The sequence below is a fragment of the Triticum urartu genome, chromosome 3 (genome assembly GCF_003073215.2).
Source record: "Triticum urartu cultivar G1812 chromosome 3, Tu2.1, whole genome shotgun sequence".
Taxonomy (NCBI): Eukaryota; Viridiplantae; Streptophyta; class Magnoliopsida; order Poales; family Poaceae; genus Triticum; species Triticum urartu.
In genome coordinates, this window is record NC_053024.1 from 447,919,598 (window position 1) to 447,991,295 (window position 71,698).

The window sequence follows — 71,698 nt, forward strand, 5'->3', positions numbered from 1 at the left end:
CATATAGGGTTATTTGGAAAGTGTTTTTCAATGGAAAGCCTAGATTAAGCTACTTGAACATTGAGCATCAAGATCTATAAGGATAGATCAAAATGCTTAATGGTACTTTCAAATGAGCACATACCTTGACATGATCTTGAAGGTGTTCAAGATGGACCAATCAAAGAAGGAGTTCTTGCCTGAGTTGTAAGGTATGAAGTTAAGACTTAAATCTCGACCACGGCAGAAGAAAGAGGAAGGACGAAGGTCGTCCCCTATGCTTTTGTCATAGGCTCTATACGGCATGCCATGCTGAGTACCGCACCTGATGTGTGCCTTGCCACATATCTGGCAAGAGGGTACAAAGGTAATCTAGGAGTAGATCACCAGATAGCGGTCTAAATTATCCTTAGAGGAATAAGGATATGTTTCTCGGTTATGGAGGTGATAAAGAGTTCGACGTAAAGAGTTACGTCGATGCAAGCTTAACACCTATCCGGATAGCTCTGAGTAGAGATACCGGATACGTATAATGGAGCAACAATTTAGAATAGCTCCAAGTAGAACAGTTATTTGAAATGGCTCCAAATATAGCGTAGTAGCTGCATCTACAAGATGACATAGAGATTTGCGAAGTACATACGGATCTGAAAGATTCAGACCCGTTGACTATAACATCTCTCACAAGCATAACATGATCAAACCCAGAACTCATCGAGTGTTAATCACATGGTTATGTGAACTAGAATATTGACCCTAGTAAACTCTTTTGGTGTTAGTCACATGGGGATGTGACCTTGAGTGTTAATCACATATCGATGTGAACTGGATTATTGACTCTAGTGCAAGTGGGAGACTGTTGGAAATATGCCCTAGAGGCAATAATAAATTAGTTATTATTATATTTCCTTATTCATGATAATCGTTTATTATCCATGCTAGAATTGTATTGATAGGAAACTCAGATACATGTGTGGATACATAGACAACACCATGTCCCTAGTAAGCCTCTAGTTGACTAGCTCGTTGATCAATAGATGGTTACGGTTTCCTGACCATGGACATTGGATGTCATTGATAACGGGATCACATCATTAGGAGAATGATGTGATGGACAAAGACCCAATCCTAAGCCTAGCACAAGATCATGTAGTTCGTATGCTAAAGCTTTTTCTAATGTCAAGTATCATTTCCTTAGACCATGAGATTGTGCAACTCCCGGATACCGTAGGAGTGCTTTGGGTGTGCCAAACGTCACAACGTAACTGGGTGGCTATAAAGGTTCACTACAGGTATCTCCGAAAGTGTCTGTTGGGTTGGCACGAATCGAGACTGGGATTTGTCACTCCGTGTAAACGGAGAGGTATCTCTGGGCCCACTCGGTAGGACATCATCATAATGTGCACAATGTGACCAAGGAGTTGATCACGGGATGATGTGTTACGGAACGAGTAAAGAGACTTGCCGGTAACGAGATTGAACAAGGTATCGGGATACCGACGATCGAATCTCGGGCAAGTACAATACCGCTGGACAAAGGGAATTGTAATACGGGATTGATTGAATCCTCGACATCGTGGTTCATCCGATGAGATCATCGTGGAACATGTGGGAGCCAACATGGGTATCCAGATCCCGCTGTTGGTTATTGGCTGGAGAGTTGTCTCGGTCATGTCTGCATGGTTCCCGAACCCGTAGGGTCTACACACTTAAGGTTCGATGACGCTAGGGTTATTAGGAAGACTTGTATGTGATTACCGAATGTTGTTCGGAGTCCCGGATGAGATCCCGGACGTCACGAGGAGTTCCGGAATGGTCCGGAGGTAAAGATTTATATATGGAAAGTTGTTGTTCGGGTTCCGGGAAAAGTTCGGTTTTTTCCGGTATTGTACCGGGAAGCTTCCGGAGGTTCCGGAGGGGTCCGGAGGTCCGGAAAATGTTCCACCACGTCCAATACAGCAGCATGGGCTGTAGGGGGGGCGCCCTAACCTTAATGGGCCAAGGGCACCAGCCCCCCCAAGGCCCATGCGCATGGGAGAGGGGAAACCCTAAGGGGGAGGGCCTCCACTTGACTTGGGAGGCACTCCTCCCCCCTTGGCCGCCGCCCCCAACCCTAGATGGGATCTAAGGGGGGCCGGCCCCCTCTCTCCCCACCTATAAATAGTGGAGGGGTGGGAGGGCGGCCACACCCTTGAACCTGGCGCAGCCCCTCCCCTCCAATACCTCTCCTCCTCCGCGTGAGCTTGGCGAAGCCCTGCCGGAGAACTGCCACTCCATCACCACCACGCCGTCGTGCTGCTGTTGGACTCTCTTCCTCAACCTCTCCCTCCTCCTTGCTGGATCAAGGCGTGGGAGACGTCTCCGTTCCGTACGTGTGTTGAACGCGGAGGTGCCGTCCGTTCGGCGCTAGGATCATCGGTGATTTGGATCACGACGAGTACGACTCCATCAACCCCGTTCACTTGAACGCTTCCGCTTAGCGATCTACAAGGGTATGTAGATGCACTCTCCTTCCCCTCGTTGCTAGATTACTCCATAGATTGATCTTGGTGATGCGTAGAAAATTTTAAATTTCTGCTACGATCCCTAACATAACCCGCCGCTCAGATGTAAGTCTCTTGATTTCTTTTACCTTACTTCATCACCCAAACATTGCGTGAACTCAACTGTGTTATTCTTCCGCAAGCTAAATCTGACTTCTGGAAGGCCAAATATGACCATGAGGGTGCCAAAAAGGCTAGGGCTGCCGCGAAAGCCGCCCAAAAGACCATCAGGAGGTCTAGGAAGAAACCAAGCGCCTCTGATCTGCTTAAGCTGGACGAAACCTCTGAGTCGGAGGTAGCCCTTGACTCTCTTGGCTTGTTTTTTAACCACCTTATTGACACTGACTATTGCCAGGATGACACTGGAGCCAGCCAAGCAGTCGAAGAAGAGGTAACTATTATTTCCTCCAACTCACAACCTTTACCAAGGCAGAAACTTCGGCGGGTAATCCGGAAAGTAAGGTTTTCACACCCCTTTGCTTATTTAGATCCTCATTTCCTCTTAAAGCGACAACAACATGAGAGCCGCCGCCAGACTCGGACTAGTGGAGGTGAAGATTTATCCTCCAGTTTACCAAACACCCCTCGGAAACGCCAAAATGAGGTTCTTTTTAACCTTAACTCTTTTATTTACCGGCGGGTTTTCTTTTGTTAACCACTCAATTCTTTTGATTCCATTTTTGCAGGAGATTTCCAGTTCTTCCTCTGGCGATTCATCGCAGACTCAACTGCCGGCTTTCAAGACTGCCCCTGGGTAAGAACAATTATCTCTCTTCTGTACCTTTGTATTTTCATCATTATGCCAACTTGTCCAAATTCCTTTTTAGCGGTCAAGCAAAGCCCAACAAGAAAGCGAAGGTGACCAAACCGGCCGAGGATCCGAAAGCCGCTGAACCGGACCAGCCAACCTTTGTACCAGAACACCCTGGACAACCAGAAGATCCTGCTCCCAATGCTCAACCTGAGATACCTGAGTCGTATGTTGATGGAACCACTATTGATCCGTCAACTACTGAACCGTCAAGCTCAGTTAACCCCCCAGAAACCATGATGACGTTTTAATCACTGGCACCGGATTTACTGAACCGGGGAATCCAACTATACTAGCGAGACATTCCGCCAAACAAGAAGTCATGGAAAGACGGAAAGTGAGGTTCGATGTCTCCCACTATGCTCAATTGAGTAATAGTGAAGTACTATCTGGTTATCTCAGTCAAGTACACTCCAGCCGTGACTTAGAAATTAAGATGGTCAAACAGATGCACCAGAAGTACGAGGTATGTTCTCCAGCTTATATAAGTTATATATCCTGCCAACCCCCAAGTCTTCTGATTATGATAAGATTGAATAATCTGTAGACTTAAAAAAATTACAAGCCTCTATGCTAGACTCCCTCCAAGTCTGGTTTACAACTAAACCGGATGTTGATAGTATCACAATTTTGCATGTATAGTCCCCAAGGGCCGGTTTAATCAGTATGAATGAGCCGGTCCTATTGTTCACTGTAAAAGAACAGAACTGAACTGTATAGCCCCCATAAGTCGGTTGAGACTATTGATAGCTCACCCGGCTCATCTTTAGGAAGAGACAAGCAATATGCATTAGCCCCCAAGTGCCAAGTGTTGTTGCTTGCAAAGCACTTGGGACTTTAGAAAAGCCATTTCCGTTGAAAAATTATGTTGACAGACATTAGCCCACAAGTAACAAGTGTTGTTGCTTGCAAAGCACTTGGGACTTATATTGTTGTGATCCACCATGAAACTTTACAAACTTGTGTTGTATGCAGGCTGCTACCACTGAATTGGAAACTCAACTGAATGAGGCCAAGACCCCGCTGGCGGCTCAGGAAACTGAGACCAAAAAGGCTGAATCAAAATTCCAGTTTAGTGTGTCTGAAGCAGAAAAACTGAAGACCAGCTTTACTGCGGATAAATATGCTTGGGCTAAGGAAAAGATTGCCCTGATACAGCATGCTGAGAAGGCAGAGGCGGCTCTTGAGGAAGCTACCACTGAACTCACCGGTTTAAAACACCGTGTGTCTCAGATGGTTTCTTCTATCTTCGGTAAGTGCCCTTGTTATTTATCCAAAGTAAGTATTTGTCGTCATAATGTAAGCCGCCACTTAACCAATCTTTGAACTTTTTTAGGTCCCAGGAGCAGCAACCTTAGCCAAGACACACTGGTGAATCTCAAGGTGGTTTATACTCTCGTTGAGCAATTATACACTAGAGCTCAGCGGACTCTCGCTACTATCTCCCCAACGAATCAAGGACCAAATCTGTTAAGTGATGTTTTGAAAAAACTATCCATCTTACCCACCAGGTTTCAAGAAATCAAATGGTCTTGTGCTAGAGCCGGAGCTGTAACAGTCTTGAGCCATGCCAAAGCATGGGTACCCAAACTAGACCTGGCAGATGTAGCTAGTGGGTATCCTAGTCTGAAGGAAGATGGAACCTCTTTTGACCAGCAAGACTTTGCCGCCTGTGTCAAAGAGATTCGTCCGCGTGCAACAATCATCGCTGAAGAGACCAATCTCACCAAGTACCAGCTAGCTTACGATGCAGATAATCAGAAGATGCAGACTCCTTCTATAAAGTGATGGATTTAATTCCGCCGATTCGTAAGCACACTTTCGCCCCTGATATTGACCCGTCTGATCTGATTGACAATGAAGCTGAATTCGTTGCCTTGCTGGCTTTGGCCTGTCCAAACCCAACTTCCAGACGGTGGAGGAGGAAGACGAACCGGCAAGGGATGAATCGCAACCTTCAAGCCAGCCAGGCCAAGATTCATGAACCGATGCCGGTTTATCATCTGCTTTCTACAAGACTTAAAAAACAATTATCCTTTTGGGCACCAAACGCCTTGTAATAGGCTAGCTTTAAACTCTTATTCTGCTATGCCATCATGCATATTTTGCTGTGCATGACACTGTTCATCCACCATGTTAAGATATGCCATGTATGCTTTATGATATTAGCAATTTTGAATCTGTTCCTACATACAACAGGTGAAAAGTGTCCTGGCGGTTTACCGCTGGATGGGTTATAATGCCCGATATAAACCATAGGAAACTATCACAGTTTATAACCAAGGCTGAACTGAATGATAACCATATATGATTGAAAATATGTCATACCTATGATATTTGATCACGCTGTTGGTTTACCAAGCCAGTGCAGTAAGGGTGATAACCCAAATTTCGAGCACTGGTAATTATCAGAGATTGCCGGTTTATAAACAAAGCTGGTCCGGGTTAATAAGCACCAGATATTATCTTATCTCAAACTGGCGACTTATAGTCAAAAGCCATGTCGGGTTAATAAACATCGGATAGTATCTCATCTCATACTGGCGACTTATAGTCAAAACCAGGCCGGGTTAATAAACACCAGTGAATTATAATCGCAAAGCTTTATAAGCCTCATCAAATAAACCTCGAAAAGAAAGAATCTATCGAATAAAAAACAAACGAAAAATGAGGCTTTTCATGGGCTGCCAGGCTGAAAATCGAGTGCTTTCACGGGCCGCACAACCACTGAGTTAATCCTATATACAAACCTTATAAGATGGACCTCACATAACCAATCATCGTTTTAACTTTGACAAGTTCAGTGTCTGCATAAGATTGATTTGTCAAACGTTCGGCGGGTCATTCCAGGATTACCTGGGCGGAGTGGCTTACTTAAAAAGGCAGGATAACCCAGGGTTTTAGGTGAATACACCTGGCTTCCAAGCGTGGCTTTTAAGCCTATTACAAGGGTTATACAAACTCTTTGTTCTTTAGAACAAAAGAGCCCCCAAGCAATATTTTGAGCTGTGCTCAAGGGGCACCTATGTTTGAGTTGTGCTTTTGCAGCAGACTCTCTTTGGTCCCTTTAACTTGGGTAAAAGCCCCCAAGCTTTTTTTGTGGCTAATAAGCCGGATCAAAGGGTAATCATAACTTCGCTCTATAAAGCAAAATTCCCCAAGTGACCAAAAACTCAGTATTTAAAAGAAAAGGCGACAAAGGCCCTGCTTTAGCAGGGATGCCGGTTTATTATGTTGATCATAATATATACATTGTCAAAAATATGTACATTAGAAGAGCCAGTGGCTCAAGTGTAGTAAGGCCGAAGATGAGCAATATTCCACGGCCGGCGGGTCTCTTCCTCCGATGTCTGTGAGTCCTTGTGGTCTCGAACATCGATAAGGTAATATGACATGTTGTTCAGATTCTTGCTGACCACAAAGGGTCCTTCCCAAGGTGGGGATAACTTGTGCATATCAGTCTGATCCTGGATAAGCCGGAGCACCAGATCGCCTTATTGGAAAGTTATGGTTTTAACCCGATGACTGTGATAACAGTGCAGATCTTGCTGGTAAATCGCCGAACGAGCCGACGCAATGTCACGCTCCTCATCCAATAGGTCAAGTGCTTCCTGACGTGCTTTTTCACTGTCATCTTCAACATAAGCCGCCACACGAGGTGAGTCATGACGGATGTCACTAGGGAGAACCGCCTCTGCTCCGTAAACCATGAAGAAAGGTGTGTATCCCGTAGATCTGTTAGGGGTGGTATTAATGCTCCATAACACGGAAGGTAACTCCTCCACCCAACAACTCGGCGTCCTCTGCAGGGGAACCATAAGCCGAGGCTTGATGCCTTTCAAGATCTCTTGATTGGCTCTCTCAGCTTGACCATTAGATTGGGGGTGAGCCACTAACGATACATCAAGTCGGATATGCTCACGTTGACAAAATTCTTCCATAGCACCCTTAGAGAGATTAGTGCCATTGCCTGTTATGATGTTGTGTGGAAAGCCAAAACGGAAGATTACCTTCTTCATGAATTGAACCGTCGTTGCTGCATCACACTTACTGACTGGCTCTGCCTCTACCCACTGAGTGAACTTATCAACTGCCACCAAAAGGTGGGTCTTCTTATCCTTGGATCTTTTGAAAAGTCCAACCATATCAAGCCCCCAAACTACAAACGGCCAAGTAATTGGAATTATCCTCAATTATTGAGCCGGCACATTAAGTTTTGTCATCTTTGGTTCGAGATCCATAAGATGCCCTCATGATTTATTCATAAGGTGGCTTAATTCTAGTTCTAGGAAAGTGTTCCATACCCTTCCTCAAAGGAAATTAGAACTTAATGTTGCCTTCTTTCATATCAATCACGGCACCGATAGTGCGTAAAAACGATCTACCAAGAATAATTGGACAAGACGGATTGCAGTCAATATCAAGAACAATAAAATCTATGGGCACATAATTCCTATTTGCAAGAATAATAACATCATTAATTCTTCCCATAGGATTTTTAATAGTACAATCCGCCCAGTATAAATTCAGAGAACACGATTCAATATCGGTAAGACCAAGCACATCACATAAAGATTTCGGAATTGTAGAAACACTAGAACCCAAGTCACACAAAGCAAAACACTCATGATTTTTAATCTTGACTTTGATGGTAGGTTCCCATTCATCATGCAATTTTCTAGGAATTGAAACTTCTAATTTCAATTTTTCTTCAAAGGCTTTCATCATAGCATCAACAATATGTTTAGTAAAAGCTCTATTTTGTTCATAAGCATGGGGTGAATTTATCATGGATTGCAACAAAGAAATACAATCAATCAAAAAGCAACTATCATAATTAAAGTCTTTGTAATCCAAAAGAGTGGGTACATCACTAGCTAAAGTTTTGACCTCTCCAAACCCACTTTCATCAATTTTATCAACAAGATTTTCACCCTCCGAAATATTGGACGCCTTCTACCTAAATTTGACTCTTCTCCAGTCCCTTTTTCATCAATCTTAACTTTATTAAACAAAGTATCAATAGAAGAACCACCAATCATTTTAAGTTTTTCATCACTTTTGTGAAAGAAATCACTAGAAAACGCTTTTTCTAAAAATTATCTTTTAGCTTGAAGCATAGCGGTTCTTTTCTTACTTTCATCCATAGAAACATAAAGAGCTTTAATCAATTCATCTAATTTAGGCACAAAATTTTCATCTTGAGATTTTCCACATCATGAGCAATTCTATCAAGACTTCTAGACAAATCATCAATCTTACTCAACTTTTCTTCTATGGAAGTGTTGAAAATTTTTTGAGTGTTGATAAATTCTTCAATATTATTCTCAAGATCAGAGGTGTTCCTATTATTATTATAAGATTGATTTCCATAGAATTACCATAATTATTATAGGAATTACTAGGAAAAGGCCTAGGATTAAAATTACCTCTATAAGCATTGTTGTTGAAATTATTTCAAGAGATAAAATTCACATCTATGCCATCACTATTTTGCTCAATCAAAGTAGACAAAGGCATATCATTAAGATCAATAGGAGCACTTCTACTAGCAACCAATTGCACAAGAGCATCAATTTTTCCCCTCAAAGAAGAAAATTCTTCAACCGAATTAATTTTTTTACTAGTAGGAGCCCTTTCGGTATGCCATTGCGAATAATTTGCCATAATATTATCAAGAAATTTGGTGGCTTCATCCAAAGTAATTTCCATAAAAGTACCACCCGCGGCGGAATCTAAAAGATTACGAGAAACAAAATTCAAACCCGCATAAAAAAATTGTATGATCATCCAAAGATTTAACCCATGAGTTGGGCAATTCCTTAGCATCATTTTCATCCTTTCCCAAGATTGTGCAACATGCTCATGTTCAATTTGTATGAAATTCATGATCTGGGTTCTAAGGGAAATAATTTTTGCTGGAGGAAAATACTTAGTGATAAAAGCATCTTTGCACTTATTCCAAGAATCAATACTATTGCGAGGCAAATAAGAGAACCAATTTTTTGCAGAATTGCGCAAAGAAAACGGAAATAATTTCATCTTGACCACATCATTGTCCACATCTTTTTTCTTTTGCATATCGCATAATTCCACAAAGGTATTAAGATGGGACGCGGCATCCTCATTCAGAGTACTGGGAAATTGGTCTTTCATAATAAGATTTAGCAAAGCAGTATTAATATCACAAGTCTCCGCACTAGTGGTGAGAGGAGCAAGTGGAGTGCCAATAAAATCATTGTTGTTGGTATTTGAGAAATCACATAACTTGGTGTTCTCTTGAGTCATGATGACTACACAACAAGATTGCACTCAAAAACAGATCCGGCAAGAAAAAGGCGATCAGAAAAGAGAGGCGAATAAAACGGCAAATTTTTGTGAAGTGGAGGAGAGGAAAACGAGAGGAAAATGGCAAATGATGTAAATTGCGAGGAGATCAGATTTTTGATTAGGAACCTGGTATATGTTGAAGATCCTCCCCGGCAACGACGCCGGAAATGGCAAGTGGCCGGGAGACTATCTTGACTTGATCTTCGCTGGCAACGGCGCTAGAAATTCCTTTTGATGTCGCTTGAAGCTACGTTGGTATTTTCCTAAAGAGGAAGGGATGATGCAGCATAGCGGCGGTAGGTATTTTCCTCGGATATGAAACCAAGGTTATCGAACCAGTAGGAGAACCAAGCAACACAACGTAAACAGCCCCTGCACACAAATAACAAATCCTCATGACCCGACATGTTAAAGGGGTTGTCAATCTCTTTCGGGTAATGGTGCCACAAATTGGTGTGTTAATGGAAGAAAGTTGTAAAAGATTGGATAAATAGATCGCAAATAAAATAAATTGCAGCAAGTTTTTTTGGGGGTTTTGGTTTAGTAGATCTGAAAATAAAAGCAAATAAAAATAGATTGCAAAGGCAAATATATGAGAAAGAAGACCCGGGGGCCGTAGGTTTCACTAGTGGCTTCTCTCGAGAAAAATAGCAAACTGTGGGTGCACAAATTACTGTTGGGCAATTGATAAAACTTCAAATAATTATGACGATAACCAGGCAATGATCATTATATAGGCATCACGTCCAAGATTAGTAGACCGACTCCTGCGTGCATCTACTACTATTACTCCACACATTGACCACTATCCAGCATGCATCTAGTGCATTAAGTTCATGGAGAAATGGAGTAATGCAATAAGAATGATGACATGATGTAGACAAGATCTATCTATGTAGAGATAGACCCCATCGTTTTATCCTTAGTAGCAACGATACATACGTGTCGTTTCCCTTTCTGTCACTGGGATCAAGCACCGTAAGGTCGAACCCACTACAAAGCACCTCTTCCCATTGCAAGATAGATAGATCAAGCTGGCCAAACAAAACCCAAATATCAGAGAAGAAATATGAGGCTATAATCAATCATGCATATAAGAGATCAAAGAAACTCAAATAACTTTCATGGATATAAAAACATAGATCTGATCATAAACTCAAAGTTCATCGATCCCAACAAACACACCGCAAAAGAGTTACATCATATGGATCTCCAAGAGACTATTGTATTGAGAATCAAGAGAGAGAGAGAGAGATGAAGCCATCTAGCTACTAACTACGGACCCGAAGGTCTACAAAGAACTACTCACGCATCATCGGAGAGGCACAAATGGAGGTGGTGAACCCCATCCAAGATGGTGTCTAGATTGGATCTGGTAGTTCTGGACTCTGCGGCGACTGGATGAATATTTCGTCGACTCCCCTAGGGTTCTAGGATTTTGGGGGTATTTATAGAGCAAATAGGCGGTCCAGGGGGCACCCGAGGTGGGCGCAACCCACCATAGCGCGCTTGGGCCTCCTGGTGCCTTGATGGGTTGTGCCCCCCTCAGGGCACCCCCTGGCACAACCAGGGCCCGTTGTGTTCCTTTTGGCTCATAAAAATTCTTCGTAAAGTTTCATGGCATTTGGACTCCTCTGATATTGATTTCCTGCGGTGTAAAAAACATGGAAAAAACAGGAACTGGCACTTGGCACTATGTCAATAGGTTAGTACCAAAAAAGATATAAAATGACTATAAAATGATAATAAAACATCCAAGATTGATAATATAACAGCATGGAACAATCAAAAATTATAGATACATTGGAGACGTATCACCATGAAGACTTGATATTCATGCGAGGATTATGAAGCGTGAAGACTTCTGTTTTCGTGGTTTCGTTTTCTCTTTCTTGAGCCATAGGAAACACCGTACTGTTAAAGGGGTCGAGGTAAAACTAAGGAAAAGTTTCCAAGTGATGCTCATCTCAAAATCCTACACCTACCCAATCCTTTTGAGTGAAGCCATTGGAAATATCATACAGTTCAGTCAATTTCTTCAGTGACAGAGACGAAGTTCTTCTGTTTTGACTGAGGAGTTAGGAATTTTCCAGTGCGGATTGCCTACAAGTGAGGAACATGATAGCCCTGAGGAATTTGATACTCAAATTTCTGACCGTTGTTGTGCTACGCACCGGCTGTCCCAAAATATCTACCCACCTAACGGTCATATCATTGAAGGGCATTTATGTCTTATCATGTCGGGCTGCTCCCTAGGCTATAAATAGCCGTCCCCTACAACCACTAGTTGGTTGGCTGCTCCGAGAGAAACTGACACTTTTCATTGAGAGCATCCCATCCTCCGAGGACTTTGAGCGAAAATCATCAAGTGAGGAAAAACCCAAACCCAAACACCTACAAACCCAAAGTGGTTGAGCATCACTGAAGAGATTGTTCCTGTGTGGAACCGACGCTTGTTACCTTTGAGGACTGTGCATCCTCCAGATGATTAGGCGTCATGGTCTAGAGCATCGAAGAGGAAATTATGGATCGTCGAGTGACCGAGTTTGTGAAGGTTTGGAAGTCACCTGAAGACTTACCACGAGTGATTGGGCGAGGTCTGTGTAACCTTAGCTCAAGGAGAATACGGTGAGGACTGTGTGTCCTTAGGTTTAATTACCTAGCCACTCCAACTAGATGTACGACTTCCACATCAGTTGGAACTGGTCTACCAAATCATCGTCTTCACCAAGCTACCGGTTCTATTTCCTCAACCCTTTCATTTCCTCATTCATGTGTTGACGAACTTGATCGCTACTGTTTGAAGACTTTGACTGAAGACTTTCTCAATTTCCTCAGTCATAATTCTTCGGTCACTTTGTCTTCAGCCTGCTTATCCTATTTATACGCTTCTTGTACTCAGTGCTTGTTTTCATTTCATCATGATGACTGTGCTACTGCTCTGTTACGCTTGCACCTGAGTACTTATTCCGCTGCTAAGTAGTTCATTGCTTAGGAATTTCCTCACCAAGAAAAATTCCTCAGTGTCGAATTTGTAAAAAACGCCTATTCACCCTCCTCTAGTCGATATAACGCACTTCCAATCTTGGTGTCCAGTTTTCAATGCGGTCGACGTGGATGAGGCGGTCGTACCGCGCCGCGCTCGGAGGTGGAGCATCCCTGTGGCGAAAAGCCGTGCATCTCTTCAATGCGCTCAACGCCGCGGGGAGATTCCAATAGGTGTGTCTGGTGGGGATGAACGCCATGTCCCACACCCAGACCCAGCACACAAAGGTCTTGATGTGGCTGCGCTCCAGCGTGCGGCTGTCGAGGCGATCGGCGCCCACCTTGTCGCCAAACACCTCATGCGCCCCTCGATGGACGAGTACTGCATCGACATGTGCTTGATGACGCAGCAGATGTGTAGGTTGAAGGTGGCGAAGCCGGCGTGGTCGTCCTCGCGCCACGGCAGGATGGTGAAGTTGGCGTTGTCAATGCGCGGAGTGCCGCGGTGCACGACATTGGCGTGGTGAGCCGGCTGGGTGAAGATGACTAGGAAGTCCTCGAGGTAGTGCGCCGTCACCCGCATCTCGTGGGGCGGGACGCAGAGCTGGGCCTCGAGAGCACGCCCAAAAGCCATGGGCGACGTGGCCGCCACTCCCTCGAAGGCGCATAGCATGACCGCGTGCTGCGTGAGGAAGAAGACGGCCCGTTCCACCTCTAGCGTGGAGACACCCACCTTGTGGCTAGTGCATGGGCGGTGTGCAGGGTCGACCAGGCTAAGTTCTGCCATCGGAGGAGCGGGTGAAGCTGGGGGCAGAGGCGGTGGCGGCGGCAGGGGCGGGAAGTGCAGACGGGAGGCAATCAGAGGGCACGATGCAAGCGGTCCTAATCTAGCTGCAGCAGGGCCGCCCGGGCCATTGGATGGATTTTGAGGACACTCACGGGCGAAATGCCCAGGATGCTCGCAAATGATGCAGTGGAGCGGGTCACGACAATCTTTCCGGTGGTGGCGTTTGCTGAGGTATCGAAATCAGTGGCCTCAGAACCGGCTTAAGAAGGCTTCACAGCCATCAACCGCATTGAACGCCAGCCGACGGTCCGAGCAAGGAGGCGGAGGGAGCTATGGACCGGTATATCAGAAATGCGCCCGTGGTTCTTCTTGGAGGAGACCTCCGTCCACCCATCATCCATCCCCGAAGAGGAAAGGTTGACTGGGAGGGACGAGGCAACGATGATGGACTAGAGACGACGGGGGGAGGCTCTGGAGTATCCACCGTACCAGCTGCTGGATCTATGATGATGGATTGAAGGTGACGAGACATCTGCACCACCGGATCGACCGCACTAGCTGACGCCCCATCCGCCGAGCATTCACCCCGAAGCAGCAGCCGCGACGGGAAAAGCGGATCTAGGGAGGCTGGAGAGCAACATCCGAGGTGGGCGGTGAGGCCCCGTACGCACCAGGGGGAGAAGCCCGTCCCCCCATCCCGTTCGCCGATCCACAGCAGGATCCGAAGCGCAGGGAGCGCGGCGCGCCCATGCCGCTAGGAGCTAAGGGGCAGAGAGGCGGCTGCCATGGCTGCAGCGGCCTACGACACAGAGCGGGAGGGGGGAGCTCAGGCCCGAGTTTCCGCACCCATGACTAATGAGAAGATGATGGCGAGGTTCGCGCGGGAGCACCTGAAGTACATCCAATACGAGCAGGAGTGGTATTGGGAGAGGGTCATAGAGAAGAAGAAGATGAAGAATGACGACGAGGCATGACCTTCCTCTTCAAAGGTGGTGGTCAACGTCGAGTTGTCCGAAGACGACATTGATTGGAGCGACCTCGAGAGTGAGTGATGGTGAGGGTTCTGACATCCGAGTGGGACAACAGGGACAACAGATAATGTGTAGTATTTGATAATTTAATTAGTGTGCGCAAGCTCTAGTAATTAGTTTAGTATGTGTAGTAGCAGGTGCTATGGATGTAACCGTGATAGAGATTTCCTTAGCAGGAAGCCTACATCGTAGCAAACAGGGGTTATCCCGACACCCCAGCTCACCAAAGCCGCCTGGCGGGTCCTCCTATGACTGGTTGCGAGGCCACTTTCAGCCGTCGGGGCAATGCTTAACCAAGCCACATCCTATGCACACCGTCTCGTTGGTGCAATCATTCTTGTGGTGGCCTTCCTTCATGCAACTGAAGAATCATCCATACACCATGGAGGGCATGGGCGGTGACGGCGGTTGTTGGGCAAGTCTCTGTTGCTCCAAGCATAGCCGCCGGCGGTGACGCCAGTTGGCCTTCCAAGAGAGTTGGGGTTGCACCCAAGGCACCTCGCCCTCATCCACCTTCGGATCCGACGAGGGAGTTGAGGTCGCTTTGGCGTTAACCGCGACGGTGGCCGAAGAGCCCGATTGGTTGGAGGGCCAGGATAGGCCATGGTCCTCGCGGGGCTCTGTTGGCGTGAGGAAAACTGACTCTGTGCTAGGAGGAGTGATGGTGCGGACAGGAAGGACCAACCATGGCCAAGGCGAAGTGGCGCCGGTTCCAAAGAGGCAGCCGGCGAGGGAGGCTGTGGACACGAGGATTGGAGTGGGCGAAAGCGTTGGGGCTCAAAAGTGAGGAGTGGTCCTAGAAGCCCGAAACAATGGTATGCAACCTAAGGACCCTTTAGGGCTCTCACCGAACCTGTATAAATGACAACTCTTGGGAGTGGTCATAGAACCCGTACACTTTGGTAACTCTTGAGGCGATCGCCAAAACCCGTACAAATTGCTTGGGCGATCTCCACAACCTAATTGGAGACCCTGATGCTTGCCTGGAGCTTTACACTACAACGATTGAGCTCCGAACACACCAATCATCTAGGGCACCAAAGCACCCAAGAAGAACAAGCTCTAGGGTGCCCAAACACCCAAGAGTAATAAGCTTCTCACCTTTTCACTTTCACAAATCACCGTGGAGAACTCAAACCAATGCAACTAATGCAATGACAAGGGCACACAGAGTGCCCAAGTTCCTCACTCTCAAATCCCACCAAAGCAACGAAAGCTATGGAAGAAAATGAGAGGAAGAACAAGAAGAAGAACACCAAGAACTCCAAGATCTAGATCCAAGGGGTTCCCCTCACATAGAGGAGAAAGTGATTGGTGGAATGTCGATCTAGATCTCCTCTCTCTTTTCCCTCAAGAACCAGTAAGAATCATTGGAGGGATTGATAGATAGCAAGCTAGAAGAAGGTTAACAATGGGGAAGAACACGAGCTCAAAAGATAAAATGCAATGGGGAGAAAGACCTCCTTTTTAGGCCTCTCCAAATCCAACCGTTACGCACTCAGTCTGCGCACAAGCGGTAGTACCGCTCCGCTCGGGCGAGCGGTACTTCCGCTGACAAGGTAGTTTTAGCCATAACGTGCAACTGAGAAACTCAAGAAGGCGTAGTGTCACCGGAGCGGTGCTATCGCTCCCACCAGCGGTACTACCGCTAGGTGTTGCATGTATAGTGAAATCACGGTAGTAGAGTAGGGCAGCATGGTACTACCGCCCACTACTGCCACTCTACTTCCGCGCATAGATAAAACGTATCCAGAGGCTGAAATATAAGCAAAGGTTTCTGCAGTAGTAGAAGGCCGGAAGTACCGCGCTCTACTACCGCTGACTACCGCTGAGGTGACAAAGTATCCAGAACCCAAGAATAAGCGGAAGTGCCCGTGACGCTGGAACCGGAGAAGTATACCGCGCAAGCGATACTACCGTAGATCAGAGTGGTACTACCTCTAGGGAGGAACAAAAAGGCCAAGTAAACCAGATGGATGCATGAAAGCCTGAACTGCCATAACTTCTGCAAATGAGCTCCGATTTGAGCAAACTCAAACTTGTTGGATAGTAAGAAGTGGCAGGTGAGTATGCCTAAGATAGAGAGATATGAAACCTCTATGAAAGAAGAACAGATAAAAACTCCAACATCGAAAACATCATAGAAGATGCATATATGAACTCCGTTTTCAATGAACTCGAGCTTAACATGAAGATGACCATAAGCTCCAAAACTCACAACGAGAGACGCCAAACAAGAACCAGAAAAGGCGATGCAAGGATGCAATGGTTTGATCTCTCTACGAACGATACGATCAAGCTACTCACTTGAGAGCCCCCCTTGATAGTACGATAATCGATCTTATAACCCGGTCTCCCAACTACCACCATGAGATCGGTAAAATAGAAAACCTATCAAGGGCAAACCTTTGCCTTGCACATAGTCCACTTGAGCTAGATGACAACGATCTTGACTTCCTCAAGTTGGACCACCTTTCTTTATTGCATTGGCTCGGTGAAGATTAGTTGATTGCTCCCTCATACTCCGCTATGGGTGAGCCACTCTTCGGCACATCTTCACAATTCCATTGTCACCACAATGGACGGCAAGCTCCAAGCATGATCTCTTCGTGATGCTCCACTTGAACTTGCACACCGCAATCTTGATGGCGATCACCACTTGATGTCATCCTCCATGGGTTGTATGAGATCTTCCTCTTGACGCAAGCCCATGGAAACATACCTAACCCCACATAGAACTCTCACGTAGACCATGGGTTAGTACACAAAGCATAATGGATAATGCTTACCATACCATGGGACCACTCGATCCATCTCGGTACATCTTGTGTGCTTTGTGTGTTGGTCAACTTGATTCACTCATTGACTTAGTCTGAATCAACCTTGTATCATGTCTTCTACATGACCAATCTTTGGATAGTTCTTTGAATAGCACTTTGGTCATCACATAAACTCCTTGAAACCAACACATGGACTTCAAGAAAAGCCTATGGACAAATCCTTCAAATATAACTCAAGGCAACCATTAGTCCATAGAGACTGTCATCAATTACCAAAACCAAACATGTGGGCACCGCATGTTCTTTCAACGGTCTCGCCCACGGCAGCCACGATACCCGTGCCCCCTTCCTCCCTTGCGTGCCGGCCTGGAGCAACTCGCCACTCCTCGGTGAGCTGGCCTGGAGCGGCGAGTTGCTGAACCATGCGCCGGCTTGGAGCTTCCGCCTCCACGAGCTGGCTTGCTATGGCCTGAAGTGTCAAGGAGGTGGGGTAGATAGTTGCCTGGCTTGTATCCAGCGGGCACGACGGGCCACCCACCTGGCTTTTATGCCAGAGAACTCATCTTTGTGCTCGTCGGATGCCATGGAGAGTGGAGAATCTGGTGCAAGGAGGAGATGGGAGCGGAGGTGTGGTTCGATTTTTGCCCAACACCTGGCATCGTTTATACAGCTGGTGGACACCCGAAGCCAACCGATGTTGTGTTTAATGACGTGCGGCTCGCGAACGAACGTGTGGCCGGAGTAGGTTTCTCGGCGCATGCACAAGTTTAATGGAGAAAGGCGGGCATACTGTAGCCGTTTGAATGCGGTGATGAGGCGTGTCAGCCGGGCCTGCAGTGGGCGGCGCTCTCTCGGCTGGCGCACCGCTTCAATGCTGGTAGTGAGAAGTTGTGTCCGCTCTAGGCTGGCGCAATGCGGAGCGACCGCTCTACAACGACATGAATGTGGACAGCTGGCGCCGGGCAGAAAGCACGTGGGCGTGGATGGAGGGCTTATGGTAGGCCAGGGTAGTCAGTAGCGGGTGTGACATCGATCTGGACGCCCGCAAAACCCCCCACCATGTCTCCGTTCTGTGGGAAAAAAACACGTCCGGACCGGTCTGCTGACTGGTGCAGGATCGTTAAATGGCAAAAGGCGTCCGGACCGCGCGGTCCGAACGGTTACTCGTGGTTTAAATGTCAACGTTGGAGATGCCCTAATATCATAAGTTCTTTTTTTTGACATCACCTTTTTTTTGACATCACCTAATATCACAAGGTTCATTGCACACGCATGTTTCTTGTAGTTCTTTTTTTAGAATCCTTTTTACTACTACTAGTAGGAGTAGTTTTTAAAAGGTATACTCATAGGAAAGAAAATCCCGGAAAGGTTGGATCAGAAATGGTTATCTCGAAACCCCCAAACCCTTTTTGCTAACGACTTTATTGTTTAGATCGTCCCATCCATCCACCACTTTGCTGGCTCCGTCTATACAATAGCAACACATCAGCACCCGCCCCCCGTCCACATCTCCCCCTTCACATCCATCGACCCAGATCTCACGCGCCGCCCAAGCCAGCGACGATGAGGCCCTCGGTGATGAGATCCGCCGCCCAGCTCCTCCGCCGCCGCAACTACTCCTCCGCGTCCGGGCAGCAGGCGCGGAAGGTGGCCATCCTCGGCGCGGCCGGCGGCATCGGGCAGCCGCTGTCTCTCCTCATGAAGCTGAACCCCCTCGTCTCCTCCCTCTCCCTCTACGATATCGCGGCCACCCCGGGCGTCGCTGCCGACGTTTCCCACATCAACTCCCCTGCCCTGGTACCCCACGCCCGACATCGCCCTCCTCGCGCTGCTCAGTTCGGTCGGATCTAACACATGGTTCGGGCTTTCGCAGGTGAAGGGTTTCATGGCGGATGATCAGCTCGCGGAGGCGTTGGATGGGGCCGACCTGGTGATCATCCCGGCCGGCGTCCCGAGGAAGCCCGGCATGACCAGGGACGACCTCTTCAACATTAACGCCGGCATCGTTAAGAACCTCTGCACCGCCATCGCCAAGTACTGCCCGAATGTAAGATTCTCAACTCTCTTCAATTTTAGATCTGTTGCTCGCGTGGTTGATTGTTCTGGCTACTCTGGGTGCGTGGTCTCGTTACAGATCTATCTAGTTCCTATTCAAGACCTGGACATTGCGTAATTCTGATTCGATGTTTGGAAATTGTAAACGGGTGTGGTTTGATTATCACCACTATGACCAATACTTATCTGCTGAATAGGCACCAACATTTTGCTCTATCACGTGTGTCTTGTTTAGGCGCTTGCAGTTTTGTATCTCCTGTTCGATGGTGTGGTTCCTTGGTCTATTCATTTTGTTTGTTGCAATGTTACTTGCATTCGAATGTTTGTGTATTAGCCTGGACAAATGAAAACTAAGTCATTGTTACTCTGGATTGCCTCGCTGTTTTCTCTTGAAAGTTACATTTTCTTATGTTTATAACTCTTCAGTGGAATATATATATATATCATCTGTCCTACATGCTTGTCAGTTATTATCATATCTTCTATATTTTTATGCCCATTCCTCAACCTGTTGACCGAGGAGCCATATGGCCCATTCCTTCAAATTTTCTAACCTGTCTGTTAGCTCCAACCTCCAATACATAATGTATCCATTTTCAGTGTATGTTGTGTTAGGAAATCGTTATATGATACATTTAAAAACTGATGTTCCTCCTTTGTTACTTCATTTTGTTTGTATGCATCTTTCTATGAATTTGATGTGTTTCTGTATTGCAGGCTCTTGTCAACATGATCAGCAACCCTGTGAATTCAACCGTTCCGATTGCTGCTGAAGTTTTCAAGAAGGCTGGAACCTATGATGAGAAGAGATTGTTTGGTGTGACCACTCTTGATGTTGTTCGTGCCAGGACTTTCTATGCTGGGAAGGCTAATGTAGATGTTAATAGTAAGTGGTGACAGTATATGATCTAGCTGACTGGTAGCAAATGAAAGAAGAGTATGGTTGCTGTATTTTTGTCCTTAACTGGAGTGTTCTTTGGCAGCTGTGGACGTTCCTGTTGTTGGTGGTCATGCTGGTATTACCATCTTGCCACTGTTCTCACAGGTATTGACTTCTGTCACGTAATAAATGATACATCACTATCGTAAAAACTATTCCACACTATAGCGCATAAAACCAGAAATGGGGACAGAACTGGTATGTTTGTTAGATTCTTATTCACTGTATTATGCTAGGACTTCCATGGTGAAATCACGCTGAGTAAAGAAATTAAGTTTTTCTTGACAGATAATGTTCATCTACTTGAAATGGGAAGTGATCATGTCTATAACAAAAGATCAATCATATTCTAGTATTCTTGCTCATTAGTGAATTCATTTGTGTGGACAACTGGACATATGAGTGTGTAGCTAGTTTAGTGTAATGTAAACACCATACTTACCAAAATTATGGAAGTGAATATGGTCTATCTAGGTTTATCTTTCTGGTTACTGTAATTGTGAAGTAGTTGAATAGTGTACATTTGTGCTATCACCCTAACCCTAATAACTCAACGGAAGGAAACTCTTTTTTAACAGGCAACTCCTTCAACTAATGCATTGTCTGCTGAAGAAATCAAGGCTCTCACCAAGAGGACACAGGAGGGTGGCACAGAAGTCGTTGAGGCAAAGGCTGGAAAGGGATCTGCAACCTTGTCCATGGCGTAAGTAAAAAAAAGATGAAAAAACCATGCTAACTGAGGATTGTGTGCCACTTCTCTAGCAATTTAGTGCCATGTTTTTACTTGTTTTGCTAATAAATTTGCTCCACCTTTGTAGGTATGCTGGTGCAGTTTTTGGAGATGCATGCTTGAAGGGTCTGAACGGAGTTCCTGACATTGTTGAATGCTCCTACGTGCAATCAACTGTGACCGAGCTGCCATTCTTTGCTTCCAAGGTACATGCTTATTTTGCTATGTGTGTTGTTTACTGCAGTTGTTTATATGGTTTCATTATGTAAATCTAGATGGTTCCAAATTTCATGTAGTATCAAAGCCATTTTTCTCTAGATTTATGCAGTGGTTGCTTGTCATGCATATGACATTATATTGCAATTTCTTTTATGATGTTATGCCTGTTGAAAATAGGGTGGCTAAGCTTTGTTTCCTGACTGGCTGGGTTGTTAAATCCATTTTGATCATTTGGGTTTTTGTGGTGTATTTAATAGTAATTGCTGTTGGACTTTTATGGCACTGTTATCTTTGACATTTTTAATCTGGCTAGTTTGGATATGACCTTAGAATTGATTGCAAGTACTGCTGCAAAAAACTAGTCTTTGACACGCTTTTTGTATATTAGGCAATACTCCATTAGGCCATTTCCCCCTTTGCACACTGATCAACTTGCTATTTTTGCCATGTTATATTTTGATTGAGACAAAAACTCTTTGAAACGAGGCTCAGCATATGCTCAAGTATTCTTACTGTGCATTGAATCTTCTAGAGTATTCTCCACGCTGAATTATGTTCAAGTGAACCTATCTCTCCTTTGTGTGATGCTTATTGCCTAAGGCAATGTGATGGACTTGTTCGCCGTGTGGTCTTGCTGTTGTTTGTTCACTTTACAAACTGTTGACGCTGGTCATAGAATGGAATTTCATGATCCACTGATGTAACACAGGTGAGGCTTGGGAAGAATGGAGTCGAGGAAGTGCTCGGGTTGGGTCAGCTGACGCAGTTTGAGAAGGATGGGTTGGAAGCTCTCAAGGGCGAGCTCAAATCTTCAATTGAGAAGGGTGTCGCGTTCGCAAATGCAAGTTAGTTAGGCCATTTTGCAGATTATAGCAAACCCAGGTCTTGTTGAGGGGTCTGTTGGTTTGGTCCAGTGCTTTTTCTGCCCATCATGTGGGCATTGAAGATTTGAGCTTTGCAATAAAATTTCCGGCGGCGTAATGCCACACATAACATAACTTGTACGAGAGGAAGCTAGTTTTGTGTCGAGCTTTGAACTGATAATGAACAATTGCTGATGCGTGGAAAGTCACTTGTTGTTCAACCGGTCTGCTTGCAAGTCTGTTGAATATTGATGATTTTTGTTGTGCTTTCAGTTAGTTCCAGGATTTTTTACTTGCCAAGATAATCTCTTGTCAGTCATTTGATGCTGCATCGTTCTGTAAGTGGTCATGATACCTTTATGCTCTAGTACTGTTAATCAATTGTGGGTATTTGATTCGCCACTCAATGGAAGCAAAGTATTTCCGTTTCAATCGCCTTTTTTCCTTCTGTGTGAAGAGATTCTCATGTCGGCCCATGGATAGGATTATTTGTGTTGCATTTGTCAATCACCTTGCATCATTTTGCAATAGTTATCTATCAGGATGTTGACGACGATGACAGTCAACTGTACTGAAATTACGGCAAACAATTGACATAGTTTTTTCTTTTGGGGTATACAAATTTGCTGCTTCACATTTAGCCAACAATGCGCATGCAGAACTGTCAGATACTATTTGACAACTTATGATTTTCTTTTTCCAATGTGCAGATGCACCTGACATACGATTTTCTAGCTTCCAGTATGACAGGTATACATCGCTTAGCGCCAGGGAGAGTTGATAGTGCAGCATCAACTGGAGAGGTCAGGAACATTGCACAACCTAAAATTAGGGAATGCTGCTCGACGGTCCTCCTGCCCCGTCGCTAATCGTGGAGCCGAGTCCACCTCATTGATTTCAATCATAGCCTCTTCATCCAAAGCCCTCAATATACGGAACAATATTGCTCCAGAATACATTTTTTCGTACGATCACGCTACGTTTCCGGATCCGAGGCCCGTGCCCGTGCTGTACCTAGGATCTGGTGTACACGCAAGAGAAAAGAAAGTGCAGTATGATCTTGTTTCAAGGAAGGATCAGAGAGTACGCGTACGAACTGGGAAGGCGACAAGTGGCCGCTGACTTGTTGGCCCCGTATGCTATCTCGGGCTCCTTGGCCATTTGTCTGGACTCTGGCGACGGCAGTCCCGAAGTTTATAAAAGGCAGAAAGTCGCACCCTTGCACGCCTCTTCGAACAGAAACTGGCATGGCCATGGCTTCCTCTGCCTCCGTCTCCGTCTCCGGGAGAGGAGGAGGCTTCCTCTTGCCGGCCGCGGTGCTGCTAGCGGTGGCGGTGGTACACGCGCGGGGGGCGCCGTGCGTTCCGCGGGTGTTCAGCTTCGGGGACTCGCTGGCGGACACGGGCAACTTCCCATTCCTCTACGGCAACGACTCCCGCGAGCCCGCGCTCAGGACGCCCTACGGGGAGACATTCTTCCGCCGCGCCACTGGCCGCTTCTCCGACGGACGCCTCATCGTCGACTTCATCGGTAAGCCGCGCACCACCACACCGCCTCGCCTCCATCGATCGCTCGGCCGGCCAGCCGCGCACGCGCAGTATACTAATTTTAATTTGAATTCTGATGAAACTCGCGTGGGCGGGCGTGCCGCAGCGGACACCATGGGGCTGCCGTTCGTGCGGCCGTACCTGAGCGGGCGAACCGCGGAGGACTTCGCGTCCGGGGCCAACTTCGCGGTCGGCGGCGCCATGGCGCTGGGCCCGGACTTCTTCCGGGGGAGAGGGGTGCCCATGGGCGACCGCATGCACCTCGACGTCGAGATGAAATGGTTCCACGACCTGCTCGATCTGCTCTGCCCCGCCGACCGGGCTGGTAATCCCAAATTTACTTCCTTCTCTTTCTCCTTGCCCACACAAGTCTTTTGACCTGGATTTTTTCGCTAGTATTAGGGAGAGAAAAATTCTACTGGCACCGGTGTGAGGCTGCTGCTGGGAGTAGTAATATTTGTTGCAGAAGATGTTGAAATTTGTACTGCTTGAGTTTCACTACAAACCACCATCACATATGTAAAACTGAAATGGAAATTATACTCCCTCCGATCCATATTATGATATTAATGTCGCTGATTTAGTGCAATTTTTATACTAAATCAGCGACAATTAATATGGATCAGAGGGAAAGTTGTACTACTATCAAATCAGCGACAATTAATATGGATTGGAGGGAAAGTTGTACTAAATCAGCGACATTAATATGGATCGAAGAGAAAGTTGTACTAAATCAGCGACGTTAGTAATATGGATTGGAGGGGTATATTTGGTCCCCATTAAGAGATTTACACGAGATGATTATTAAGTCACTGGAACAGATATGATACATTAATTTCAGAAATCAAATACTCTGCAAGGGGAAACATTATTTGTAATTCTGCATTATGATGGGACTGCAAATAAATAATAGCAAAACTTGTAGTAGCAGCTTTCCTTTGGGGATTATTTTACAGCTCTACCAGATATGACTATCTGTAAATTTAATGTGAGCCCGTGGATGTTCAACTACTGTAGAGCGCATAAGTCAATACTTTCTTGATAGTTTTTAAACTAAGATGCCATTGTTACATATGGCTAACAACACTGTTTCTTAAACAGATTGCACGGGCATGATGAATCAATCTCTCTTCTTGGTTGGAGAAATTGGGGGCAATGATTATAACATACCTCTTCTCTCTAGGGTTCCCTTTGAGAAGATTCGCACGTTCACTCCGAGTGTTGTTGCCAAAATTTCTTCTACAGTCACTGTGAGTCATTTACTGCTGATACAATTGTTGTCGCCATTGTTACTACTTGAATCGCAACTCAAGAAATTGTAAAGGAGTACATAGTTAGTAATGCACATGAGTTCATTTACAGGAGTTGATTGGTCTGGGAGCCAAAACATTGGTAGTTCCTGGTAACCTCCCCATTGGGTGCGTTCCAAACTACCTGATGATATTCAAGAGTGACAAGAAGGAAGATTATGAGCTAGAGACTGGTTGCCTACGGTGGATGAACGAATTCTCGAAGTACCACAACAGACTTCTCATTGATGAGTTGGAAAAGTTGCGTAAGTTTCATCGTGGCGTGTCAATAATCTATGCCGATTACTATGGAGCTGCTATGGAGATCTACCGTTCCCCTGAACAATTTGGTGGGTCCCTTCTACTTTGTAGTTTATAAATTAACTTGTAATCTCTCCGATCCATAGTTGTACCAAATCAGCGACAATTAATATGGATCGGAGGGAAATACAAGAAATAGACATTTATACTAGTTTTTTTTAGAGGAAAAGGGCTCACCGCCCCGGCTCCATTGTATTGACAATGAAACCAATATATCCGGTACACAAGGTTTAGTGAAATGCAGCCCACAGAGGAAAACTTCAAACACGCTGCCTCAGCAAATAGGGAAAGGACCAAATTTAAACAGTTCCGAAAACAAGCAATTCTGACCAATACAAGAACTACAGCTCTGACCAAACTCTCCCCCAACTCACACACGAGCGCCGGTGGGGATTTGGAGTAGCCATCTGCCGCAGAAGACCCAGAAGCTCATGCAGATTTCCCAGCTTCAGAGGAAAGTAGCACCAATGCGCACGGCGAGACAGTGCTAGCCGGGATCTGGCCACAGCAGCAGCGGAGGGTCTCTCGCTAGCTTTTCCAGCTTCTTCACCAGAGTCACCACTCTCTCCCTGGCAGGGCCTGAGCACAGAACCTCCCAGGCAGACAAGGTGGACGCAGTTTTGCTCCAAATAGCCTGCATGCCAGACCACAACACACGGTTGAAACACATGTCATTTCGATATTTCCAGAGGGCCCAAAGAGCTGCTGCATGAGGTATAATATCAGCAGTTTTAGTGTTATTTACAGACCACCAGTTCATGAGTGATACCAAATCTAGATAATTGGCATACCCAGTGATATCTGAAAGCACTCTCCAGAATTCAATCGAAACAGCAGAGTCAAAAAATAGATGATGACAGTTTTCAGATTCAGTACAAAATAGGCAAGAAGCATCAGGGATGTTCTGTCTTTTCTGTAGGTTATCCCTGGTCAGGACTTTAGTTTAGCTATCAGGCAGAGAAAAATCTGAACTCTGGGGGGAATTTTAATCTTCCAAGTTAAAGGAATATCAGTAGGAAGAACCCCCCTAAAATTAATGATACTGTAAAGGGATTTGACAGTATAAATGCCCTTCGAGTCATAATTCCAGACAATGGAATCTTCACTGTCATTAAGCTTTAGATCTTTCACAATATTGAGAAGATCATTCCAAGCCTTAATCATATCTGGAGAAAAATATCTTCTAAAAGTGTTTTTCAAGTGTAAGCCATCCCAGACTTTGCTAATAGAAACATTGTGATCATTAGCAATAACATAAAGGCCCCAAAATTGAGTAGCTAAGGTAGAGGAACCTATCCACTGATCTTCCCATAATCTAGTCCTCAAACCATTGCCAAGCTTCCAGGAGTATCCAAATTTAGTGGCTTTGGCATCCCACAAAATCCCTTTCCAAAAGGGTGACACACCAATAGAAGAACTAGCAAAGATGTTGGGACTTTGGGTCCTGTATTTAGAATCTACAATCTGTTTCCAGATTTTACCATTATCCATATGTATTCAAGAACCATTATCCATATGGTATCTTTAAACCCAAGTAGCTAGCAAACATAGGTTCAAATCAGCAAGGTTGACATTTATACTAGTAACATATTGCTTTCTAAATCACATGAGCCCAACATCATTTTCTTTTGATAGCAGTAGGCAGTATCTCCAGAAATGACAATGCAAATAGCCAACTACTCTCTCCGTCCCAAAATAAGTGTCTTTGATTTAGTACATAATAGAAGTGTGTTTAATTGGGTTTCTTATGAAATAATCTTACTAGTAACACAATCAAATCACTATTGAGTAAACATAGCAGAAGCTTTCAGAAGTGCCATTATTGTAACATCAAGCACAACTTGGTTTTGTTTTGGTAACATAAGGTGATATCAGATACAGTAGCATTATTTACTCTTAATAATTTCCTTCTGTATGTTTATTCAGTGTCCCTGTAGCTACTATAGCCTAAATACATGATTGATATGTACTCCCTCCGATCCAAAATAAGTGTCGCAATTTCGAACTAGGGTTAGTTCAAAATTAGTTCAAAACTGCGACACTTATTATGGATCGGAGGTAGTATTAAACATGACATCACTTTGATTGAGCTTCAGATTTGAGACGACAGCTACTTTATTTTTTTTGGAAAATCTACAGGAGCACTGTCAATTCCATTAGAAGAGTAGAAAAAAGGAACTTAGATCAGGCCAAACCCTCATGTACGAGGCTTTGCCTAGATAAAAGGAAGAAAATGATCAAGGAAGCTAACCCCCATCATCCTGTACAACCCTGGAAAAAGCTAACTCTTTCAACCTCACCATTTCTTTGATCTTGAATGTTGTGTCGCTAACATCCTCAAAGATTCTGGCGTTTCGGTCTCTCCAAATCTGCCAAGCGCTTATGAGACGATGCCATCGAAACACTTCCTGGATGCTACTTTCACTAGATAAACTAACTATGCTTTAGTGCTCCAAGAACACATATATTCATCGACAAGAACATGTTTTCCTAGTTGATACCATGCTAAACATTAACACATCTATTACTCAGGGATCGATCATCCTTTAGCAGCATGCTGCGGTGGAGGAGGACCCTATGGTGTGTCCATGACTGCAAGATGTGGATATGGAGAATACAAGGTGTGTGATGATCCACAAAAGTATGGATCATGGGATGGTTTCCATCCCTCAGAAGCTGCATATAAGGGCATCGCAATTGGCCTTCTAAGAGGAACATACACACAGCCTTCAATTTCTACCACCATCAGTTCATGCCCACAACTTACTGAACTCGGCTCTTCCGTTGAATACAAGGTCCTCTATGACTTGTAACTCTGTAACTTAATTTTTTTGTTACTATTAATTAATTATAGAAATATGTTTACTTAGAGATGTACAGATTGTGACATTTTGCCTGATTACAGAACTGCGGTACTGTTCCACACCTCACGGTTGTTGCTCAAGTGATTGGCTGGCTTTTATTTTTCGTTCACTTTTTATAGCACAGGTTTTATACATTGTTGTTCTGTTGATTCGCCCTCTTAAATAATTTTTTTTCCTATAATTATTTGGTCCTAACTTCGTAGGGTCCTTTTCCCCCCCTGCTGTTTAAGAGGAAGTAAACACATCGGTTGCTCATCTTGGCTGCTTGGCTGGTGCGGCTGAAATGTTGGTTCTTCTATTGCTGCTTTGGTAACTCATATTTTTACTTTGTCACATTAGTTAGCGATGATTTCTGATCTCCTATATAGCGATCATCCCTGATCCCACATCATATTCTTCCAGTACTAGGTGGTAACAAATACTTGGAAAAAGCTTCGCAGATTCAATTTTATTTTAACATTTCTCATATCTTTGTGTTGAGTTGTGTTCACAAAAACAACAAGGGATTTACAACTTCACAGAAACTAAGGGTGATTATCAAAACATAGAAATAGTAACAACACATGACCAAAATGTCATGGTATCTCAAAAACAAGAAAAACGGATGATTTGTTGAGGATAATCCTTTGGATGCTACGGATAAAAATGTACCCCCTTTGTAAAGAAATATAAGAGCGTTTAGATCACTTAGTGAGAGTGATCTAAGAGAGAAGGGAGAGTAATTTGTAGACGCTGTTATATCTCTTTACAGAGGGGGTACCAGTAATTTCATGTGTTGCCTGATCAACGAGAGAAGGGAGAGTGGAAGACGCAAGATACATTGAAACTTTGAAAAGAATTCTCCCATGAGGTTAGAGGTCATGTTTGGTTTCCTTTAAAATTTGTAGAAGAAAATATTACCATGTGAAATTCCTTGAACACGATTTTTTACATGGGATTGCAATCCATCAGTTGTCCTCCAAAATGCATGTCTATTTGCTTCCTAATTCTCCATATATGAGAGAGTTTTGGGCCACCCTCCAATCCTCCATCTTGAGTTTCTGGTTCTACTACTAGTGTTTCCCGATTAAGGGCCTGTTCGGATCCTCTCTGCTCCACAACTCCTCTCGTGGAGCAGGCGGAGCGGCGCCAAACGCTCTAGCTCCGCAGAGTCTGAAGCGTGGAGCGGAGCTGGCTCCGGTTCAATTTTCTGGAGCAGGTAAAACGGAGCTCCGTAGATCCGGGAAATGAAGGAGTTTGTGGAATTTACAACGACCTGCCACCGATAAGTGAAACACATACCGGTTCGTGTGATATGTCTCTCTCCCGCTTGTACGTCTTCCGCTCCATAATCTTTCTTGGGCCAGCTTTTCTACACGAAAGGCCCAATTAGCTATGGAAGCCAGAGTTCGGTTGCCGAACACGTTTCATTGATCGGGAAAGCTCAATCGGAGCACGAGCCAGCAAGCGGAGCGCGGATTTAAAGATTTGGAGTGCCGAACAGGCTCTAAATGAAGGTCGTTAGGTACCGCCGTACCGCCATGGTAACACCTATCGATTCTGTTGTTGGGAACTAGCAGGGGCAAGGGGAATATCTGGCTGAGGAGTTAGAGGAACTTCGGCAACTCTACTTCACAAGATGTCTCCGCTTCAAAAAAAAAAAACTTCACAAGATGTCTTTTAGCGAAAAGAAAATGATACAACCATACAAGTGTTACAGACCTGTATCTTTGTAATTATTCATTAGGTTCAACAATATGGACATTTTCTGACCCAAATTTGATAAAAATGTTCACTGTTAAGGAAAATGCCAAAGCAGCGGACTTCATTGTATTGGAGGCAAAAATTTATAAGCTTAAGTATACGGAAATGGTAATGCGCGAACGTTCGCTGAGGATGCAGTCCCAGCGACACCCCCCCCCCCCCCCCCCCCCCCCCGCCAATCATTGGATTCAGTTCACGTTGGATGGCATTTTTTTTAAATAATCACTGGCAATTCTTTTCTATAATGACAATTTCACCTTTCATACATGGCATTTCTCTCAAAAACGCATGGCAATTTTAGTTATTTTGACATGGCAAGTGGGGCGTTCGCTGGCAATCGCCCGCAACGAATGTTCGCCGGATAAACGCGTTCGTAGTATATGGAATTCAAGGGATAGAATTACAAATAAAATTAAATTACAAGGGATATAGAATTCTCATACATAAAGTGGCAGTTCCGCTTTTTGGCACGAGTTCACATGAGTCCGAATTCAAAAAAAAAGAGTAAAATTTTCCCGCGCAGTGTGATAAAGTGGAAGACCATGTGCACCTGTCTCGAATCTGCCCGCCGCGTGTGTCCGGCTTTGAATCTCATCTCATATAAACAATTTAGGAACGAGCGAAGCGTGTGGCTTCTTTATCGTGGTGCTCATTATCCATCCTCTCTCTCTCATAAAAAATGGATGATGCTCCCCCAAAAAATCACTCCATGGATGACACAGAAGCCATTGACTTCAGCCAGGCCCTACCTACCGTCCCAACCCGAAATCATTTGAGGCGCACTGATAATTTGAGGCGCTGTCCGCATCATCTGGCAGTGGCCGGTGAAGATCGCAGCCGCAGATGGCCCCGCGAAAGCGAGTTTGGTTGGTGAAAAACGTCGCGTCGTCTTCTTCCCCTTGGCGCCCCGTGGAGCCATTCCCCGTCCACTCCCACATTCCCACGGGCCACCGGGGAGAAAAAGATACCTTCCTCTGCCTCCATGAGGACCATGACGGCGATGGCGGCGGCGCTCCTGCTACTGGCGGCGGCGCAGGCGCAGGCGCGGGCGGACCCGGCGTGCTACCCGCGGGTGTTCAGCTTCGGGGACTCGCTGGCGGACACGGGAAACTTGCTCTACCTCTACGGCAACGACTCCTACGAGGCCGCGACCAGGCTGCCCTACGGCGAGACCTACTTCCACAGAGCCACCGGCCGATTCTCCAACGGCCGCCTCATCGTCGACTTCATCGGTACGGTACAACAACCAACCGCCTCGCTGGATCCATCGGCCAGCCAGCTTGGTAGCAAGAGTATGTATACTAACTTGAAATCTGTGTGGGCGCAGCGGAGGCGCTGGGGTTGCCGTTCGTGCCGCCGTACCTGAGCGGGCGGAGCGCGGAGGACTTTGCCGGCGGGGCTAACTTCGCCGTGGGCGGCGCCACGGCTCTGAGCCCGGACTTCTTCTGGGAGAATGGGGTGCCCGCGTTTCGGGCTGACACGGTGCACCTTGACATGGAAATGGGGTGGTTCCGCGACCTCCTCGGCCTGCTCTGCCCCGGCGACGTCGCCGGTATGATAATTCGGCCCCTTCTCTTTTCCGCTTTGACATGGACCTTAAGCCTCAGTTACTTTGCAATTTCAGTATTTTATAAGGCGTACACGCTATTTTCAGAATCAAGTTTAACCAATAAAACACGACTTATGTGCGATAAATTTTATACCATTGAATTTGTATTAAAAAAAATTCAGTGATATAATTTTGAAGTCACAAAACCTATACTCCTTTCTTCCCAAAATAAGTGCCGCTATTGTACTAATTCAGTGACATTTACTTTGGGATGGAGGCAGTATATTATTAGTCCAATTAAAGATCATTGTGAAATCTCGTGCACGCCCGTAGTAGAGGTAGTACAAGCAGCGAAACGTTTTTCATCAATCTATTGAGAGAGTGTGCACTTTCAGATTAAAAATGTTACACAAAATGGTTCTTTGCAGCATGTGCTTCCGAGATATATACAGTAATTCATAAAAATTATATTCTAGTGTGTTTGGAAAACAAGGGCAAATAGTTTGTCTTTTATATGCTTGTAACTTTTAATAGTAGAATACCTTTTGCCCCGAAGAGAAAATAATTTTTGATGCTTGAAGAGAACTATTGGGCATTCCTTTCACGTAACTTTTGCAAGCACACAAAAAACTTGAATTATTATATTTTTTTTCTGGACTCCTAATATATTCAGAGAATTACCTTTGAACCTGGAGCAAGTGCTTCTGGGTGACTTTTCATTTTTCTTCTCTAAAAACTCTAATTGTACATTTTATTTTGAAACTTATTATTCAACTGTGCAAGTGTAGTACTCACTCCATCCAAATATACATGGCCTAATACGTTTTTTGATGTTACCTTTGACCATGAATTAGAGCAGTAATATATGCCATGCATGTTACACAAAGTATACCATCAAATTCGTATGTGAAAGGAGTTTTTAAAGATATAATTTTTGCATCATACATCTCATATATTATTAATCTTATGAATGGTCAAAGACAACCTTAAAAAATATATTAGCCTCTATATTTGGATGGAGGGAGTACATCTTTGAACGCTTCGCCTCACCATCAACTTTTTTTTTCGAAACGGAGGCAAAAGATTTGCCTTATCTCATTAATTAAGAAAAGTTTGGAAATACATAGCCGTCCGTCATAAGACGATCCAAAAAATAAGCCTACTCTCGCAGCATTAAAGAATACAGACGCTTAGCCCCCGCCAACCTCCATAACACAGCATTAGTCTTAATCTTAGACGTGATTACAGTTGACAAGGATGACACATTTCTAAATACTCGTGCGTTTCGCTCGTTCCAAATCTCCCAAGAGACCAACATGACAAGGGATGCAAGGCCCTTTCTCACGTTAGCATTGACGCCCACCGTGTGGTGCCACCACTCCATCACGGTGTGGAAGTTGCTCCAGCTAGTGATATCCAGATTGGTCAAACCCATCCAATTTTTGATCTCCCTCCAAATGCGTGTCGTGTATCGGCATTGGAAGATGATGTGCGCTGCTGTCTCCGACTCCCTCTTACAAAGCTGACAGAGACCACAATTTGGCCATCCTCTTCGTTGAAGTCTGTCCGCCGTCCAAACCCGATCCTGGATGATAAGCCAAGCAAAGAATTTATGCTTTGGCGGCGTCCAATTGTTCCACACGGCAGACTTCATTTGTGACACCGTAGAGTCGTCGAGCTGAGCTTTGTATGCCGAGGATATCGTGTATTCGCCGGACGACGAAAGCTTCCAAAGAATAACATCATCCACCTCCTCGTCGAGGAAAACCTCACGTAGTCCCACCCAAAGCTCATAGAATTCAAGAAGGTGCTGGACTGTGAGTCCCGAACTTGTCTTTATCACTTTGTACGTTGGCTCACAACATCTCTGTCCTCGCTCAACACCACTATGAAGTATCGACTTCACCTCACGGAACCTAACCTATAGACTGGCCGTTGGCTCGATTTTTTGTCATTGACTTTGCCTTGTAGATGCTAACCACTACCCAAGTTGCATCGAAAAAGAGAATGTTTTGATATATATGTAACCAGATATAATATTTTTAAAAGTTAATCAACGACCAACAAATTAAATAATTGAATATTAAGAAAAACAATGAAATGCACCGAGTAAACGAAATAGGTAAAAAGTTCTAACAACCTGTCATGTGTGAACAACAGTTGCAGAAAAAAATGTGCAACAAGATAATAATAAGTTCCCAAAAAGGCTGTTAGGAGAACAAAGTGCAACAAGTGGACGTATTCGGTGCATATACCTACTTGCTAATTTATTTCCAGGTTGTTTGGTAACCTCTAACGTCTGTTTTCCAAATTGGATGGTCTGGTTGCACAACAACAATGGCGTAATGGATACGTTTTCAGTGCAATAACATGCTGACAAAACAACAACAACGAAAATCAAGAAACTGAGTACCAAGTTGTAGGTTAGAATCCAACACCTCACACAGTACTTATTCTTCCTAAAAACACACAAAAATATGCATGAATTTCCATGTAAGATTTAATGGTTGCATGCCAACTAGGAAATACTCCCTCTGTAAAGAAATATAAGATCGTTTAGATAACTACCAGAGGCAGTACTTAGCAAATCGTTTACTTAAAATACATAGAGGGAAGAACAATTTTGCTCTCATAACTTAAGGCGAAAGTGGTGAGTATCTATTAAAGTTCTTAACTACGTGTTTGTCGATCTAGAAAAGGGAATTCTTGCAAAAATGTTGCAAAGGTGTTGTTGTTCCAAGAATGCTGGAAGGGGAATACTTCCTCTGTTCAAGATTATTGGGCATGCACATGCTTCCAGGTCCTCAACTTGACTAACCAAATATGTGTTATATGTAACCAAAAGTATATGTTTAAAAACTTTATTCGTGTAACACATATTTGATGACATATAGCACATATTTGGTTAGTCAAATTGATGACCTAAAAGCACACACAAGTTTCATAGACCCTGATGGAGGGAGTACTCAAATTGCTTGGAATAAAGAAGCGAAGAGACCATAACCAATGAAGGGTCATATGTTCTTACTTGCTCCATGATAAAATAGAACACAATTATACTTCAAAAGAGAAAATCTACTAATGAACAATGATGTCGATATAGGCAGAACAATTCATCGGTAAGAAGTATATGTTGTATTCATGTTCTTGTGATGATCAACTAATGGTTTCAATTGAATGCAAGTAGCCACACATTCCATATCTCCGTATTTCAGTCATTATGGAACATGCCTACTGAGTTGTAGCCACAAAGTAGAAATTTCAGCAGAGACACCACAAAACTTTGGTGTTTGTTCCAAAGGAGATATAGCTTTGCGGGTAGAAGTTGGAAAATATGAAATATTTCCTGTGACATGATTTGTGAAAGTGGTGATACAATAACACTACAAATAAATCAATTTTCTATCCAAGATTAAACTCCCAGATTACACTCTAATGTGCTAAACAAATATTAGTGGTAAACTTGATTTGAGCCTTTATACTGTTGCACTATTGTAGAATACTTACTTAAGTGTTTGACACTTTGTCAGAACTGTTCTTGCAAACTACGTTGTCTTCAATGCTGTAGAATGTTTTTTAGTACTTCCTGAACACTATTTGTTAAACTAGATGTTATATTTACATACTGATTCAATACCACATTTATAAATGAAATAGATTGCATGGACATGATGAGCAAATCTCTCTTCCTGGTTGGTGAAATTGGGGGCAATGATTACAACCTACCTCTTTTCTATGGGGTGCCCTTTGAGAAGATTCACACCTTCACACCAAGTATCATTGCCAAAATCTCTTCTACTATCGCCGTGAGTCATTCTGAATTGCTCGTGCTGTTGTTATTGTTATCGCCGGTGCTACTATTGAGTCCCAACTCGAGAAATAGTGCAGACGTACATAGATAATAATGCACAATGAATTGAGTTTGCAGGAACTGGTTGAGCTAGGTGCCAAAACATTGCTAGTTCCCGGCAACCTTCCAATTGGGTGCATCCCAGCCTACCTCACAACATACAAGAGTGACAAGATGGAAGATTATGAACCAGAGACGGGTTGCATCCGTTGGATGAATGAGTTCTCACAGTACCACAACAAACTTCTTGTGGATGAGTTGGAAAATTTGCGAAAGCTTCATCCTGGTGTGGTGATCATCTATGCTGATTACTATGGAGCTGCCATGGAGATCTTCTCTTCTCCCGAACAATTTGGTGAGTTCAAAGCCTTCTATTTTTATTACTATGAGAACACTTCGTATGACACAAGAAAAATACTTGCCAACTAACATACCAGTCTCTGGTGTCTTTTCAAAGAGAACATATTCCATATGTATCCATATGTTGCCTCTTCGATTGACCATTTAACAAGCTAGTTGGCAAAGTTGACAAAATTCTTTATAGCTCCTAGAAAAACATACATACCCATCAGGTGTAACATTCTTTTTTTTGACCCCCATTCTGCGTTGCATTTACTATTGTTCAGGGATAGAGGATCCTTTGATGGCTTGTTGCGGTGGAGGAGGGCCATACGGTGTGTCCGCAACTGCAGGATGTGGGCATGGAGACTACAAGGTATGCGATGACCCACAAAAATATGCATCATGGGATGGCTTCCATCCCACAGAAACTACATACAAAGGCATTGCCATTGGCCTGCTAAGAGGTTCATATACTCAGCCTCCAATTTCCACCACCAGTTCATGTCCACAAACTACTAAGCTTGCTTCTTCCCTTGAATACAAGGTCCTTTACGACATGTAATTCTGTAACTATATATGGTTTAAATATGATGAGTTTTTTGCGGGTGAATGGCTGATGGTAAGATGTAGCCATGCCAAAAGGTTCTAGTCCATTAGATTACAATGAGCACATACACACATTATACTCACACGACACACAACCTACATATCTATTTGTGAATTACTAAATGATTTTTCAAGAAGATAAAGCGGGTGTATAATTTTCATTTTGTATTTGCTGGATGCATATGTTTTGTTCATGCATGTGGCAATAGAAAATGATCTATAAATTGCACGAAGTTCTCCATCCAACTTCAATCTAGTTGAAGTGCCAAATGCCTGACCCACTGTACCTACACCCAAACAATTGCTCCATCATTGTTACTACTAGACCATGATAGCGCGCGTTGCTATGCCCATCCATTTTTTTCAATAGAATGATAAGAATGTCTATAAATATGACACTGCACAGGAAGTTAATTTACATATCAGTTGGTATGAAGAAGGGATTTGAATATATTTGCAGCAAATTAGTGCGTTATCATCAAGTGCAAGCGCAAAATAAATCATAAATGAATGTCTAAAGCATAAGTAATCATGCAACTTTAGTAATGGATAAAAATAAAATCAATATGAAGTGCAACACTAAGATTACATATGACTAGAATCAAGCACAAACCATCATGCAAAAAAATATGAGACTAGCAGCAATCTACGTTCTTCTGTAAATTGAAGTAGTACAGTCTCATCATGAGAATCTGCATCTTGCAAACCATCTTGAAGCAGAGATATAATGGGTGAAAAATCAACTCTTGGCTACTATTATTTATTTGTTCTCCAATAGATAAAGGTAAATACTCAATAGTCAATATGCCAACATGGGCGCTTGATTTTTAAAGGAAATGCAACCTACACATGCAGGCACCAATGGTGTAGCAAATGAGCATACTGCTTCTTCCTAAGCTCTAACGTCCTTGTACATGCTACACTCTTAGCCTCCAAATTAGCCACCTCCTTCTCAAGACCAACCATCTTGGATTCCGACCGTGGAGGCTACAAGAAGTCAGTTCTATGATCGCTTCCTGCTCCTCTTTGTGATGCCTCCTGATCTTGCTTTGTTCAAGTTGCTTCTTAAGATCCTAAATATCAATTTGAGCATTGCAAGATTTGTTGTTGAACTTGCACCTAATTTGAGCATCAACAAAAACTCCGTTGCTATAAAGTGGTTGTTGTCGGCGTTCTGGAAACGGGGTCCCAGACTTGCCTGCCTGCGGCCCACGGCGTGGCTGAGCTAGCAGGCCCGTACGGCCCATCTTCATAGACAGGGGATTCAAGACCCTCGCGAGACGGACGACGCAAGACCTCCTCAGGAGCGGCCTCGCCAGGCAGGCTCACGAGGGGCAGAGAGATTAAGGCAAGGCAAACCTCGCGAGGTCCTCGTGACGTGAGCCATGACGATCGAGACAAGGCGGGCGCCAGGCGGGCGCCAGCGCGCACAGTGTCCTTGCTTCCTCTTTGGTGCCAAGGGGGCAAGCGCAGGCGCGGAGTACCGAGGCATCAAGCAAAGGTTTCCATATTGGTGCAACAAGACCAAGACCAGAAGGATGGCAAGACGGAGGTCACCATGGAGCCCAGGACGGCGTCACCACCAGAGCCTTTTGCAGGCGAAGACTGCTTTTGTCAGGATAAGCTGTACTAGCTGTCCCCTTTCAAATTGGCCGTTGTTGGCTTCCTTCCCACTCAATATTTGGGGAGAGGACCAGGGCCTATATAAGTAGAACCAGCCACCACAGTAGAGAGGGGATCGGATCGAGAGCAGATCGAGAGGCATTTCACCCACACAAGTTCACCAGGCACAAGAACACCTCAACCTCAGGAGGCTGTTCTTCCCCTTGTACTGTTCATCATCAGGCCAAGAGACAATCCACCACCACCACACTGGAGTAGGGTATTACACCACAACAGTGGCCCGAACCAGTATAAATCTTGTGTCTTTCTGTGTTGTGAGTTCGTCGAGTTCGTCCGCGAGATCTTAGAGAGCTAGGGCGTGGATCGATAGGGAGAAAACCTTCGCACGCACCCTAGTGTTCGAACCCTGAGGGTTTGCCGGAACCCGTGATCCGACATTTGGCGCGCCAGGTAGGGGTGCGCCGAAGCTTCTTTCCGTCGCTCCGCGCCCCATTGCTTCGCCGTCTCCATGGCAGACGCGCGCCGCACTCGCGTTGGGCGCCGGGCTGCCCTCGCCGCCCACGTCGCTCAGACGGCTCCCGTCGGCGGGCCACCTCGTCGTTCCCCGTCGCCTGCCGCCAATGCCACCACCGGCGCGGCGGGGAACGAGCAGAAAGCATCCACGCTGTACCCCTCGGTGCGGCGGGACGGCCACACCGCCACTCCATCGCTGACCCCGGCCGGTTCTTCTTCCCATGCACGTCGCCCTCCCATGGACGCACAGGCCGCTCTCCTCATGGCGCACGAGCTCCTGCGCTACCGCCCGGTCGACGACCTCTACGAGGACTGGCTCGACCGCATCGCCGAGCTTGTCCGCGCCGCAGGGGGCTCCCCTGCGCCGTCCCTCTCTCCGCCTCGCCCTCCACCAGCTACGGGCGACGTAGCTCACGGAGCGCCTCCACCACCTCTGCCCCAAGACGGCGCCCTGGCGCCAAGACGCGCGACTCCACGACGCGACCCGCCGCGCCCCGCGCCCGCGCGTGAAGAAAGAAGCTGTCAAGAAGTCCCTCGACCGCAACAAAACGCTCCGCCGCTCCTCGTGCCACCGCGCCGGGACCGGCTGCTGCGGCAAGATCGCGCGCCACTCGTAGCGGCAGGGCGCGGACCCCATCAAGACCAAGCTCCACCCCCAAGGCGGGCCCCGGTGACCACAGCCGGCTGCCGCGCTTTCACCCCCGAGCTGCGTAGCGTCGCCTGGCCGGGCAAGTTCAAGCCGGATCTGCCTCCTCGCTATGACGGCACCCCCGACCCCGCGGAGTTCTTGCAGCTCTATGAGCTGAGCATCGAAGCGGCCAACGGCGATGAGAAAGTCATGGCGAACTGGTTTCCATGGCTCTCAAGGAGGGTGCCCGCTCCTGGCTCCTGAACCTGCCTCCAGGCTCGATTTCCTCCTGGGACAAAATGCACACCTGCTTCATCGCCAACTTCCAGGGCACTCGCGACCGCCCCCCGGTCGCGGGCGACCTGCGCCGCATCAAGCAACAACCAGGAGAGACCCTGCAAAAGTACATTCAACGCTTCAACAGCGCATGAATCAAGATCCCCAAGGTGACCGACGAGGCCATCATCTCAGCATTCTCCGATGGTGTTCGTGATGTCAAGATGAAGGAGGAGCTCGCCATCCATGAAGAGTTGTGCACGACCCTGGAGCTGTTCAACATCGCGACCAAGTGTGCTAGAGCTGAGGAGGGGCGCCTCTCCCTCCTCGAGCTCCCTGCTGCGGACCCAGAGGAGAAGAAAGCCAAGGCCAAGGACGTGAAGCGCAAGGGAGCAGCCGTGCTCGTAGCGGAACCAGACACCAAGCGTGGCAGAGACCAACCAGAGTCATCCAAGGGCAGCCGTCCATTTTGCGCCTTCCACAACCTGAACACCCACAACACCAAGGACTGTCAAGAGCTCAGAGCCATTCGTGAAGGACGCTTCGGTCGGTGCCCCGAGCGCGGCAACCGGGGCTACTGCCGAGGAGGAGGACGTGGTGGCGGACGCTGGGATGACCGTGGCCCACGCCAGGAGTGGCGCGATCGGCCTCGTGAGGACCGCTGACAGGATCAGCCTCGCGAGGGCGCCTGGAGGGATCAGCCTCGCGAGGATCGTCCTCAAGGCAACGCCGGACTCCCTCCGCTGCCGCCACCGCCAAGAAGGAATGATGAACACCATCAAGACGAGGGGGCTGGGGGCTTCCAGGAACCGCGTGCTATCGCCTGCATCTTGGGCGGAGCCCAGGCCCCAGCCTCGCAACGTATCTTCAAGCAGTTTGCTCGTAAAGTGAATGCAGTCCTCCCCAAGCTCGAAGCTGCACACCCGCTCAGATGGTCCCAGTGCCCCATCACGTTCAACTCGGCAGACCAGCTCAAGTGCGCAGCTACCGCTGGCGCCCTCCCGATGCTTTACTCCTCAGTCATCAGCAACGTGCAAGTTACCAAGACCCTCATCGACGGTGGCGCAGGGCTCAACGTCCTGTCCGTCGACATGTTCGACAGCCTCCAAGTGCCATATGACCAGCTTCATCCCACCAAGCCCTTCTCAGGAGTGACTGACGGTTCCACCACACCAATAGGGCAGGTCAGCCTCCCTGTCACCTTCGGGGAACGCAAGAACTACCGCACCGAGCTCATCCACTTTGACGTCACGCACATCCGCCTGCCGTACAATGCCATCCTCGGGTATCCAGCCCTGCCAAGTTCATGGCGGTGACCCATCACGGCTACAATGTCCTCAAGATGCCGGGAAGCGGCGGGATCATTGAAAGATCATGGATGTCGCCTAGAGGGGGGGGGTGAATAGGCGCTTTAAAATAATTACAGTTTAGGCTTGAACAAATGCGGAATAAACCTAGCGGTTAATTTGCCAAGCACAAAACCTAAAACAACTAGGCTCACCTATGTGCACCAACAACTTATGCTAAGAAAGATAAGCAACTATGTGATAGCAAGATATATGACAAAGAACAATATGGCTATCACAAAGTAAAGTGCATAAGTAAAGGGCTCGGGTAAGAGATAACCGAGGCACGCGGAAATGATGATGTATCCCGAGGTTCACACCCTTGCGGATGCTAATCTCCGTGTGGAGCGGTGTGGAGGCACAATGCTCCCCAAGAAGCCACTAGGGCCACCGTAATCTCCTCACGCCCTCGCACAATGCAAGATGCCGTGATTCCACTAAGGGACCCTTGAGGGCGGTCACCGAACCCGTACAAATGGCAACCCTTGGGGGCGGTCACCGAACCCGTACACTTTGGCAACCCTTGGGGGCAGTCACCGGTACCTGTCAAATTGCTCGGGGCGATCTCCACAACCTAATTGGAGACCCCGACGCTTGCCCGGAGCTTTACACCACAATGATTGAGCTCCAAACACCACCAACCGTCTAGGGCGCCCAAGCACCCAAGAGGAACAAGCTCAAGGGTACCAAGCACCCAAGAGTAATAAGCTTCTCAACTTGTAACTTCCACGTATCACCATGGAGAACTCAAACCGATGCACCAAATGCAATGGCAAGGGCACACGGAGTGCCCAAGTCCTTCTCTCTCAAATCCCACCGAAGCAACTAATGCTAGGGAGGAAAATGAGAGGAAGAACAAGAAGGAGAACACCAAGAACTCCAAGATCTAGATCCAAGGGGTTCCCCTCACATAGAGGAGAAAGTGATTGGTGGAAATGTGGATCTAGATCTCCTCTCTCTTTTCCCTCAAAAACTAGCAAGAATCCATGGAGGGATTGAGAGCAAGAAAGCTCGAAGAAGGTCAACAATAGGGGAAGAACACGAGCTCAAAGGATAAGGTTCATTGGGGAAGAAGACCCCCTTTTATAGGAGGGAGAAAATCCAACCGTTATGTGCTCAGCCCACACACGAGCGGTACTATCGCTCGGGCGGAAGAAGCAGGGAAGAGGAGCAACAAAACATGAACCTTGGGGCGGTACATATAAGCGGTACTACCGCTCACCCCAGCGGTACTACCGCTGGAGGAGCAGAACACAGGACCAAAAGAGGCAGGCAGAGCAGAGTATGGCGGCAGTGAAGCAGAAACGGTACTACTGCCCGACCGGAGCGGTACTACCGTGCCTTACTGCCGTGCAACTACTGCTAAACCCGACACGAAAAGAGCAGGACCCAAAATTGAGGCGGTAGAAGAGCGGCACTGCAGCGGTACTATGGCCGAGAGCTCCAAGCGGTACTACCGATTGGGCTCGCGGTACTACCGCTGGGACCAGACAAAAGCCACTCTCAAGAAAACAAGAACTGCCATAACTTCTGCATATGAGCTCCGAATTGAGCAAACTCAAGCTTGTTGGAAACAAGACGACGAGTAGCATCAAAACAATGACTGGTTATAGTAAGAAGAGGCAGGGGAGGCATGCCTAACAAAAAGAGGAGTGAAACCTCCAACCGAGAAGAACTGGCAAAACCTCCAACATCGAAAACATCATAGAAGATGCATGTGAACTCCGTTTTTGATGAACTCGAGCTTGTCATCAAGATGACCATAAGCTCTAAGACTCACAAAGAGAACCAAACAAGAACCAAGAAAGATGATGTAAGGATGCAATGGTTTTAGCTCTCAACGAACGATACGATCAAGCTACTCATCGAGAGCCCCCCTTGATAGTACGGCAATCGATCCTATAACCCGGTCTCCCAACTACCATCATGAGACCGGTAAAATAGAAAACCTATCAAGGGCAAACCTTTGCCTTGCACATGGTCCACTTGAGCTAGATGATGACGATCTTGACTTCCTCAAGTTGGACCACCTTTCTTGATTGTGTTGGCTCGATGAAGACTCCACTATGGGTGAGCCACTCTTCCGCACATCTTCACATGTCCATTGTCACCACAATGGAAGACAAGTTTCAAGCATTTGATCTCTTCATGATGCTCCACTTGAACTTGCACACCGCAACCTAACCCCACAAAGAACTCTCACGAAGACCATGGGTTAGTACACAAAGAGAAATTGACAATGCTTACCATACCATGGGATCACTTGATCCCTCTCGGTACATCTTTTGCGCTTTGTGAGTTGATCAACTTGATTCATTCTTGACTTAATCTTGATCAACCTTGAATCCCAATTCTCTTCATTTGGATGATGTCTCGAAGGTAGACATGAATGATCACACAATCTTCTTCTTCAAGACATGCTTGCGATAAGCTCGACACTCACATGACCAATCTTGGATAATTCCTTGAATGGCACCTTGGTCGACACAAACTCTCCTTGAAACCAACACATGTACTCCAAGAAAAGCCTATGGACAAAACCTTTAAATATAACTCAAGGCAACCATTAGTCCATAGAGATTATCATCAATTGCCAAAACCAAACATGGGGGCACCGCATGTTCTTTCAATCATCACGGTCCCATGTGAAGAAAGGGATGCGGTGTGCTCCCTCGGGCGTGCCTTCCAAGTCGCAGCAATCGACGACCCCGACAGCAAGGGTGAGGGCCCTCCTGAGGCCATCCCCAAGAAGAAGAAGCAGCTGCGCCACGCAGGACCTCAGGAGGGTGGCGTCACGGTCGGAGCCTCGTCAGGACCAGCGCCCACTCCAGGGCGCCTCCCTCCATCGCATAGGAAGGCGCGCCCGACGCCCTTCTCGGGCAGGGCTCTGGGGCTTTCTTCTAGAAGGCCTCAGACCTTGCCCACATCACGAGGGAGGCGCTTGGGCACCACCTGGAGGCGTGCTTCGCGGCACGTTTCCCTCAGGAGGGCACAGGGTAAGGATCGCCCACCGTTCAGGAGTTCATTACCAAGACCACCCAGGAATTGCAAGAGCAAGGGCCATGCGCGGCGACCGCCGCTCACGAGGCGCAGCTCCCCATCCAGGTGAGGATGTCGGGCTGCGCATCTGCATCGACGTTCTGGGGCTCAACAGGGCCGCTTCTCAGGAGCTTTTCCGGCCTTCGTGCGTGGGACACTGTGAGGGCCCACCGCACAGCTACGCTCGCATGCCCTTTGGCCTGCCGAGCGTGTCATCCGCCTACCAGCGCAACTTGTGGCGCATCCTAGCGGCTCAGGAGGCCAGGCACCACGCCGTCCTGATGGAGATGGAGACGGTCCTCAAGGAACCACCTGAGCCCCCAGAGCCTCCCGAGGCTCAGGGCTCCGGTGGCTCGTGAGGAGCAACCCTTTCGCCGTGCACCTTCAGCTGCCCCAACTCTCCTTCGTCAACAGAGCTAGGTGACATTTTCCAAGTTCATTTAGCTGGGAGCGCCCCTCGGGCTGCATCATTCCCAGGCCGCGTGTATCCCTTTTTATGTCTTTAGCTTACCTTGTTGGGAGCGCCCCTCAGGCTGCATCATCCCCAAGCCGCTCGGGCCTGACCCAGTGGCACGTATCTCTCATGCACTTACTTAAGCCTGCTACTCTCATGTTTGATCTACCTATGATTACTACCTGCTCAATCGTCGCCTCCCACGGGGCCTCCTCACGTCGGGACAACGCTGGTGCATGGGCCCGTCCCTACCACGTCGATAAATCTGAGCGGTCGAGCTCTGGCTCGCAGCACGCCCCGCGCACGTCACCTCACTAGGCCCTCAGTGCCTTCACCCCCCTCACAGAGTAACCAGCGGCAGGCTGGCAACCATAACGGCAGATCGTGTTCTTCCTTGTGCTGGCTCGCAGGAATCTCACGAGGATAGCACCAGGCGGTATCGCGAGCTCCCACCTCTTCCAAGTAATCCGCTTGCGCGTTAAAGGGGGGCTCCTGAGCATCGCGACTCAGGAGCTCTTACTGGCTCTCCAGCCCTCACCCCCTGGCCTTGACCACGGCACGCGACCTGCCATACCAGCGGCGGCCGAGCTCGCTCGAGGGCCGGGACCTGAGGACGTAGAGCACAAATGAGAGCATTGAAAGGGGGAGGACTCATATGGGCCTGACCTAGCTACGCTGCGGATGTTCGCGCACAGGTCTGGCGCATCACGAAGAATCGACCCCGAACTGCCAAGATAAGTCACGAGCTCAGATCAACTAATCGTTGGAACCTAGAGGACACGCTCGCCGCAGCCCTGTTGCGGCAACGTGGCCTCCCTTTCTTATCTTACCACAGCTGCTTGAGCGCTAAAGGGGACCTCCTGAGCATCGCGCCTCAGGGGCTCTTACTGGACCTCGGGCCGCTCACCTCCTGGCCTTGATCACGGCACGTGACCTGGCATACCAGTGACGGCTGAAGCTTGCCTGGGGACCGGGACCTGTCAGCGTAGAGCAACAAGCTGTCGCGAGATTGGAAAGGGAAGACCGAGCCTAAACAGGGCTTGCGCTCACAAGGCTTCCTTAATTGGGATAACATCAACAAAAGACATTGCAGACTCTTTACACGCCCCCACGGGGTACTTCTTGATTCCTCGTAGGGAACAAAAGACGAGAACCTAGGAGAATCCTATCTACACACCCCCGCGGCCGATGCCATCTTCAACAGTGGGCCGCGGGAGGCCGGCGCCAACCCCATCCAGATCAGCGGCGGCGGCGGCCGGACTTTGCGGCCCTGCTCCGGGCGCGGCGAGAGCTCAGGGGCACGTAGCTGTCGTCGCTCGTCTCCGGAGTCTCGTAGAGCTCGGGAGAACCGTTGGACTCCCAAGAGTCGCTGCTGCTGGAGCAGCCGCGAGCGGGGCGTGCCTCGTCCCGGCGCTCCCCTTCGGGGCAACACTCCAAGCAGCGACCCTCCACGTCGAAGACCTTGAAGAACAGTGTGGAGGCGCTGTCGTACTCGAAGTGGATCGCAAGGGCGCCCTCCGCACGATAAACCCATGCGACCTCGCCCCAGCCGCGGGTCATGAAGATTTTGCCGGTGGAGACTGCTTCAACCTCAGCCCCGGTCGCCGGAGCGTCGCAGTCGGCATGCTGCAACCAGAGCTCGAGAGGGCCCCTCGGCGGCATCATGTCAGAGAAGAAGCGCGGGAAGCGGATCCAGGAGCTTGGGGGCATTGCTGCCCACAGCACGAGCTCACGTGAGGAGTCCGCGACATGGACTCTAGGAGAGACGACACTCGTCACCGCGGCGCGCTGCTTCTTCCTCCCGAGCCCCCGTCTTGGGTGTACAAGGGCAGCGGATACCCAGGAGGAGGCCGCTCGCACCAAGGCCTCGTCACCACCTGCATCTCCGTGGCGTCGTGGCAATGGACCGACCTCTTCTTTGGTGGGAGCAGCGCTGGCACGTCGAGGGGAACTTTTCCCTTCTCCTCAGCCAAAAACCTACGGATCGGCGCCATTGGAGTCGGTGGTGGAGCAAAGGAAGAAGAAGCAGGCAGAATAGGAAGAAGTGGGGGACGGGGGCTCCACCCCTTCCTCATTTATAGCAGGAGAAGGCCAACCAGCACCCCCCATGATCACAGGTAATGATGGTTTTCCTTGCATGTCGAGGGACTTTTCAAGTCGGGCAGTTGCCGAGGCAGCGTGGGGAAGCGGAGACGCCCACGTCCAATCAACCACCACGCGTCAACCCAGGCCACAGGCTTTTGGGGCCCGCTGCGCTCCGTGCTGGACCTTTGGCTTCGCCTCGAAGCCAAGCCCGAGCGCGCCTTGGGCCCGGGGGCTACTATTGGCGTTCTGGGAACGGGGGTCCCTAGACTTTCCTGCCTGCGGCCCACAGCATGGCTGAGCTAGCAGGCCCGTACGACCCATCTTCATCGACAGGGGATTCAAGACCCTCGCGAGGGGCCAAGCCTCGCGAGGCGGACGGCACAAGACCTCCTCAGGAGCGGCCTCGCCAGGCAGGCTCACGAGGGGCGGAGAGATCAAGGCAAGGAAACCTCGCGAGGTCCTCGTGACGTGAGCCATGACGATTGAGACCAGGCAGGCGCCAGGCAGGCGCCAGCGCGCGCAGTGTCCTTGCTTCCTCTTTGGTGCCAAGGGGGCAAGCGTAGGCGCGGAGTACTGAGGCATCAAGCAAAGGTTTCCATATTGATGCAACGAGACCAAGACCAGAAGGACGACAAGACGGGGGTCACCATGGAGCCCAGGACGGCGTCAGCACCAGAGCCTTTTGCAGGGGAAGACCGCTTTTGTCAGGATAAGTTGTACTAGCTGTCCCCTTTCAAATTGGCCGTTGTTGGCTCCCTTCCCGCTCAATATTTGGGGAGAGGACCATGGCCTATATAAGTAGAACCAGCCACCACAGTAGAGAGGGGATTGAATCGAGAGCAGATCGAGAGGCATCTCACCCACACAAGTTCACCAGGCACAAGAACACCTCAACCTCAGGAGGCTATTCTTCCCCTTGTACTGTTCATCATCAGCCCAAGAGGCAATCCACCACCAGCACACTGGAGTAGGGTATTACACCACAACGGTGGCCCGAACCAGTATAAATGTTGTGTCTTTCTATGTTGTGAGTTCGCCGAGTTCGTCCGCGAGATCTTAGAGAGCTAGGGCGTGGATCGATAGGGAGAAAACCTTTGCGTGCACCCCAGTGTTTGAACCTTGAGGGTTTACCGGAACCCGTGATCCGATAGTTGTTGGAAAGTGTTAATTTATCACAAAAAGGCCTTGTATAGTCTCTCACATAAAATGGGAAGGAATAGACAATACAATGACCCTATTACATAGATATATGTTCGTTTCATGTTGTTATTATATATTTTATAATAAAATACATGTTATTGTAATCCTGTCCACCTTACTAATGATCTTGTTTACTAAAATGAGTTGCATATACATGTAAAACATGTTATATGTCTACTTGTTCTTCTTATATAATGCTGAGAGAATATTGGATAAGACCACCCCATTATGCAATGGTAAAGCAACTAATGTAGATAAGGTTTTCAAGATAGTGAGACAACCTTATTTGTCTACAATAAAGCTGATATTGCAGATAGTTAAGGAAAACTATCACGAGGATAGTGAGACAACCCCAAAGTAATGTCTTGATGTAGTGTTCGAGATAATAGCCACTACTGCCAGCACAAGCTCTATGAACTCGCCAGCCGAATCGGTTTGTCTTCTTGAGTATCAACTCCAAGAGGAAAGCCATCATTCAGCTGTGCTCCGAAAAGAAGGTGAATCACCTAGGAAGGCCCTGCGAAATCAGATGCATACTTTCTGGTGCAATAGCAAGTGTTGGAGGATTTAGCGCCAAACAAGTGAAAGTTCATCATCTTGCTAAGCTGATTGCCGGCATGGTGGATACCCAGATAACATTTCTTAAGCTGTGTTGAAGTGGTTTCAGTTCTGGACTTATTTTGTTGTCGCATTTATTTATACTGGTGGCCAACTTTGATGCCTAGTGTATGTAATCCGTCGCTTTGTTGTTGCGTTTATTTGCACTAGTGGCAAACTGTGAGGCCCAGTAGATGTAATATGTGTAATAACTGTAATAGCCTAGTGTAAAGTGCTTGTTTATTATTTGTTTATTTACCGCAGTTTGGTTTCCATAGTCCGCTAATGGACCGGACGTCCCGCCAGCCATTAACGAGCCGTAATAACCATGGGCCATATACGGGTCATAGTAACCATGTGCCACATATGGGCTATAGTAACCATGGGCCACAAATGGGTCGAATAACCTCGTACATCAAAAGGCCCAAAACATAACATGGGCCAAAACACATACCAGACTGAGAGACATCACGTGATTAATACAAACCATAGGCATAATAGGCCAAAAATCACTACATGCATGAAAATGACCCAAAGGCTTCATGGGCCTTTAATGGTCCGAATGGAACCACATGCTGAAAATGCCTAGTGGCAGAATAGGCGTTACTGGACGAGAAGTTCTCAAGGGTCGATAAGGGAGTCCTGGATTAAGGGGTCCACGGGCGTCCGGACTAATGGACTATGAAGATACAAGACAGATGACTTCTTCCCGTGTCCGGATGGGACTCTCCTTTGCATGGATGGCAAGCTTGGCGTTCGGATATGTAGATTCCTTCCTTTGTAAACCGACTGTGTACAAACCTAGGCCCCTCCGGTGTCTATATAAACTGGAGGGTTTAGTCCGTAGAGGCGATAACAATCATACATGCTAGACTTCTAGGGTTTAGCCACAACGATCTCGTGGTAGATCAACTCTTGTAATCCTCATACTCATCAAGATCAATCAAGCAGAACGTAGGGTATTACCTCCATTAAGAGGGCCTGAACCTGGGTAAAACATCGTGTCCCCTGCCTCCTGTTACCATCGACCTTAGACGCACAGTTCGGGACCCCCTACCCGAGATCCACCGGTTTTGACGCCGACATTGGTGCTTTCATTGAGAGTTCCGCTGCATCGTCACCAGAAGGTTCGATGGCTCCATCAATCATCTACAACAATGCTTCCCTGGGGGAGGTTTTCCTCCCCGGTAAGATCTTTGTGTTCGGCGGCTTCGCACTTTGGGCCAACTCGCTTGGCCATCTGTAGGATCGAAAGTATGTCTAGAGGGGGGAGGGTGAATAGACTACTTGACCAAGTAAAAATCTAGCCTTTTCCCAATTTTAAGTCTTGGCAGATTTTAGCAACTTAGCACAAACAAGTAATCGACCTACACATGCAATTCTAAGAGTATAGCAGCGGAATGTAAAACAATTTCATATGAAGGTAAAGGGAGGAGTTTGGAGGGAGCAAACGCAATGTAGACACGGAGATTTTTTGGCGTGGTTCTGATAGGTGGTGCTATCATACATCCACGTTGATGGATACTTCAACCCACGAAGGGTAACAGTTGCACGAGTCCACAGAGGGCTCCACCCACGAAGGGTCCACGAAGAAGCAACCTTGTCTATCCCACCATGGCCATCGCCCACGAAGAACTTGACTCACTAGGGTAGATCTTCACGAAGTAGGCGATCTCCTTGCCCGTACAAACTCCTTGGTTCAACTCCACAATCTTGACGGAGGCTCCCAAGTGACACCTAACCAATCTAGGAGACACCACTCTCCAAAAGGTAATAGATGGTGTGTTGGCGATGAACTCCTTGCTCTTCTGCTTCAAATGATAGTCTCCTCAACACTCAACTCTCTCTCATAGGATTGGATTTGGTAGAAAGATGATTTGAGTGGAAAGCAACTTGACGAAGGCTAGAGATCAAGATTTATGTGGTTGGAATGGAATATCTTGACCTAAACACAAGTGTAGGTCGTTCTCTCTCAGAAAATGTATGTTGGAAGTGTAGGCATATTCTGATGGCTCTCTCCACGAATGAAGAGTAGGTGGAGGGGTATAAATAGCCTCCACACAAAATCTAACCATTACACACAAATCACCAAACTCTGTGGGACCGAATCATACAACTCGGTCAGACCGATTTAGTTCATAATGTGACCGTTAGGGTTTTCGGTGGGACCGACATGTCAACTCGGTGGGACCAATTCCATTAGGGTTAGGGCATAACGTAATCTTGGTGAGACCGATTACACAAACTCGGTGGGACCGATTTTGGTAATAGGCAAACAGAGAGTTGGTCAGGCAAACTCGGTGGGACCGATTCGCCCATCTCGGTTAGACCGAAACGTTATGAAGGGGAAACAGAGAGTTTGCATTGCAATCTCGGTGGGACCGATCACTCATTTCGGTTAGACTGAAACGTTACGAAGGGAAACAGAGAGTTTGCAATCCCATCTCGGTGAGACTGAGATCCCTATCGGTGAGACCGAATTGATTAGGGTTTCTGGCAGTGGCTATGTCAAATGAACTCGGTGGCGCCGGATAGAAGATTTCGGTGGGGCCGAGTTTGACTTTTGGTTTGGGACATATGTGGATATGAGAAAGTAGTTGAGGATTTTTGGAGCATATCACTAAACATTTTGAGCAAGTAACTCATTAAGCAACACCTCATCCCCTTTTAATAGTATTGGCTTTTCCTATGGACTTAATGTGATCTTGGATCACTAAAATGAAAAAGTGTAGAGTCTTGTGCTTTGAGCTTGAGCCAATCTTTCGTCCTTAGCATTTTGAGGGGTCCACTTTCTAATCCATGCCATGCCAATCATTGAGCTTTCCTGAAATATTTATCTTCAAATAGCATTAGCTTAATGAGCTATATGACGTTAAGAATTACCAACACCACCTAGGGATAGTTGCACTTTCAATCTCCCCCTTTTTGGTAATTGATGACAACATATAGATCAAAGCTTCGACAAATGATAATAAGATTGAAAAACATCGTCGCTTTGAGAAGTATGTGATAAGCAAGAGCTCCCCCTAAATTTATGCATTATTTAAAATTTGCTTTTGAATGCAAATGCACAATCTATTAGGTTCATGGGTCACTCTTCCATGTCACATACATCTTGGTGGAGCGCTCAAAATGATAGGAATTAAAAGCATGCACTCATCACCAAGCAAGTGAATGATCATATATGAGATATAACAGATAGCATCATTCACCCAAACATTAAGGTAGCATATGATCAACCACATGATCACATAAGTATCTCACAAGGACATAAAAGTATCTCACACAAGCACAGAAAGTTCAACCAAAAGCAAGAGAGATAAAAAGCAAGACACAAGACACTCTCTCTCGAAGCCTATGATCTATACATATTTACCCCCCTTTGGCAACAAGTTACCAAAAAGTTCGAAAATGCATAGTGCTGTACATCTCTCAGGCTTGGTCTTCAGGAGGTGGTGTAGAGAGAACTCCAAGGACGAAGGCTTCCGATGACGTAGTTGGAGCTGGTGGAGTGGGTGCTGGAGGTGGCACTGGAGCTGTAGCTGCTGGTGCTGACACTAAAGCTCTGGCATCTGAGACTAGCACTGCAGGAGACCTTGGACCTCGTGGCACACACTTAAAGGCATCAGTAGTTGACTTTCCTTTCCTCTCCTCTGCTTCCTCCTGAAGCTGCTCAACTACAGTCTGAATCTTAGTCACCTTCAAATCAAGATCATAGAATTTTGTCTCCATAATCCTCTCCAGGCTCTCCTGATGCTGAGTCAGGGTGGCCAAGCCCTTCTCAATCCTCAGTGTAGCTTGAATCAGATAGCCTAACTGATCTTGCTTGCTCTTCAGGAAGACTCGAGATGCCTCTTCAACACTTGGCATCTGGGCAGCTTTATCAGCCTTTTCCTTGGCTCTCTTCTCCTAGACTTGAGCTGATGATGGTTCCTCCTCATTCATCACAACAGTGTTGTCTTCAAATTCAGGATATAGAGGTAGATGCTCCTTGTCCAGCAAATAAGTCCCCGTGCCCATCTTAGAATTGATGAGCTCCTGAATATGTGGAGCATATCCACAACTCCTCTTTTGATCAGCAACAGTCTTCTTGATTGTTTCGACAATCAAACTCATAACCTTGAAATTCTGGGGAACATCAAAGATTTGCAGCATGTTGATGAAGTGTCCTCGGATCATCTTGTGATCTCCTGACTTGGGTAGCAATGTGTGCCTTAAGATCCAGTTGACCGTAGGCAGACCAGACAACAAGAAATGCACAGATCCAAGCTTGTGAGTTTCCAAAGCCTTGTCAGGGATCTCCTTGTACATGTTTGCCATTGAGTTGTGGTCCTTCTTCTTGGTGGCATACACATCCAAGTCATCTTCATGTTCTTTGGGGGCATTGATTAGCTTGGACCATTCTTCAACTGTGGACTGGTACCTGGTACCCTCAGACATCCAAACTATCCTTCCATCTGGATAGAAGTGGGCAGTGGAGTAGAACTGCATGATCAACTCATCATTCCACTTGGTGAGCTTTTGTCCAACGAATTCATCAACTCCACATGCCTTAAAACTGTCATACACTCCAGGGAAGTGATCTTCATTTTCTCGGATAAACTCCCAGTCCACCCATTTCATGTCAGACAGTATGGGCTTCTTGTCAAGCAAAATTGTCTCATAGAAATCTCGTTGTTCCTTTGTATGGAACCTGTAGTCAACTGCAGTCCTCCTCCTAACAACATAGGGATCAGACTGTCTCCATAATCTCAATCCTGCATCTTTCCTGATGTGCATGTCCTTAGTGACTGGATGAGCATCATTGTGGTCAGGAATTTTGGGCTTCAACTTCCTCAAAACAAGAGAATCATCTTCCTCTTCTTCAGCTTCAGGCACTGGGGCCTTGTTCTTCTCCTCAGCAGGTATACTCCTGGTGTTCCTCTTGGGCTTTGGGGGTTTCCGAGCAGCAGCCTTGGGAGCAGATTTGGGCTTAGATGGAGTAGCCCCTGACTTGATTGCATCTCCCATAAGCTTCTGAGCCTTAGGAGCTGGTGCAACATCCTCTTCCTCCTCCTCTTCTTCTGGATCTCTCATAATGGAGGATCTTCCAAGCACTCTGGCAGTGGTCTTCTTGACCCTTTCCTTCCTTTTCTTTCCTTCTCCAACAACCTCTTCAGTAGATTTGGAGGTTTCAGCAGTTGAGGCTCTCACCTTTAAGGTTGGCACCCTCTTGGCAGGGGCCTTCTTGTGCAGGCCAGGCTTAGTTGATGCAACTGTGCCATACTCCTTCTTCAGCACCTTCTTCTTGGAGCCGACTTCCTCCTCAACAGCCACATAGTCCTCATCTTCAGAGTCTAAGGTTTTCTTCTTCCTTGTTCTGGTGGCTGCCTTGGGAAAGTTGCTTGGTGTGCTCCTGCTGCCATCATCAGAAGTGCTGGAGAGACTAGTGCCCTCACTCAATTGTACCTGTTCCTCTGACTTGTTCTGGCTGTCGCTCTGGTCAGACATTTCTGCGAACTTACTAACAGCAGACCCTGTGAATAGATATGGATGAGGTAGAGTGGATGAGCATCACAAAGTGCAGAGTTTTTGCAAAAAGAATGACTTAAAAAAACTTAGTTTTAGTTCTTCACAGAAAGCATTTCGGAGCTACCGATTTGTAAACTCAGTGATACCAAAGCAGCTTTTGGAACCTAAACTAGTGAACTCGGTCAGACCGAGTCACAGTTCGGTGGCACCGAGACTGCTAGGGTTTCACAAAGAATCGAACTCGGTCACACCGATTTGCAGTTTTCGGTCAGACCGAAAGTGCAACTGCAATGGTCTAAGCCAAATCGGTGAGACCGATTTCTACAATTCGGTCGGTCTGAGATGAGTCCGGCGGAGACCTAACCCTAAATCTTCAAATCAAACCTAACCTAAGGGATGTTTTCAGTGGATAGATTAATTGCATACATGGTCATGATCATGGCAAAGTAATGTGCTACGAATAGGAGTTAAAGGAATAGCACAAAATATCGAACTCATACCCTAACTCGGCGGAGTTTGCTACAACGGCAACGGAGGGGCAGAAATCCATTGACGGAATGGGAACCAGCGGCGGGAGGTCACTGGTGACGAGAGGACGAGAGAGCTGAGGCAGCAGAGCAGGACATGCGTGGGTTGAGAGGTTTTGAAGAATTTTCCAAAATCTCACCCGTGGGTATATATATCCCGTCCCTGTCAATGTGACCGAGTGGAACAACTCGGTGGCACCGAGATGCAGAATTGCAAGCGGTTACTGCAACTCGGTGTGACCGAAAAGTTCTAGTCGGTTGCACCGAGATTAAAAACCTATATCAACTTAGTGATCTCGGTGTGACCGAAATGGATGATTCGGTCATACCGAAATGCACAAAGAGGTCTTGGAAGTTTAAGACTGTGATGAATCGGGGACTCCGAGTGCTCCTCACACAGAGTGGTTCGAATCTGACTTGATCAAACTTTGTGATGTAGCATGAATAGAGTTTGAGACAAGAAAAGCATAGATAGCTAGAGGGAGTTCTTAGGCATTCTTGTCCATCCATTTGGCAAAAGAGAAAAAAGCCAAACAATCAAAGCAACAAATGGATGTCCTCGAATGAGTAAAATATGCATCCAACATGCTCACACAATGAAATGACAAATGAAATATGTGACAAAGCATGCACAATCACTCTAGCATCTATCAAGCAATTTGGCGATGACTAGGTCATCTATATATGAGTATATTGACTTAGGAGTCAAATGAGAACATTTGATCATAGGTCATAATCATCGCTTAAGCACAAGTGGGGTTGCCAATTTTACATAAAGTATTGTTGTGCTCACATCATTAGAGTTGCTTTAGCTCAATTGATTAGAGTAAAGCTCCCCCTAGATGTGATATCCCCCCTAGGAGGGATGAACTAACCTTGGGTTTTGTCGATGATGACTTCATGTAGGTGTTGAAGATGTAGATGCTCAATGTTGATGTAGGTCATTCGGAGCAATCTTTTGGAGTGAGTTGCACTTTCAATACCTACACGGGTTAGTCCCAAAAGGAACAAGCAAGGATATCCATAGACATAGAGTGAAGTTCACATTGGATGATGTCCATGAAAGCATTAGGTTACCTTGTCCCTTGTCTTACCAACAAGAGGGTTTGTGACTCCTTGAACTAGTGCAAGATGTGGAATTTGTTTGCACTTGTCCTTGCCAAAATGATATGAGTGAAGTATGTTGGCGGAGTCACCCTCAAGAGCTCTCTAGTTCTTCATCTTAGGAATCCACACCATCTTGAGGGGAATCCTTGGAGTTGTAGTCGTACTTGATGAAGTGGAACTTTATGTAGTCTTGGGAACCCACTTGACCAAGGCCTTAGGTGCTTCTTCAAATGCATCAATCTCCTCTTGAATCTTGTCCTTGCCTTTTAACTTGTGGTCTTGTGGTGGAAGTGTTGGGGAACGTAGTAATTTCAAAAAAATTCCTACGCACACGCAAGATCATGGTGATGCATAGCAACGAGAGGGGAGAGTGTCGTCCACGTACCCTCGTAGACCGTTAAGCGGAAGCGTTATGACAACGCGGTTGATGTAGTCGTACGTCTTCACGATCGACCGATCCTCAGTACCGAACGTACGGCACCTCCGCGTTCAGCACACGTTCAGCTCGGTGACGTCCCGCGAACTCACGATCTAGTAGAGATCGGGGAAGAGTTTCGTCAGCACGACGGTGTGGTGACGATGTTGATGAAGCTACCATCGCAGGGCTTCGCCTAAGCACAGCTACGATATAACCGAGGTGGATTATGGTGGAGGGGGGCACCGCACATGGCTAAGAGATCAATAGATCAATTGTTGTGTCTATGGGGTGCCCCTGCCCTCGTATATAAAGGAGCTAGGGGGGAGGCAGCCGGCCAAGGAGGAGGGCGCTCCAAGGGGGGAGTCCTACTCCCACCGGGAGTAGGACTCCCTCTTTTCCTAGTTGAAGTAGGAGAGGAGAAGGAAGGGAGAGAAGAGAGAAGGAAAGGGGGGCGCCACCCCCCTCCTTGTCCAATTCGGACTAGAGAGGGAGGGGGCACGCGGCTGCCCTTGGCCGCCCCTCCTCTTCCCCCACTAAGGCCCATTAGGCCCAATATACCCCCCGGGGGGGGGGGGTTCCGGTAACCCCCGGTACTCCAGTAAATGTACGAAACCTCCCGAAACCTTTCCGGTATCCGAACATAGTCATCCAATATATCGATCTTTATGTCTCAACCATTTTGAGACTCCTCGTCATGTCCGTGATCATATCCGGGACTCCGAACTACCTTAGGTACATCAAAACACAAAAACTCATAATACCGATCGTCACAAAACTTTAAGCATGCGGACCCTACGGGTTCGAGAACTATGTAGACATGACCGAGACACGTCTCCGGTTAATAACCAATAGCGGAACCTGGATGCTCATATTGGTTCCTACATATTCTACGAAGATCTTTATCGGTCAAACCGCATAACAACATACGTTGTTCCCTTTGTCATCGGTATGTTACTTGCCCGAGATTCGATCGTCGGTATCTCAATACCTAGTTCAATCTCGTTACCGGCAAGTCTCTTTACTCGTTCCGTAATGCAACATCCTGCAACTAACTCATTAGCCACATTGCTTGCAAGGCTTATAGTGATGTGCATTATCGAGAGGGCCTAGAGATACCTCTCCGACAATCAGAGTGACAAATCCTAATCTTGATCTATGCCAACTCCACGAACACCATCGGAGACACTTGTAGAGCACCTTTATAATCACCCAATTATGTTGTGACGTTTGGTAGCACACAAAGTGTTCCTCATGTATTCGGGAGTTGCATAATCTCATAGTCATAGGAACATGTATAAGTCATGAAGAAAGCAATAGCAGTAAACTTAAACGATCAAGTGCTAAGCTAACGAAATGGGTCAAGTCAATCACATCATTCTCCTAATGATGTGATCCCGTTGATCAAATAACAACTCATGTCTATGGCTAGGAAACATGATCAACACCAAGACTCCATAGCTAGTCAAGTAGAGGTATACTAGTGACACTATGTTTGTCTATGTATTCACACATGCATTATGTTTCCGGTTAATACAATTCTAGCATGAATAATAAACATTTATCATGAAATAAGGAAATAAATAATAACTTTATTATTGCCTCTAGGGCATATTTCCCTTAGTCTCCCACTTGCACTAGAGTCAATAATCTAGATTACACAGTAATGATTCGAACACCCATGGAGTCTTGGTGCTGATCATGTTTTGCTCGTGGAAGAGGCTTAGTCAGCGGGTCTGCAACATTCAGATCCGTATGTATCTTGCATATCTCTATGTCTCCCACCTGGACTTGATCCCGGATGGAATTGATGCATATCTTGATGTGCTTGGTTCTCTTGTGAAATCTGGATTCCTTTGCCAAGGCAATCACACCAGTATTGTCACAATTTTTTTCATTGGAGCCGATGCACTAGGTATGACACCTAGATCGGATATGAACTTCTTCATCCAAACTCCTTCATTTGTTGCTTCCAAAGTAGCTATGTACTCCACTTCACACGTAGATCCCACCACGATGCTTTGTTTAGAACTGCTCCAACTGACAGCTCCACCGTTTAATATAAACACGTATCCAGTTTGCGATTTAGAATCGTCCAGATCAGTGTCAAAGCTTGCATCGACGTAACCATTTACGATGTGCTCTTTGTCACCTCCATAAATGAGAAACATATCCTTAGTCCTTTTCAAGTATTTTAGGATGTTCTTGACCGCTGTCCAGTGATCCACTCCTGGATTAATTTGGTACCTCCCTGCTAAACTAATAGCAAGGCACACATCAGGTCTGGTACACAACATTGCATACATGATAGAGCCTATGGATGAAGCATAGGGAACACTTTTCATTTTCTCTCTATCTTCTGCAGCGGTCAGGCATTGAGTCTTACTCAATTTCACACCTTGTAACACAGGCAAGAACCCTTTCTTAGATTGATCCATTTTGAACTTCTTCAAAACTTTATCAAGGTATGTGCTTTGTGAAAGTCCAATTAAGCGTCTTGATCTATCTCTATAGATCATGATGCCTAATATATAAGCAGCTTCACCGAGGTCTTTCATTGAAAAACTCTTATTCAAGTATCCTTTTAAGCTATCCCGAAATTCTATATCATTTCCAATCAATAATATGTCATCCACATATAATATTAGAAATTCTACAGAGCTCCCACTCACTTTCTTGTAAATACAGGCTTCTCCAAAAGTCTGTATAAACCATATGCTTTGATCACTGATACATCTCCAACGTATCTATAATTTTTGATTGCTCCATGCTATTATATTATCTATTTTGGATGTCAATGGGCTTTATTTTACACTCATATATCATTTTTGGGACTAACCTACTAACCGGAGGCCCAGCCCAAATTGCTATTTTTTTTGCCTATTTTAGGGTTTCGAAGAAAAGGAATATCAAACGGAGTCCAAACGGAATGAAACCTTTGGGAACGTGATTTTCTCAAAAAACGTGATCCAGGAGACTTGGAGTGGCCGTCAAGAAACAAGGGAGGAAGGCACGAGGCAGGGGGGGGCGCCTACCCGCTTGGGCGCGCCCTCCACCCTCGTGGGCCCTCTGTTGCTCCACCGACGTACTTCTTCCTCCTATATATATCCACGTACCCCCCAAACATCCAGGAGCACCACGAAAACCTAATTCCACCGCCGCAACCTTCTGTACCCGAGAGATCCCATCTTGGGGCCTTTTCCGGGGCTCCGCCGGAGGGGGCATTGATCACGGAGGGCCTCTACATCAACTCCATGGCCTCTCCGGTGATGTGTGAGTAGTTTACTTCAGACCTATGGGTCCATAGTTATTAGCTAGATGGCTTCTTCTCTCTCTTTGGATCTCAATACAAAGTTCTCCTCGATCTTCTTGGAGATCTATTCGATGTAATCTTCTTTTGCGGTGTGTTTGTCGAGATCCGATGAATTGTGGGTTTATGATCCAGATTATCTATGAACAATATTTGATTCTCCTCTGAATTCTTTTATGTATGATTGGTTTATCTTTGCAAGTCTCTTCGAATTATCAGTTTGGTTTGGCCTACTAGATTGATCTTTCTTGCAATGGGAGAAGTGCTTAGCTTTGGGTTCAATCTTGCGGTGCTCGATCCCAGTGACAGAAAGGGATCCGACATGTATTGTATTGTTGCCATCGAGGATAAAAAGATGGGGTTTATATCATATTGCATGAGTTTACCCCTCTACATCATGTCATCTTGCTTAAAGCATTACTCTGTTCTTATGAACTTAATACTCTAGATGCATGCTAGATAGCGGTCGATGTGTGGAGCAATAGTAGTAGATGCAGAATCGTTTCGGTCTACTTGTCTTGGACGTGATGCCTATATACATGATCATACCTAGATATTCTCATAACTATGCTCAGTTCTATCAATTGCTCGACATTAATTCGTTTACCCACCGTAATACTTATGTTCTTGAGAGAAGCCACTAGTGAAACCTATGGCCCCCGGGTCTATTTTCCATCATATTAATCTTCCAACACTTAGTTATTTCTTTTCCCGTTTATTTTACTTTGCATCTTTATTTCTCTTTATCATAAAAATACCAAAAATATCATCTTACCATATCTATCAGATCTCACTCTCGTAAGTGACCGTGAAGGGCTTGACAACCCCTTTATCGCGTTGGTTGCGAGGTTCTTACTTGTTTGTGTAGGTGCGTGGGACTTGAGCGTGATCTCCTACTGGATTGATACCTTGGTTCTCAAAAACTGAGGGAAATACTTACGCTGCTTTACTGCATCACCCTTTCCTCTTCAAGGGAAAACCAACGCAGTGCTCAAGAGGTAGCAAGAAGGATTTCTGGCGCCGTTGCCGGGGAGATTCGCGCCAAGTCAAGTCAAGATTTGACTCCCAACAACGAGTCATTTCTGGTGCCATTACCAAGTCAAAACATACCAAGTACCCATCACAAACTCTTATCCCTCGCATTACATTATTTGCCGTTTGCCTCTCCTTTTCCTCTCCCCCCACTTCACCCTTGCCGTTTTATTCGCCCTCTCTCTTCGTTCCCCTTCTCTTTTCCTATTTGCCTCTTTTTGCTCGTTTCTTGTTTGCTTGTGTGTTGGATTGCTTGCTTGTCAGATGACTCTACCTAGATTTGGTGATCTTCACCTTAAAAGGTTAGAAGAGATCGAAAGCAACGTTAGGAGTTTTATGACTTTACAATTTGAGCATAATAATTTCTTTAGGAACGAGCTTAAGGAACAAAAAAGCTTTATGGGTTATATGAATAAAGAGCTCGATGATATGTCTAAAGAATTTTATGGTTTGAAATCTCAGATTGCTCATCTCAAAAAATTAATTGCTGAAGTCTCGGATAAGCAGGCCACCTTAGTTAATAAGTTGGCCGCTAAGCCGGGAAATTTTCATGATAATAAAGATGAAGATCTAAAAGTTATTGATGTGTCTCCTATTAAATCTTTTTTTGCAATATGAATCTTGATAATGATGGGGCTGAAGATGAGCCACCTTTACCTAGAAGGCATTCCAAAAATTCGGAGTCTTTAGATCTTGATGTTAAATTTGTTAAAAGTGGGATTGAAGAGGTCAAAACTTTAAATATCAATGAACCCACTATTTTGGATTTCAAGGAATTTAATTATGATAATTTCTCTTTGATAGATAGTATTTCCTTGTTGCAATCCGTGCTAAATTCTCCTCATGCTTATAGTCAAAAAAAGCTTTTACTAAACATATCGTTGATGCTTTAATGCAATCTTATGAAGAAAAACTTGAGTTGGAAGTTTCTATCCCTAGAAAACTTTATGATGAGTGGGAACCTACAATAAAAATTAAAATTAAAAATCATGAGTGCTATGCTTTGTGTGATTTGGGTGCTAGTGTTTCCACGATTCCAAAAACTTTGTGTGATTTGCTAAGTTTCCGTGATTTTGATGATTGTTCTTTAAACTTGCACCTTGCGGATTCCACTATTAAGAAACCTATGGGAAGAATTAATGATGTTCTTATTGTTGCAAATAGGAACTATGTGCCCGTAGATTTCATCGTTCTTGATATGGATTGCAATCCTTCATGTCCTATTATTCTTGGTAGACCTTTCCTTAGAACGATTGGTGCAATTATTGATATGAAGGAAGGGAATATTAGATTCCAATTTCCGCTAAGGAAAGGCATGGAACACTTCCCTAGAAAGAAAATTAAATTACCATATGAATCTATTATGAGATCCACTTATGGATTGCCTACCAAAGATGGCAATACCTAGATCTATCTTCGCTTTTATGCCTAGCTAGGGCGTTAAGCGATAGCGCTTGTTGGGAGGCAACCCAATTTTATTTTTATTCCTTACTTTTTAATACTTTTTATTAATAAATAATTTACCTAGCCTCTTTTTTCTTTGTGTTTTTTTGTGTTTAATTAGTGTTTGTGCCAGGTAGAACCGTTGGGAAGACTTGGGGAAAGTCTTTTTGATCTTGCTGTAAAAAACATAAACTTTAGCGCTCACGAGAATCGCTGCCATTTTTATTTGGAAGGTGCTATTTAGTTAATTCTTTTTGAAGATGATTAATAGATAAATTCCTCACGTCCAGAAATTTATTTTAGAATTTTTGGGGTTCCATAACTTGCGTTAGCTACAGATTACTACAGACTGTTCTGTTTTTGACAGATTCTGTTTTTCTTGTGTTGTTTGCATATTTTGATGAATCTATGGCTAGTAAAAGAGTTTATAAACCATAGAGAAGTTGTAATATAGTAGGTTTAACACCAATATAAGTAAATAATGAGTTCATTACAGTACCTTGAAGTGGTGTTTTGTTTTCTTTCGCTAACGGTGCTCACGAGATTTTCTATTTTGAGTTTTGTGTTGTGAAGTTTTCAAGTTTTGGGTAAAGATTTGATGGATTATGGAACAAAGAGTGGAAAGATACTAAGCTTGGGGATTCCCATGGCACCCCAAGGTAAAGTTCAAGGACACCAAAAAGCCTAAGCTTGGGGATGCCCTGGAAGGCATCCCCTCTTTCGTCTTCGTCTATTGGTTACTTTACTTGGAGCTATATTTTTATTCACCACATGATATGTGTTTTGCTTGGAGCGTCTTGTATGATTTGAGTCTTTGCTTTTTAGTTTACCACAATAATCCTTGCTTTACACACCTTTTGAGAGAGACTCACATGATTTGAAATTTATTAGAATACTCTATGTGCTTCACTTATATCTTTTGAGCTATATAGTTTTTGCTCTAGTGCTTCACTTATATCTTTTAGAGAACGGTGGTGGATTTGTTTTATAGAAACTATTGTTCTATCATGCTTCACTTATATTATTTTGAGAGTCCTTTAGAACAACATGGCAATAATAAAAACTTTCATATAAGTGCATTGAATACTATGAGAAGTTTGATACTTGATAATTGTTTTGGGATATGGAGATGTTGATATTAGAGTCATGCTAGTTGAGTAGTTGTGAATTTGAGAAATACTTGTGTTGAAGTTTGTGATTCCCGTAGCATGCACGTATGGTGAACCGTTATGTGATGAAGTTGGAGCATGATTTATTTATTGATTGTCTTCCTTATGAGTTGCGGTCGGGGACGAGCGATGGTCTTTTCCTACCAATCTATTCCCCTAGGAGCATGCGCGTAATACTTTGTTTTGATAACTAATAGATTTTTGCAATAAGTATGTGAGTTCTTTATGACTAATGTTGAGTCCATGGATTACACGCACCCTCACCCTTCCACCATTGCTAGCCTCTCTAGTATCACGCAACTTTCGCCGGTACCATAAACCCACCATATACCTTCCTCGAAACAACCACCATACCTACCTATTATGACATTTCCATAGCCATTCTGAGATATATTGCCATACAACTTTCCACCATTCCGTTATTATGACACGCTTCATCATTGTCATATTGCTTGCATGATCATGTAGTTGACATCATTTTTGTGGCAAATCCACCGTTCATAATTCTTCATACATGTCACTCATGCATCATTGCACATCCCAGTACACCGCCGGAGGCATTCACATAGAGTCATATTTTGTTCTAAGTATTGAGTTGTAATTCTTGAGTTGTAAGTAAATAAAGTGTGATGATCATCATTATTAGAGCATTGTCTCAAGTGAGGAAAGGATGATGGAGACTATGATTCCCCCACAATTCGGGATGAGACTCCGGACGAAAAATAAAAAAAGATATGAAAAGAGCCAAAAAGAAAAAAAAAGAAAGAAGTCCCAAATAAAAAAATGAGAGAAAAAGAGAGAAGGGATAATGGTACTATCCTTTTTCCACACTTGTGCTTCAAAGTAGCACCATGTTCTTCATATAAAGAGTCTCCTATGATATCACTTTCATATACTAGTGGGAATTTTTCATTATAGAACTTGGCTTGTATATTCCAATGATGGGCTTCCTCAAAAAGCCCTAGGTCTTCGTGAGCAAGCAAGTTGGATGCACACCCACTTAGTTTCTTTTGTTGAGATTTCATATACTTATAGCTCTAGTGCATCCGTTGCATGTCAATCCCTACTCACTCACATTGATATCTATTGATGGGCATCTCCATAGCCTGTTGATACGCCTAGTTGATGTGAGACTATCTTCTCCTTTTTGTCTTCTCCACAACCACCATTCTATTCCACCATAGTGCTATATCCATGGCTCACACTCATATATTGTGTGAAGATTGAAAAAGTTTGAGACCATCAAAAGTATGAAACAATTGCTTGGCTTGTCATCGGGGTTGTGCATGATTTAAATATTTTGTGTGGTGAAGATAGATCATAGCCAGACTATATGATTTTGTAGGGATAACTTTATTTGGCCATGTTATTTTGAGAAGACATAATTGCTTAGTTAGTATGCTTGAAGTATTATTATTAATATTAAACTTTTATCTTGAATCTTCCGGATCTAAACATTCATGCCAAAATAAAGAAAAAATACATTGAGAAATATGTTACAAAGCATTCCACATCAAAAATTCTTCTTTTATCATTTACCTACTCGAGGACGAGCAGGAATTAAGCTTGGGGATGCTTGATACGCCTCCAACGTATCTATAATATTTGATTGCTCCATGCTATTATATTATCTATTTTGGATGTCAATGGGCTTTATTTTACACTTTTATATCATTTTTGGGACTAACCTACTAACCGGAGGCCCAACCTTAATTGCTGTTTTTTTGCCTATTTTAGGGTTTCTAAGAAAAGGAATATCAAACGGAGTCCAAACGGAATGAAACCTTCGGGAACGTGATTTTCTCAACAAACGTGATTCAGGAGACTTGGAGTGGCCATTAAGAAACGAGGGAGGAAGGCACGAGGCAGGGGGGCGCGCCCTCCACCCTCGCGAGCCCTCCGTTGCTCCACCGACGTACTTCTTCCTCCTATATATATATCCACGTACCCCCCAAACATCCAGGAGCACCAAGAAAAGCTAATTCAACCACCGCAACCTTTTGTACCCAAGAGATCCCATCTTGGGGCCTTTTCCGGAGCTCCGCCGGAGGGGGCATTGATCACGGAGGGCCTCTACATCAACTCCATGGCCTCTCCGGTGATGTGTGAGTAGTTTACTTCAGACCTACGGGTCCATAGTTACTAGATAGATGGCTTCTTCTCTCTCTTTGGATCTCAATACAAAGTTCTCCTCGATCTTGGAGATCTATTCGATGTAATCTTCTTTCGCGGTGTGTTTGTCGAGATCCGGTGAATTGTGGGTTTATGATCCAGATTATCTATGAACAATATTTGATTCCCCTCTGAATTCTTTTATGTATGATTGGTTTATCTTTGCAAGTCTCTTCAAATTATCAGTTTGGTTTGGCCTACTAGATTGATCTTTCTTGCAATGGGAGAAGTGCTTAGGTTTGGGTTCAATCTTGCGGTGCTCGATCCCAGTGATAGAAAGGGAACTGACACGTATTGTATTGTTGCCATCGAGGATAAAAAGATGGGGTTTATATCATATTGCATGAGTTTATCCCTCTACATCATGTCATCTTGCTTAAAGCATTACTCTGTTCTTATGAACTTAATACTCTAGATGCATGCTGGATAGCGGTCGATGTGTGGAGTAATAGTAGTAGATGCAGAATTGTTTCGGTCTACTTGTCTCGGCCGTGATGCCTATATACATGATCATACCTAGATATTCTCATAACTATGCTCAATTCTATCAATTGCTCGACAGTAATTTGTTTACCCACCGTAATACTTATGCTCTTGAGAGAATCCACTAGTGAAACCTATGGCCCCCGGGTCTATCTTCCATCATATTAATCTTCCAACACTTAGTTATTTCTTTTGCCATTTATTTTACTTTGCATCTTTATTTCTCTTTATCATAAAAATACCAAAAATATTATCGTATCATATCTATCAGATCTCACTCTTGTAAGTGACCGTGAAGGGCTTGACAACCCCTTTACCGCGTCGGTTGCGAGGTTTTTATTTGTTTGTGTAGGTCCGTGGGACTTGAGCGTGACCTCCTACTGGATTGATACCTTGGTTCTCAAAAACTGAGGGAAATACTTACGCTGCTTTACTGCATCACCCTTTCCTCTTCAAGGGAAAACCAACGCAGTGCTCAAGAGGTAGCAATCACACTATCAAAACGTTTATTCCAACTCCGAGAGGCTTGCACCAGTCCATAAATGGATCGCTAGAGCTTGCACACTTTGTCAGTACCCTTTGGATCAATAAAACCTTCAGGTTGCATCATATACAACTCTTCTTCCAGAAAACCATTCAGGAATGCAGTCTTTACATCCATTTGCCAAATTTCATAATAATAAAATGCGGCAATTGCTAACATGATTCGGACGGACTTCGCTACGGGTGAGAAGGTCTCATTGTAGTCAACTCCTTGAACTTGACGAAAACCTTTCGCAACAAGTCGAGCTTTGTAGACAGTAACGTTACCGTCAGCGTCAGTCTTCTTCTTGAAGATCCATTTATTCTCGATGGCTTGCCGATCATCGGGCAAGTCAACCAAAGTCCACACTTTGTTCTCATACATGGATCCCATCTCATATTTCATGGCCTCAAGCCATTTTGCGGAATCTGGGCTCATCATCGCTTCCTCATAGTTCGTAGGTTCGTCATGGTCAAGTAACATGACCTCCAGAACAGGATTACCGTACCACTCTAGTGCGGATCTTGCTCTGGTTGACCTACGAGGTTTGGTAGTAACTTGATCTGAAGTTTCATGATCATCCTCATTAGCTTCCTCACTAATTGGTGTAGGTGCCAGAGCAACCGGTTTCTGTGATGAACTACTTTCCAATAAGGGAGCAGGTATAGTTACCTCATCAAGTTCTACTTTCCTCCCACTCACATCTTTCAAGAGAAACTCCTTCTCTAGAAAGGATCCATTCTTAGCAACAAATGTCTTGGCTTCGGATCTGTGATAGAAGGTGTACCCAACAGTTTCCTTTGGGTATCCTATGAAGACACATTTCTCCGATTTGGGTTCAAGCTTATCAGGTTGAAGCTTTTTCACATAAGCATCGCAGCCCCAAACTTTAAGAAATGACAACTTTGGTTTCTTGCCAAACCACAGTTCATAAGGCGTCGTCTCAACGGATTTCGATGGTCCCCTATTTAATGTGAATGCAACTGTCTGTAAAGCATAACCCCAAAACGATAGCGGTAAATCAGTAAGAGACATCATATATCGCACCATATCTAGTAAAGTACGATTACGACGTTTGGACACACCATTACACTATGGTGTTTCGGGTGGCGTGAGTTGCGAAACTATTCCACATTGTTTCAAATGTAGACAAAACTCGTAACTCAAATATTCTCCTCCACGATCAGATCGTAGAAACTTTATTTTCTTGTTACGATGATTTTCCACTTCACTCTGAAATTCTTTGAACTTTTCAAATGTTTCAGACTTATGTTTCATTAAGTAGATATACCCATATCTGCTCAAATCATTTGTGAAGGTGAGAAAATAACGGTACCCGCGGCGAGCCTCAATATTCATTGGACCACATACATCAGTAGGTATGATTTCCAACAAATCTATTGCTCGCTCCATTGTTCCGGAGAATGGCGTTTTAGTCATCTTGCCCATGAGGCATGGTTCACAAGTACCAAGTGATTCATAATCAAGTGATTCCAGAAGTCCATCAGTATGGAGTTTCTTCATGCGCTTTACACCAATATGACCTAAACGGCAGAGCCACAAATAAGTTGCACTATCATTATCAACTCTGCATCTTTTGGCTTCAACATTATGAATATGTGTGTCACTACTATCGAGATTTAACACAAATAGACCACTCTTCAAGGGTGCATGACAATAAAAGATATTACTCATATAAATAGAACAACCATTATTCTCAGATTTAAATGAATAACCGTCTCGCATCAAACAAGATCCAGATATAATGTTCATGCTCAACGCTGGCACCAAATATCAATTATTCAGGTCTAAAACTAATCCCGAAGGTAGATGTAGAGGTAGCATGCCGACGGCGATCACATCGAATTTGGAACCATTTCCCACGCGCATCGTCACCTCGTCCTTAGCCAGTCTTCGCTTAATCCGTAGTCCCTGTTTCGAGTTGCAAATATTAGCAACAGAACTAGTATCAAATACCCAGGTGCTACTGCGAGCTCTAGTAAGGTACACATTAATAACATGTATATCACATATACCTTTGTTCACCTTGCCATCCTTCTTATCCGCCGAATACTTGGGGCAGTTTCGCTTCCAGTGACCAGTCCCTTTGCAGTAGAAGCACTCAGTCTCAGGCTTAGGTCCACACTTGAGTTTCTTCTCTTGAGCAGCAAGTTGTTTGCCATTCTTATTGAAGTTCCCTTTCTTCTTTCCTTTACCCTTTTTCTTGAAACTGGTGGTCTTGTTGACCATCAACATTTGATGCTCCTTCTTGATTTCTACCTCCGCAGCCTTTAGCATTGCGAAGAGCTCGGCAATTGTCTTATCCATCCCTTGCATATTATAGTTCATCATGAAGCTCTTGTAGCTTGGTGGCAGTGATTGAAGAACTCTGCCAATGACACTATCAACCGGAAGATTAACTCCCAGCTGAGTCAAGTGATTATGGTACCCAGACATTCTGAGTATATGTTCACTGACAGAACTATTCTCCTCCATCTTGCAGATGTAGAACTTATTGGAGACTTCATATCTCTCAATCCGGGCATTTGCTTGAAATATTCACTTCAACCCCAGGAACATCTCATATGCTCCATGACGTTCAAAACGACGTTGAATTCCCGGTTCTAAGCTGTAAAGCATGGCACACTGAACTATTGAGTAGTCATCAGCTTTGCTCTGCCAGACGTTCATAACATCTGGCGTTGCTCCTGCAGCGGGGTTGGCACCCAGCGGTGCTTCCAGGACGTAATTCTTCTATGCAGCAATGAGGATAATCCTCAAGTTACGGACCCATTCCTTGTAATTTCTACCATCATCTTTCAACTTTGCTTTCTCAAGGAACGCATTGAAATTCAATGGAACAACAGCATGGGCCATCTATCTACAATAACATAGACAAGCAAAATACTATCAGGTACTAAGTTCATGATAAATTTAAGTTAAATTAATCCTATTACTTAAGACTCCCACTTAGATAGACATCCCTCTAGTCATCTAAGTGATCACGCGATCCATATCAACTAAACCATAACCGATCATCACGTGAAATGGAGTAGTTTTCAATGGTGAACATCACTATGTTGATCATATCTACTATATGATTCACGTTCGACCTTTCGGTCTCAGTGTTTCGAGGCCATATCTGCATATGCTAGGCTCGTCAAGTTTAACCCGAGTATTCTGCGTGTGTAAAACTGTCTTACACTCGTTGTAGATGAACGTTGAGCTTATCACACCCGATCATCACGTGGTGTCTCGGCACGACGAACTTTGGCAATGGTGCATACTCAGGGAGAACACTTTTAACTTGAAATTTAGTGAGAGATCATCTTATAATGCTACCGCTTAGTGATAAAGTGAAGCAATTACATGGCGATTGCATTGCATACAATAAAGCGACAACCATATGGCTCCTGCCAGTTGCCGATAACTTTGTTACAAAACATGATCATCTCATACAATAAATATAGCATCATGTCTTGACCATATCACATCACAACATGCCCTACAAAAACAAGTTAGACGTCCTCTACTTTGTTGTTGCAAATTTTACGTGGCTGCTACGGGCTGAGCAAGAACCGTTCTTACCTACGCATCAAAATCACAACGATAGTTTGTCAAGTTAGTGATGTTTTAACATTCTCAAGGACCGGGCGTAGCCACACTCGGTTCAACTAAAGTTGGAGAAACTAACAGCCGCCAGCCAGCTGTGTGCAAAGCACGCCAGTAGAACCAGTCTCACGTAAGCATACGCGTAATGTCGGTCCGGGCCGCTTCATCCAACAATACTGCCGAACCAAAGTATGACATGCTGGTAAGCAGTATGACTTGTATCGCCCACAACTCACTTGTGTTCTACTCGTGCATATAACATCTACGCAATAACCTGGCTCGGATGCCACTGTTGGGGAACGTAGTTGAGGGAGTCCTGAATTAGGGGGTCTCCGGAAAGCCAGACTATATCCTTTGGCCGGACTGTTGGACTATGAAGATACAAGATTGAAGACTTCATCCTGTGTCCGGATGGGACTCTCCTTGGCGTGGAAGGCAAGCTTGACAATAAGGATATGTAGATCTCCTCCCTTGTAACCGACTCTGTGTAACCCTAGCCCCCTCCAATGTCTATATAAACCGGAGGATTTAGTCTGTAGGACAACAACAATCATACCATAGGCTAGCTTCTAGGGTTTAGCCTCTACGATCTCGTGGTAGATCAAATCTTGTAATACTCATATCATCAATATCAATCAAGCAGGACGTAGGGTATTACCTCCATCAAGAGGGCCCAAACCTGGGTAAACATCTTGTCCCCCGCCTCCTGTTACCATCCGCCTTAGACGCACAGTTCGTGACCCCCTACCCGAGATCCGCCGGTTTTGACACCGACATTGGTGCCTTCATTGAGAGTTCCACTGTGTTGTCACCATAAGGCTTGATCGCTCCTTCGATCATCGGTAACGATGCAGTCCAGGGTGAGGTTTTCCTCCCTGGGCAGATCTTCGTATTCGGTGGCTTCGCACTGTGGGCCAACTCGCTTGGACATCTGGAGCAGATCGAGAGCTACGCCCCTGGCCATCAGGTTAGGTTCAGAAACTTAAACTACACTGCCGACATACGCGGAGACTTGATCTTAGACGGATTCGAGCCCTTGTCAGGTGCACCGCACAATCACGACGAGCATGACGTAACTCTGCCGTCAGACAGTGTTTGGGAGATCACACCTGAAACTACTCCGGCCCTCAATCCAGAGAAAATTGCGCCATCCGAGGATGGGGGGATAGACCCCACCATGGAGGCCGCACTCTCAGTGGCGATGGAGCCGGATACTGACTTCACCCCTTACGAGAGCCGTGTTGTCGAACCACTGGATTCATCTCCGGCCACGGACTCCAAGCCGCCTGCGTCCATGCCTATCGAATCCGATTTGGTGCCGATCATGGAGTTCACCTCCGCAGATATCTTTCAGCACTCGCCTTTCAGCGGCGTGCTAAATTCATTAAGTTCTCTCTCCTTGTCAGGAGAACCTTGGCCGAACTATGTCTGGCTAGAATGGGATGCGGATGACGAAGAAATTCGCTGCCCACCCACCACCCACTTAGTAGCCACTGTCTACGATTTAACTGACATGCTCGACTTCAACTCCGAAGACATCAACGGTATGGACGACGATGCAGGAGATGAACAGGAACCACCGCCCACAGGGCGCTGGACCGCCACCTCATCATATGATACATACATGGTGGACACCCCCAAAGAAGGCAATGGCGACGAGACAGCGGAGGATGGCCCCTCCAAGAAGCAACCCAAGCGCCGACGTCAGCAGCGCCGCTCTAAGTCCCGCCATAGCAAAAGAAGTGATACTGGCACAAGAGACAACAACATTTCGGATAGTGCCGAAGACGACAACAATCCCCTCCAGCTCGATTTAGAGCGGGAAGGTGAACAAGCTAGCCCTCCAGTGCGGGCAGCAGATGGAGAATCGGAGGAGGACAATTACATGCCTCTCTCCGAAGATGAGGTGAGCCTCGATGACGAAGAATTTATCTTGCCTGAGGATCCCGTCGAGCAGGAGCGCTTCAAGCGCCGGCTTATGGCCACAACAAATAGCTTGAAGAAAAAGCAACAACAGCTTCGAGCTGATCAAGATTTGCTAGCAGACAGATGGACCGAAGTCCTTGCGGCCGAGGAATATGAACTCGAGCGCCCCTCCAAGAGTTACCCAAAGCGTAGGTTGCTACCTAACCTCGAGGAGGAAGCATTAAAATCTACATCACCAGTGTACGATGCGGCTGACAGGCCACCTCGTGGCCGAGCCAGAGAGGCGTTTCAGCCTGAAGTTCAGCCTGCACCCTGCCGCCACTCAAACAAAAATACCAAGGCCTGGGGCAACACGCGGGACCTGCGAGACGTATTGGAAAGCAGGGCAAAACATGCAAGGTCGATATACGGGTCATGGGGACGCGTGCCAACGCGGGACGATGACCGTCACGCCGGATACACTAAAAGTAAATCCGGCTGGGCCGAATACAACAGACAAGACTCATATGAACTACGTCGTGATATAGCCCGGCACAGAGGCGC

The 71,698-nt window shown here is 45.8% G+C and overlaps 3 protein-coding genes across 5 annotated transcripts; all 3 read left to right on the top strand.

Moving 5' to 3' along the window:
- Positions 1–18,707: 18,707 nt before the first annotated feature.
- Positions 18,708–22,274, top strand: LOC125544286 (malate dehydrogenase 1, mitochondrial-like). Its single transcript, XM_048707909.1, has 7 exons — positions 18,708–19,043; positions 19,120–19,293; positions 20,019–20,187; positions 20,285–20,346; positions 20,820–20,944; positions 21,060–21,177; positions 21,900–22,274. The coding sequence occupies exons 1-7, from the start codon at positions 18,810–18,812 to the stop codon at positions 22,038–22,040; spliced, it is 1,023 nt and encodes a 340-aa protein (XP_048563866.1). The 5' UTR covers positions 18,708–18,809; the 3' UTR covers positions 22,041–22,274.
- A 957-nt stretch (positions 22,275–23,231) lies between these two features.
- Positions 23,232–28,520, top strand: LOC125544285 (GDSL esterase/lipase At1g28600-like). 2 transcript variants are annotated; one of them, XM_048707906.1, is made up of 6 exons: positions 23,232–23,583; positions 23,707–23,925; positions 24,702–24,850; positions 24,963–25,239; positions 27,743–28,005; positions 28,116–28,208. In XM_048707906.1, the coding sequence occupies exons 1-6, from the start codon at positions 23,301–23,303 to the stop codon at positions 28,191–28,193; spliced, it is 1,269 nt and encodes a 422-aa protein (XP_048563863.1). In that variant the 5' UTR covers positions 23,232–23,300; the 3' UTR covers positions 28,194–28,208. The 2 variants fall into 2 exon arrangements, with proteins under 2 accessions (XP_048563863.1, XP_048563864.1); XM_048707907.1 differs by lacking the exon at positions 28,116–28,208 and adding an exon at positions 28,278–28,520 and having other exon boundaries at positions 23,233–23,583.
- Positions 28,521–30,679: 2,159 nt separating this feature from the next.
- Positions 30,680–36,168, top strand: LOC125544287 (GDSL esterase/lipase At1g28600-like). Of its 2 annotated transcripts, none has more exons than XM_048707910.1 (5): positions 30,680–31,049; positions 31,145–31,369; positions 35,015–35,172; positions 35,295–35,571; positions 35,843–36,168. In XM_048707910.1, the coding sequence occupies exons 1-5, from the start codon at positions 30,800–30,802 to the stop codon at positions 36,118–36,120; spliced, it is 1,188 nt and encodes a 395-aa protein (XP_048563867.1). In that variant the 5' UTR covers positions 30,680–30,799; the 3' UTR covers positions 36,121–36,168. The 2 variants fall into 2 exon arrangements, with proteins under 2 accessions (XP_048563867.1, XP_048563868.1); XM_048707911.1 differs by having other exon boundaries at positions 30,684–31,049; positions 35,024–35,172.
- The last annotated feature ends 35,530 nt before the right edge of the window (positions 36,169–71,698 follow it).

Excerpts from the sequence above, each read along its gene's own strand:
- LOC125544287 (XM_048707910.1), top strand. The coding sequence starts at position 30,800 with ATGAGGACCATGACGGCGATGGCGGCGGCGCTCCTGCTACTGGCGGCG. Across the intron at positions 31,050-31,144 it reads CCTCATCGTCGACTTCATCG|CGGAGGCGCTGGGGTTGCCG; the intron begins GTACGGTACAAC and ends GTGTGGGCGCAG. Across the intron at positions 35,173-35,294 it reads AAATCTCTTCTACTATCGCC|GAACTGGTTGAGCTAGGTGC; the intron begins GTGAGTCATTCT and ends TTGAGTTTGCAG.
- LOC125544285 (XM_048707906.1), top strand. The coding sequence starts at position 23,301 with ATGGCCATGGCTTCCTCTGCCTCCGTCTCCGTCTCCGGGAGAGGAGGA. Across the intron at positions 23,926-24,701 it reads CTGCCCCGCCGACCGGGCTG|ATTGCACGGGCATGATGAAT; the intron begins GTAATCCCAAAT and ends TTTCTTAAACAG. Across the intron at positions 25,240-27,742 it reads CCGTTCCCCTGAACAATTTG|GGATCGATCATCCTTTAGCA; the intron begins GTGGGTCCCTTC and ends TCTATTACTCAG.
- LOC125544286 (XM_048707909.1), top strand. The coding sequence starts at position 18,810 with ATGAGGCCCTCGGTGATGAGATCCGCCGCCCAGCTCCTCCGCCGCCGC. Across the intron at positions 19,294-20,018 it reads TCGCCAAGTACTGCCCGAAT|GCTCTTGTCAACATGATCAG; the intron begins GTAAGATTCTCA and ends TCTGTATTGCAG. Across the intron at positions 20,188-20,284 it reads GGCTAATGTAGATGTTAATA|CTGTGGACGTTCCTGTTGTT; the intron begins GTAAGTGGTGAC and ends GTTCTTTGGCAG.